General features: G+C 34.4%; 6 protein-coding genes, 1 non-coding gene and 2 pseudogenes across 10 annotated transcripts in view; 5 read left to right on the top strand and 4 right to left on the bottom strand.

Annotated features, from left to right (window-relative positions):
- Positions 1-4,610, bottom strand: part of LOC104737075 — a 5,170-nt gene extending 560 nt beyond the window's left edge. The window contains exons 1-5 of one of the 3 annotated variants that reach the window (XM_010457172.2): positions 4,213-4,598; positions 3,090-3,528; positions 2,386-2,999; positions 1,762-2,053; positions 968-1,461 (exon numbers count right to left, since the gene is read on the bottom strand). In XM_010457172.2, coding sequence (XP_010455474.1) covers positions 1,224-1,461; positions 1,762-2,053; positions 2,386-2,999; positions 3,090-3,528; positions 4,213-4,462 — 1,833 coding nt within the window. In that variant the 5' untranslated portion in view covers positions 4,463-4,598 and the 3' untranslated portion in view covers positions 968-1,223. Of the gene's footprint in view, positions 1-967; positions 1,462-1,760; positions 2,054-2,385; positions 3,000-3,089; positions 3,529-3,773 lie in introns of those variants that run through there. The other 2 variants (XM_019235050.1, XM_010457173.2) reach the window with 2 other exon arrangements.
- Positions 6,318-7,369, top strand: LOC104738365 (annotated as a pseudogene).
- TRNAG-CCC lies at positions 17,333-17,403 on the bottom strand. Its single transcript has one exon. It is a non-coding gene; the product is annotated as a tRNA-Gly (tRNA).
- Positions 17,482-18,142, top strand: LOC109128522. The gene has a single exon (XM_019235184.1). It carries the CDS (start codon positions 17,606-17,608, stop codon positions 17,849-17,851), a length of 246 nt encoding a protein of 81 aa, XP_019090729.1. The 5' UTR covers positions 17,482-17,605; the 3' UTR covers positions 17,852-18,142.
- Positions 19,169-20,886, bottom strand: LOC104737073 (BTB/POZ domain-containing protein At3g05675-like). The gene is made up of 2 exons (XM_010457171.2): positions 20,831-20,886; positions 19,169-20,480 (listed from the first exon to the last, which is right to left on the bottom strand). Exon 2 carries the CDS (start codon positions 20,451-20,453, stop codon positions 19,602-19,604), a length of 852 nt encoding a protein of 283 aa, XP_010455473.1. The 5' UTR covers positions 20,454-20,480; positions 20,831-20,886; the 3' UTR covers positions 19,169-19,601.
- LOC104737072 (plant UBX domain-containing protein 10) lies at positions 21,391-24,129 on the top strand. Its single transcript, XM_010457169.2, has 4 exons — positions 21,391-22,359; positions 22,826-22,996; positions 23,087-23,290; positions 23,719-24,129. Exons 1-4 carry the CDS (start codon positions 21,481-21,483, stop codon positions 23,944-23,946), a joined length of 1,482 nt encoding a protein of 493 aa, XP_010455471.1. The 5' UTR covers positions 21,391-21,480; the 3' UTR covers positions 23,947-24,129.
- Positions 26,462-30,918, top strand: LOC104737071 (oligopeptide transporter 7-like). The gene is made up of 9 exons (XM_010457168.2): positions 26,462-26,636; positions 26,720-27,121; positions 27,403-27,557; positions 27,667-27,764; positions 28,465-28,734; positions 28,959-29,258; positions 29,346-29,601; positions 29,747-29,929; positions 30,018-30,918. Exons 1-9 carry the CDS (start codon positions 26,606-26,608, stop codon positions 30,624-30,626), a joined length of 2,304 nt encoding a protein of 767 aa, XP_010455470.1. The 5' UTR covers positions 26,462-26,605; the 3' UTR covers positions 30,627-30,918.
- LOC104738364 lies at positions 39,568-40,818 on the bottom strand (annotated as a pseudogene).
- Positions 45,048-49,146, top strand: LOC104738363. 2 transcript variants are annotated; one of them, XM_019235032.1, is made up of 9 exons: positions 45,048-45,308; positions 45,428-45,667; positions 45,948-46,308; positions 46,425-47,225; positions 47,327-47,440; positions 47,605-47,745; positions 47,837-48,141; positions 48,230-48,314; positions 48,392-49,146. In XM_019235032.1, exons 3-7 carry the CDS (start codon positions 45,988-45,990, stop codon positions 48,032-48,034), a joined length of 1,575 nt encoding a protein of 524 aa, XP_019090577.1. In that variant the 5' UTR covers positions 45,048-45,308; positions 45,428-45,667; positions 45,948-45,987; the 3' UTR covers positions 48,035-48,141; positions 48,230-48,314; positions 48,392-49,146. The 2 variants fall into 2 exon arrangements, with proteins under 2 accessions (XP_019090577.1, XP_019090576.1); XM_019235031.1 differs by having other exon boundaries at positions 45,428-46,308.

Genomic DNA, 57,749 nt, shown 5'->3' with positions numbered 1-57,749 from the left:
CTGATGAGGGGTCGAGTAATAAAATAGAATGCGTCTAAAATCTTTACACTTTTTAGCCACAATACCTAATGTTTAGGAACCAAAGTAGAAGGTGGACTTACGTATTGCTCGGGCTTTCATAAGATCAAACTTAAACGCCTATAAAGAGATTGCACCTAGACTTTTATTAGAAGTCTACTACTTAGATGAAACTTTATGTGCAAATCCTAATTTAAAGGGACAATTATTTGGAATTTGTTAGAAAGTCGTACTCACTCTGTTCCTAATTAATCTATTTTTTAGACCTTTTACACATATTAAAAAAGTATTTTAAATGCATTACTCTTTTGTGTTTTAATATTTTCTATAACTCTATCTAAACCAATAACATATGATACTCCTTTGTCTCTGATAAATTGATGTTTTGTAATTTTTTTTTGTCCCACAAATATTGATTTTCTATAATTTTGAATTAACTAAAGTTAATATTTTGTAAATTTCAAGAAATAATCATTTAAATTTCTAAACTATTATTGGTCTTCAATTAAACAATATATATTTAGTGAGAGAAAATAATTTATTTAAAATCAATAATCATTGTTTTTTTAAAATGTGTAAAATCTTCTAAACATCAATCTTTCGGGGACAAACTGAATAGTTATTTTTCTTAAAATTTACAATTCATCTTCGATAACTATTAAAAAAGTGCATAGATAACTTTATCTAAACCAATGCATGGTAATTGGTGATTGTGATTGTGATTGGTAATTTACTATGCATAGTAATTACCATGCATTGGTTTTTGGATATAAAAGCTTGTTTGATGTATGTGGGCTTTGGACCTTTCGGTGAAGCGTCCTGATCTAATTACGGTATTAAGTTTCAATTGGCATGGATGACAAATCAAATTTGGACAAGTGAAAAGGAAAAGACTTGCAAGTATAATATAAGTTTGCACAAACATTCATGTAAAAATATAATTATCAAATAACAAAAAGTGATTGAATTAAAGAAATTCTCAAACTTGAACAAACAGGCTCACCACCACCTTGGCAGTAGAGTATTTCACCAAACTCAAATAATAAACACTATACATGAAATTAATTCATCAACCTCAGATTTATGATACAGAAAGCAAAAAAAAAAGATCAGATAAAAAAATAACAATTATAATAAAATATAATATTGAATATATATGTGGATTGATTTATTATTATATATGAATTATTACTCTCTTTTTTTTCTCAGAACTTGAAACCGAGGCTGGGCCATTTCTTAGCAGAAGACTCTTTCTTGGCAGGTCTTGCGTTTGGATCAATCAGATTCTGGAGAGACTTGGCTTTGTAGTTTCGTGACCGCCCAGCTTCCTTCAAAAGCTCGGCCAAACGCTTCTTCTCATCCTCGAAATCCGGATTCGCAGTCCCGAGCTTCTCCTCTCTCAGCTTCAGAACCTGCTCTAATATCTCAATCGCATCCTCTATTCTGCAAATTACATAACCATCAAAGGATGTCTAATCTAGTTTAACCAAATCAAATGCAACTGTATAAAGTCAGATACTGTTTTCTAATTTTATATCCGTAAGAACCATAGCCATAATAGAAATGCAAATCAATTGATGAAAAAACCTAGTTAGGCACTCCTAGTTTTCATATCGTATCGACCGGTTATATATTCCAGTTTAGGTAAGTTCACACATTTTGACCCAAACCAGTTATGATTATGGTTTTGGTAAACCAGCAGATCATCAATGCTATCTCAGATAGATTTCAATAATAAATTACCTTCCCATGGCGTCATAGGTAGCAGCCAGATTGCTGTAAACACCGAGCGTGTCCTGATCGCAAGGTCCACGTTCTAGTTCAAGAATTCCTCTTGCTTCTTCAAACAGCTCACCAGCCTCATCAATCTTGAAAAGCTGAACGCAGGCAAGTCCCATCTGGTTTAATACAACTCCGAAGAAGGCAGATTTCTCACCCGCTGCCCGTAGCTTCGTCACAGCGCTCTCAAACGCGTTTCTTGCATCCTCGTACCTCCCCAACGTGTAATACATAACTCCCATCCGTGCCTCTAACCCTGCAAGAATTTTACATACAAAGCCAAACTAATGTAAAGAAAGGTTGGAGTGAAGATGAAAATCTAATGCTCATATTGCTAAACACTCCCATCTAAATTCCGTTTTCTTGTCTGAATACAATCTACATTCCAAATACAACAGCTTCGATAAGCATTTAGATCCATTATACCTATGATTCTTCAACAATAACCTTACTCTTCAGTAAGCCTAAAACAAGTGGATCACTACTTATATGCTTGACAACACAAAGATCACTACTTAACATTCAATTTCAGACAGATGTGCATAGCAATCCAGCATAAAGAACATTCACTAATTTGATAAAACTTACCTGCAATGGCGCTCTGTTGTCCTGGTTTATCCTCGAGCAACTTCATCGACTTCTGAAGTAGTTTCAACGCTTCTTCAGGTTCATCCACAGACTCATAAATCGCAGAAATCTCAGTTAATCCACCAGCAATCTCCTCCACAGTTGTCCCAGGCACAGGCTTGTTGTATATCCTCAAAGCATTCTCACAGTATGACTTAGACTCCCGGAGTTTCCCTGTCCTATGGTAAAGCTCAGCCAACCTAACAAACACTGATGCAACCGTCGGATGACTCTCTCCTTTAGACGACTTGAACACAGTGAGAGCCTTCTGATACGAGAACACAGCTTCATCAAACCGACACAGCGACATGTAAATATTCCCAATACTAACATCAATCGACGCAACCTCAGATTCTTGCCCACTCGCAATCATAGCCATACTAGCAAGAACAAGATGCTCTAGCGCGTTTTCGTAATCCCCTTTAGCCTCATAGATAATTGCCATCAGTCTCCTATCAGCTGCCTCCTCCAGTGAGGCTGGTTCACTATGAGCTCGGTGGATTTCTAGAGTCTTCTTGCATAGCTCTTCAGCTTTATTGAACTGCATTGCTTGAACATAAGCTTCTGCCAAGTACCTGAAACAGTTATTGAAATCTATAAAACTTAGATCTAACTCAAAAAATAGAAACTTTTAAGTAACCAGTAAATGCTTTTTAATTAAGAACCTGCAAGTTTCTCCAACTCGTGGATCCGTATCGCCCAGAGTCTGGATCTGGATCTTGAGACCTTCTTCATAACAAGCAATAGATCTATCGATCTGACCAAGCATAGAGAACGTATCACCAAGCTGCATATGACCAGAGAAGGCAGCGAGAGAGTGGTCAGGGCCACGAGTTGGATCAGGGACTTGAATAGCTCGCTCAAGTGGTGGTACAGCTTCATCGAACCGACCGAGACTACAGTAAATAGCAGCGAGAACGTGAAGACTCATGGCTAGGTCAAGAACAGGTCCACCATCGCTACCGCCGGGGATAGGCGGAGCAACGGCGGCGCAACATCTCTCAAACGATTTGGTTGCTCGGATCGCGTAGTCCAACGCTTTGTTAGGACCTTCGCCTGAAGCAATGGCGTCGCGAGCTAATTTGAGAAGGAAAGGACCGAGATCTGGATTGTCTAGANTAATTGCCATCAGTCTCCTATCAGCTGCCTCCTCCAGTGAGGCTGGTTCACTATGAGCTCGGTGGATTTCTAGAGTCTTCTTGCATAGCTCTTCAGCTTTATTGAACTGCATTGCTTGAACATAAGCTTCTGCCAAGTACCTGAAACAGTTATTGAAATCTATAAAACTTAGATCTAACTCAAAAAATAGAAACTTTTAAGTAACCAGTAAATGCTTTTTAATTAAGAACCTGCAAGTTTCTCCAACTCGTGGATCCGTATCGCCCAGAGTCTGGATCTGGATCTTGAGACCTTCTTCATAACAAGCAATAGATCTATCGATCTGACCAAGCATAGAGAACGTATCACCAAGCTGCATATGACCAGAGAAGGCAGCGAGAGAGTGGTCAGGGCCACGAGTTGGATCAGGGACTTGAATAGCTCGCTCAAGTGGTGGTACAGCTTCATCGAACCGACCGAGACTACAGTAAATAGCAGCGAGAACGTGAAGACTCATGGCTAGGTCAAGAACAGGTCCACCATCGCTACCGCCGGGGATAGGCGGAGCAACGGCGGCGCAACATCTCTCAAACGATTTGGTTGCTCGGATCGCGTAGTCCAACGCTTTGTTAGGACCTTCGCCTGAAGCAATGGCGTCGCGAGCTAATTTGAGAAGGAAAGGACCGAGATCTGGATTGTCTAGAGATGGATCGTCGACGTCGACTACGGCTGCTGCGGCGGAGGAGGATAGGTTTGGGGAATCTTTTTTGCCGCTGGATCTGCCTGGTGATGGTTTGGATCGAGATGATGTAGAGGAAGGGGTCTTCTTCATCGGAGTTCGCGGCGGGTTTGAGAGAGGTTGCGTGTCTGGCACGGACACACGTAGCGGTGGCGCGTCGGCTGGCGTTTTGACTGAGACGAGACCTGGCATTGCTGGCATGAATGTGTGTGTGAGAGAGAGAAGATAGAGAGGAAGAGAGAGTAATGGCGGATTTCGTTTTGGATCGAATTGAGATCTCTTCCAAGTGGGGAAGGAGACGACGAGTCAGTCAGTGAAAGAGGTAAGGGCAGTTTCGTAATAATGGTTTTGATTGGAGGATATAACGGTCATATATGCTGTTGGAAAATAAATACTGGTAATACTATTTTTATTATTTTCCTTAATCAAAAACAAATAATAGATTTTTGTACTTAATGAAGACAAGTCTTTTATAATGGTCTGAAAAGCATCATCGGCTTGGTCAGCCTTTACTTAACGTTGGATACCCACAGTCAGAAGACCGAATTCAGATATAGATGGTAAAGGAAGATCAAGTTACTCAGCTTGACCTACTTGACTCAGCGGTTAGAGTATGACTGGGGTTGAAGTGGACCGCTGCAAATCAATTTTATTTGTATACAAAAATAGTATGTAGATCGTCTATAGCGGTTTTCTTTATGTATTTTTTGAACTGTATCAATGCGGACTAAACTTATAAATAATAAATAGAAAGTGTTTTAATCCACTGATGAATTTATCCGTTATGACCGTTGTAACCATTCACACAATATTTTGTAAGTTCGGCAATCACAATTTGACAAACATAACAAATTAATAAATATATTGATCAATAAAAATAGTAAATTTAACATATTGAGTTTTGATGTCTTAAAAATAAATAAGAATACCCAAAAAAAACTTAGAAAACNAAAAAAAAAAAAAAAAAAAAAAAAAAAAAAAAAAAAAAAAAAAAAAAAAAAAAAAAAAAAAAAAAAAAAAAAACTTAATGAGGACAGACAAAGAGAATAAAGCAAAATTTTCCAATTGGATATTATTTTGGTTGATACATGGCTTCATCATCATCATCTTTGGTTGTACTCACATACACTACTAAACTAGTAGTTGCAGTGGTAGGTAAAATCACCGTCAACAACCAAGTTCTACGTCTCTCAAAACAAGACTATTCCCAACCATTATGATACTACCAAGTGGAAATTGACAGAGAAGATAGACTCGTGCCAGCTATTAAACAAATACAACTTTTTAAAAAACAAAAAATGTCAGCTTGGTTTTTTGGTAATGATGGACCAACAAATTAATTAAGACTTTTTTTAATCATTTTTTTAGGTAGATAAAGGTAATATAAAGTGAACTAAAACCAGCTCGGTTTGTGTTGTGTTAATCCATAATCTATCATGTGATAAGATACGCTTGACGGTCTATGTCACCAAAATTACAAACAAACTTCTATATCATTCTAATTTTTTATTCTTGAGATTTTTAGTTAATTTGATTTTATGTCAGAGTTTCTTCGATGATTGAATTTGTTAGTCGATCAAATATTAAAATACTTAGATAATCAAATAAAAAAGTCTGTTCCGTTTTTTAGAATCCTTCGTATAAACTCTATATTGAAAATTTCCAATATTTATTTTAACTCAATAACACTCCAAAAATAATTATGTATCAAATTAATAATATATGTCACAAAGAGTTTATACGAAGGAAAAAATTATGTATCAAATTAATAATATGCCACAAAGAGGAGCACTATTTTCAATAGGTCCAACTGTTGGGTGTAAGTTCACATCTCGGCCCACTATTCTTCTTTCACCCTTTTGTTGCGTTTCACTACTTGGGCTTGTATTTTGGCCCATTCTGTGATTCTTGCTTGCTTGATATCTCTGTTTCTACTCAATTTAGACGATACCTACACGCTTGCTAGTTGTTTCCCCAACTCGGGTACTTCATTGATTCCATGGAGACTCCTAATTCTTGCCACTGGTCGTTGCTTCCTGTCGATATCTTGATATCTCTTTTCGAACGGTTGAGTTTTGTAGATTTCCACCGAGCTAAGATCGTGTGTAGGAATTGGTATATGTGCTCGAAACAAACGTTGCACAAGAAAACTGGATCTCCATGGCTGATACTGTTTCCAGAAGATGGTTGCGTGCTATACAACCCAGACGAAGATAGGGTTTACAAGACAAAGAGAGACTTTTCAGGGACTCGATTCCTATCAAACTCAGGTAACTTGTTCCTCACGCTAGATTCTGTATCCAACCTCTTTATCATAGACGTGTTTAGCGAGAAGAGGATCGACCTTACACCTCTAGACTCAATCAATGGCGGTGGTATTTTTACTCTTAAGCGAGTAGGAGATAAAAATTTCAGAGAGATATTAACTAGTACTGGTGGCTTAAGTTGCATTCGAAGTGTGGTAAATCTGAGAGGTATTTTGTGGGTAGACGAGAAGAAGAAGGAAGAATACACACAGTTGCATGGCTATTCGATGGTGTTCGTGATGGTGCCTGTTATATAGCCTTTTGCAAGAACGGGGAAGATCATTACCGTACCATTCCAACGCTGGCCGATGTTCCCAGATGGTCACGAGGCATATGTGAATCTGATATGGTACTCCGGGGGGATATGCTTTACGTCTTCACGTATGGTCGATACTATCGAGTCCTGGATTTGCAAGAAGGATTCAGTGATGTTGAGTCCAACATTGAGAATTTATCCCAAACTTTTCCGAGTAGTGATAATGAAATCTATAATGGAGCATATTTTAAGCAAACCATTGCTGTTACAACATCTGGAGAGGTTTTGTTGGTGAAGAGGATCGTTTATGTCTTTATGAGGTAACCTCTGGAGTAGCTATGATCTGCTTCCACATCTACAAGAAAGTTCCTAATCCAGATCCGGACGAGCTTGTCTACAAACCAAACGTGTATGTTGAGGTATATTCTCTAGGTGATGAGGCCCTCTTTATGGATACGGGTATCACTGTGCCTGCTGACCATAGTCTTGGTATTGAACCAAACTCCATCTATTTCACGCGTCTTGCCCGTTTACGTAATGGTATAGTGGAACCTTCACACTTGTCCCAAGACATATGTGTGTTCAATCTTGAAACAAAGAAACTCACACGCTTTCCTAACCTCTCTTACTTAAAGCCCAAGGATGCTCGATGGTTTCTCACGTCTTAATTAGCTTTCTTTCTGACTTTATTTTAAGGTTATGTTCTGTTATATTAGATCCTTGTGTGGTTTATCTCTTGCAAACAAAAACGCTTCTCCATGGTGTCTCCTTGGCTCTTGATTTGTTTCATATGGTTCTTTTTGTGTTTGACTATAATCTATATGAATTAAAAACATGATCTGAATGTACTATATTCTAGCAGTATATTACCTAGTTTAATATAATGTTTATACTATACTTAATGGTAAAAACTATCAGTTTTCATTCCTTACTCATAAAGATTGAGATCGAAAATCTTTTTATGAGCATAACAAAGTGAGTTGAGAACATGCAGTTTAACAAACAAAACAAAAAGAAAGCGTAAGGATAGTGCAACGTTCATAATGTGTGGTCTTCCAACGTAAAAAAACGCTGATATAAAATTTCATGGAGGCAATATAGCTAGGTTATGAGATATTAAGTCAAAATCGGTGTCCTTCTGAACCATAGAGACTTGTATCTAAAACTGTCGTTTAACCATGATGTGAAAATTTTGTAAAAAAATAGGAGACTTCACTCTTTGATTTTCATTAAAAACAAGAATATTGCTCCAGAAGAGATAACCAACAATTTATTGTACCGGAACATGATGTACTATTGTTGTGTTATGTTTAACTAGATAAACACCTGCGCTAGGCTATGGGACTTTTTTTTTTTAAAATTAAATTTATTTTAATATTAGTATATTACTATGATTAGTTAAAAAATTTAAAAGCATCTAAGATTTGGTATTTTACAATTTCTAAAAGTTTAATAGTTTTTATTGATATTTATAGACATTAATAAAAATACATGTTATATATTAGTTTTACAAAATAATAAGTGTAATGTATAGTTAATCTTATTATTTTTATTTTATTCTCTCTTCTTATGTAAATAGCTTTTAACAAATTTTTGATATATCCTATTATATAAATTTTGGTTTTTAAAGTTAGTAACTCATAAGATTGTGACATGTGTCAATTTTAAACTTAGTTTTAACAATTTTTAAACTTTATATAATAAGATATTTTAGCCAATACGGGTTTTCTAAATAACTAGATGAGGATCCGCCCGATGTGCGGGTTTAAAGTTTTATAAATGAAATTAAATTTATTAAAATTTGTTGTATGTTGTATATAAATTTTATTTTTGTTATAATACACTGATTTATATCCATTTACAAATCTTTTATGTATGTTACAAAGTATATTTTTTTACACCTAAATGTACTCTTGTATGTTACAAAAATATTCTTTATCACCATCTAGAAACTGTCTATACAAACACATTAAGCCAAGTATATTACTTTCACATCTGCATAGTTTTTTAATTACTAAAATTGTTGGCTCAAAAATTTTTAAATAAAAAATATATTATATAATATACTAATCAATGATGTATCATCACAATAATGTATGACCACCATGGAGAAAAAATCGGCTCCGCCTTCATCCCTTATGGAGAGAACCTTGCGTCCAACCAGCTACACCATGGAGAGAACTTTGGCTCCGCCTTTCTCCCTTGGAGAGATAACCTTGCTTCCAATCTCCTCCACCTTCCGCTCTTGCGGAGATAACTTTGTGTCCAACCTTCTCTACTATAGGGAGAACCTCGGCTCTGCTCTCCTCCTATGTGGAGAAAATATGTTCACGTCTTTTTGCTATCTCAAAATGGCTTGTTCCGACAACCAATTAAAGTAAAAACAATTTTCTAACTTCACAAAAAAATCTTTTGATAGTAACTAATGTTAAATTTCCCAATGTATTCGTGATAGTAACTATGCCAAAGTGAAAGTAAAATAGTTGGCTTAATGTGTTTATAGATAACATAATATACTAATCAATAATGTATCATCACAATAATGTATGACCGCCATGGAAAAAACCTCGGCTCTGCCTTCATCCCTTATGGAGAGAACCTTGGCTCCATCTTCCTCCCTTGCAGAGATAACCTTGCGTCCAACCTCCTCCACCTTCCTCTGTTGGGTAGATAACCTTGTGTCCAACCTTTTCCACCAAAGAGAGAACCTAGGCTCTGCCCTCATCCTATTTGGAGAGAAAATGTTCACGTCTTTTTGCTATCTCAAAATAGCTTGCTCCGACGACCAATAAACGTCAAAACCTTTTTCAATCGTCACAAAATCTTTTGATAGTAACTAATGCTAAATTTCTCAATGTATTCGTGGAAGTGTCTTTGACACACCGTGATGTAGCCTCTATCTCTGTAACGCTTCAACCGCCACATTGTTTAGTGAGCCCATGTCTACTCTCAGTCCATAGGCCCACCTTCCCAAGTGGGCCCTACATCTATTCCCGGCTTGTGGACCAACCCATATTCGATGGCCGGTTTGTTACGTCTGGGAGTATTTAAAAACTTGATTACCGACCTTACAAATCAACAAAAGATATTTTCTTGTGTTTTGTCCTCACTCGCACAATTTCGACAATCACTTCCAGAAAGGTCATCCATCATGAAGTCCTCTCAAGACCCTTGACTGAAAAAATAAGTGCATTTTGGTAACGTGTGTGACTAAATCAATTCTTTTAAACATTTCTGCAAACCAGGGTGTCAGAGTCTTTGAGCTCCTATGGATCTATCAACTTTTTTTTTTCCAATCTATTTATCTATGTTTGTTGTACGCTTGTGTTTGATTAGCCTATTTTATCAATTCATTAGGTTGATGAGCTTTTATTCATTATCTTCCTTTGGGATTGAATGAATAATGGTAACAATTATGTTTGCAAATAAAAAAGAAGGGTTTATGACTAACCAATCAAGGTTGAGAAATTGAAAGAAAATTAATTTGGCATAATTAAAGAAACAATAGAAAAATATAAGCATGTTAATATATGAATCCCAAATCATTCAAAGATTAAAATATAAATTAAAACAATCTAAAAATACTACAATAAAATTTAAAATACAGTATTAGAAAAAGAAGACTCATATTAATCTTTTTTTTTGTCAACATATTAATCTTACCTATTTCCAACTGAAAAAGGAGAAAGTAGTAGAAAATTTTGATTTAAGAAAATAAGAAAATTTACCTTCCCATTAAAATATATTCCCAATTAAACAAAGTTGAAAGCAATGTTTTTGAATAAATTATTTAAATATGATGTGATCTTTGATTATATAGAAGTGAGTACAAAATTTAGAATTAATAATTAAAAGTATATTTTCCTTAATTATTTTCTCTATTTTTTTTAATAATTAGTCACTTAAAATTAAAAATAAGTAAATAATATTAAAATTTCGAATTTTATGATATATATATATATATATATATATAATCTCCTTATAATTATTTTTAATTTGTTTTTTTTTCTAAATTCTGAAATTTTTTCTAATTATCTTTTTACTTTATTAATATATTTTAAAACAAAATATTTTATTTTTGTTGTAATCAAATTCTTCCTATTAAATATTTACACATGTCAAAATCTTGTTAATGGCTAACTTTCAAAACCCAACTTTATATAATAAGATTTAGTTTGTTATAGATTAAGATGCATATATTGTGTTTAATATAAGTTTGTAATTATTCAAGTTAAGGTGTGTAAAAATTAAAATATGGTTTATTATGATGACACAAATAGTTAAATTGTATTTAGAAATAGATATAGTGAATTTCAAATTTGTTTTTAAAAAATTATTTAAATTGTATAGATAATCACTCATATTTGAATTATTATCGATTTATTTATTATTTTTTCCCGCGTATTAATGTGGGCCTTTATCTAGTTTTATATATTTTTCAAGACTAAAATACTTCAAAAACTATAGATTCTTTAGATTTAAAAATATTTATGATGCACAACGATAATTTAAATTTCAAAGGAAATATTTAATATAGTAGATAAAAATAATTATTTTTAAAAAATAACTGAATATTTTATTTTACACCAATTGATTATTTAATATAAAATTATTTTACCAAAAATGTTATATCTCTTCTTCCTTGGACTTTTTAAAGTTATTAATCGATTCCATAACTCAGGGCTAGTAACATACAAAAATAACAAAGTCTGAACGTTAGCAGAATACTAAAATAATTTGACTATTATTCCAACGCAATCACATGTTATAAATATAGCTAAGAATATAAATTTTATATATAGATATATATGTCACTTTTATTTATAAACATGTTTTCTACTTTGATATATTCGATTAATAATTTCATATTATAGAGTGAGACTATAATTTACAAAACTGAAATAATCATATTGAACTCATTATGAAAGATGTTGTCTACTTTTTAAAAATTTAGTATAAAAATGAGGTGTATTATTTCTCTTAACTCTGTGGGTACATATTTTTAACGGGGTGTTAGCTTTAAAATGCTTTAAACTAAGTGTTCTTATTTGTTATGTTTTCATTAGATTTCATTTTCAAAGAGGTTTACATACTCTCAAGAGCTCACTTCAGCTTTTATACTTTTTTTTTGCATTTATATTTTCATTACGATAGTAAAGCTCTTAAAATAGTCTATATAATATTTTTAATATCATTTATTTCACTTTTATTTTTTTTCTTTGTAATACTTGGAATCATGAATTAAAAATAAAATTTGAAAATTTCCAAATTAATAATGCTATATCAACTGTAGAAAAATCTAAAAATATATATATTTATTGTACTTAATTTATTTTTGTTTTTATTTCTACAAATTAAAAATCTATGTGTCATCCACAATTTTTAAAATGATGAAGTCTATTATTTATTTTAATTCTATTGGTTATTTTTTAAAAATTATGTTTTTAATTAAAAACTGATGTGGCAAATTGAAAAGCTGACGTGTATTAATTAAAATGTTTTGATTGGTTAAGTCTTTTAAATGAGGTGTTAAACAATGTGTATATTACAATTTGTTAAACAATGTGTGAAAAAACAACAAAAAAATGTATTTGTGTGAAAAATATTTGTATATTAGCTCAAACTTAAACCCAACATTTTATACAGTGATGTGTAAAATGGTGATGTGTAAGCACTGGAGAGAAACTTATTGTACTTTTATTGTATTGATTATATTCTAAAAAAATTGTGGTATACTATACTTTAGATATCGTATCGTATAAAATGTTGGGTTTAAGTTTGAGTTAATATACAAATATTTTTCACACAAATATTTTTTTTTTGTTTTTTCACACATTGTTTAACAAATTGTAATATACAAATGTAACTGAAAATGGTATGATTTTTCTTCCGGTGTGTCTTTGCAACCTATTTATGAATGATGTTTGAAAAAACCAAAACATTGTCCCGACTAATTATGTACTTACATTATCGATTAATTTCAGCGGCTATATGTCACCAGAATATGCATTAGGTCGAGTGATTTCTGAGAAGTCGGATATATAAATTAAAACTTCGGAGTGTTATGACGACTAAAGATTTTTTTTTTTTTTTGTCATCTAGAATTTTATTATTGAAACCATTACAACTGAGGATTACGACTGACGACGTCGCCGTATGCGGAAGAAAGTGTGAAGAACTATGAGAGGTTCTGTCTTTGCGGATTATGAAGATTAGCATAGGAGTCCTGTTACTTTTAGGCAGTTTATTAGAGGAGGAATGAATTTTTGAAGGTTGGCCAAGGGCATCTTCGATTTGTACTAGCAAAGGTTTTCTTGAAGTTAGCATTCCTTATTGGGCTTGGTATAATCCTTCTTTGTCGAGGTTTTTGTTTTGGTATATTTCTGTTATGGGTTTCTCTTTCTATCACTGTAATAACCTTGTATTTTCAGTTGTTAGCTTCTCATATATAGGGCTTTACACTTCGGGATATCTTGTTCTTCTGCCGACTTTAGACTCCGGGGATATCATGACGACTAGAGATTATATCAGGTAAAAAGGTGACAAAGGTTTGTTCGTACTAATAAAAAACACAGCCTTATTGCTTAGTAAGTGTACCTATATAGCCGCTGGTTCGAACAAATATATGTCAAACTTTACAAACATTTTACATCTATCTATATATATAAAGTTGGTTTTTCTCTGTTCTCATTCCTCCACCTCATCACTTCTTATTTTCAATTTTAACAAATAAATCCACATCATCAAAGAAACATAAAATCTAAAGTTAATGCATCAATTACTTCACTTATTTTTGTAATATTTTATTATTATTAAAATAATAATTTCCAATAATTTAAACTAAAATATAAACAAAAACGAAATGCAAAAAAAAATGCAACCAAAAAAAATATCAAAATAAAGTATGAATAAAGATTACATAAATATAAAATTAGATATTTCTATCATAACATATAATAATTGTGTAAATATTTGTAAAAAACTAGAAATAAGAGAAAATTAAAGCTATCATATATTTAATGGAACAACATTTACTTTCAAGAGCTTTTTCAAAAAACAAACAACAAAATTTAAAGGTTTTTTAAATCAAGAGGTTATTCAATTCTTGGTGTTAAATTATAAATTCATGTTATCGATTAAAAGTCGGTATATATTATTATTTTCAATTATAATATAATATAATTAATATATATATGTGTATTTAAAACTTGAGAATATGTTTGTTAGTGTTATATTATAAATTCATGTTATCGTTTAAAACTAGAAGGATTTGGTGCATATTATCATTTAGAATTCTAAATAATATAAATAACTAAAATTGTTTGAGTGGTCTATGTTATTTGTTAAAATTTGTTTTGGTATATCCAAAAAAGGAGAAAAAATTAATCAAGTGCTCAAAAAATAAAATAATGTATATATTTAAGAGAAAGGTATAAGGTTACTTGTAAAATATATAAAGAAAACTTATTATGAACATCACACACACCAAAACATAAATAGTGAAAAATACTAAAATGAAATTTGAGAAAGCTATTTGTAATATTAACGATTATAATAGTAATGGTAGATTGTAGAATTTTAATACAAAATTAAAAAGAGTTTTATTTTTGGATAAATACACATATGTAAAAGTCATAATAATCTTATGAGTTTGTAGATTTAGGATAATCAAAATAAAAGAACACTATATAGAAACATAGTAGACTAAATTTAAAGTAGAAAAAATTATACATGTGAACATAATTTTTTTTTTGTCAGACAAAATGTAATATTTGATGTTATAATATATGTGATCTTTATAGATAGAAACAAGTCCAATTATGAAATTCATTAGTAGGAAGCAAAATTTACTTGTAGTACAACACTGTCAATAAAACCTCACGACAAAGAGCATGTATATTCTATAAAAAAAGGGATGATTTTGAGTTTGGTGTTAATCACTCCGGTGATGTGTTTCCTGAGACGACCAAGTTGAAGGAATATATCAAGTGTTTATACACAAGGTAAACTGATTTAATAACCGGTTCGAACCAGATATTAATTGTTTTGGTCAATGAGATAAATAACATTATATTTGCATAATTTTATATTTTCTAGACATCTTATTTTAAGAGATGAACCAAACTGAAATTCAATCTCATCTCATAGTGTCTTTTAATTTTCAATTTGAAAGACATTTTTAGTAAATTTGAGTTGAATTATCAATTCCTTGTATTTTTCAATCTAAAAGATGTAAAAGATGAATATATATATATATATATATATATATATATATATATTTTGCTTGTATGATGCTCATATTTTGCTTATTGTTTGCTTAGTTTTCTATTTTTTGTAAACTTTTTTACTCAATTCTAAATATCAACATTAAACTAGATTTTAACCCGCGGTACACCGCGTGCATATAATTTTTTTATTGTTTATATTTTATATTGTATTTGTTTGTTAAATATTGGATGTTTTAGAAATAGAAGAATAACTAAATTTTCTGACTGTTGTTTGTGTGGCTAAATGTTTATATTAATTTTTTAACCTGCAATATACTTTATGACTATTTGTTTGTTTTGTTTAGTGTTTGAGATTCTATTTTAATTTTTAATTATTATAACAAAAAAAGGGATCTAAATACATAGTAAGCCATTTATATGCTATCATTATGTCACATTTTTCCCAATGATTTAATTATTTTACACAATTTTAGTTAAATCAACTTAATTTTTATATGTCAAATATTCTAATACTGATAGCGTTGACAAATAATAAAATGAGGATTTAACCCGTGTTAGTACAAATTGAATAATATTTTATTAATTCCAACATGTTCTCTTTATAACTCATCTACTATATAACCATATTATATAGTATTTTAATTTTTTAAAATTTTACATATTCGTAATATTTTAAAATTTTATTGAGTTTATATATTAGATATTAATTATAATATTTAAATAAGTGTGAATCAAAGTTTTTATTACGTTAAGAATCAAAGCTCACACGTTTTGAAAAATAAAATAGGAATCAAATTGTTATTTTCTTTGTTTGCAAAAAGGATTCAGAGATAGAATATCTTCAATACACAATAGAAAGTGTGGTTAAATATATGATAATTTATGTTTCCATATTAATTATGTTGTACTTTTTTAGTTGGAATAGTTTGTAAAGTATTTAGGTAATACAATCTAAAGTAATGTTATTTTTGGAAATATTTTAGCGATTAACTTTGTAAATAAGTTTTTAAATAAATACAAATCAAAGGATATATCCCAAAATGTACTTCAAAAAAAAAATATATACATAGGTATTACAATACTGTCATCCTTTGATTGTAAACATCTTACCACCGTATGTGGCTAGTCAAATTGTTGCATTTTGGGCTCTTTTTTTCTCATCACTCTGTTTCACTCTCTCTCTTTATCTCTGTTTCAGTTTCATTGTTCCAGAGTGAAAAGAACAATAAACGTTTTACCCATGAAACTACATTGTACAGTAGAACCTCTATAAATTAATACTCGGTAAATTAATAACCTCTATAAATTAATAAATTTCTCCGGTCCCAAATTGGGACTAGTGTAATTTTAGACATTATTCGATAAAATAATAAATTAATATTTTTTTTGAAAATCTCATGTAAAAATATGGTCCATTAATATTATAAATTAATAATCAAATAAACTAGTATATATATATATATATATATCATAAATTTGATCGTCTCGACCTTATCAATTTTTTAGAGGTTCTACTGTATTAACTTCCCTAACATTACAACATCTCACACACACATTAATTATCGTAGATCTCAGTACTAGACACTTGCAAACTTGTACTTAGACTAGACCATACTTCTAGTTCTAGGTTCTTACACAAGCCACACCACTATTCCTTAGACTACCATAACACTTAAACATCACTCTTGTTAGCTAAGGATACAAGCAAACTCTAACAACTGTACCTTAGCTAACTACACTCTAACAACTTCACTCGGTCATTTCGCCAAGCACATTTTCTCTTTAGGTTTACAGCCTACAGCCCACATTAGTCATTATTACAAAACACAACGCCCAACATCTCCTTATGTTGACTTTGCTCCTTTCTTTGTTGTTGACTCTGACAGCTTCTTCTTTCTACACATTGAATCTTTTCTCTGATCCTCATCTTCTTCTCACAAAATTTTATTCTTAGTTGCAGGATTTAATCAAGAACTCAAATCTCAAAAAAAAAAAAATCCATATAGATTATCCATTTTCATTGATAAAGCCCAAACCTTTTCAAAAATATATGTGACATTTAAGATATACCAGTGTTATTGAATTACATTTTTAACAGAAAATATACACATAAAGTCATAAACAATCACTTTTTGGGGAAAAATATACTTTGATCTGATATATAAAAGAAACTTTTTGGGAAAGAAAAAAAACAATCACTTTTTAAAAAATGTCGATGATGTCGCATAAAAAGTACAACTCATTTTATATTTCCTAAAGAAAAAAATCAAAACAAAACATTTGCGCATCCAGGGAATCGAACCCTGGTCAGTACCGTGGGAGGGTACTATGATACCACTACACCAGATGCGCTTTTTGTTTCAAATACCCATTTACACATATTTTATCCGCCAGTCGCATCTCAATCGCAAATACATATTCTACACACGCGCATCGTCAAAACAAAAAAAAAAAAAATCCCCAAATTCGTTTCCTCCTGCGATTCAAAATCCCTCAAAACACGATCTTTGATCTTATTGAGATTCCAATCGAATCGAGAGAGAAAAAGCTAGCCATGGATAACAGCAGCAGCATCAATTCCACAGCCTCCGCCGCGTCAAATCTGAGCACGGCTTCCCTTGAAAAGCTCGATCAAGCCGCGAGCTGGGTCAGCACCACCGTTATATCCGCCTTCTTCGCTTCCCTCGAGCGTTGCTCCTGCGTTAATCTTTCTACCTCTGATGATGACGACGAAGGCGAAGAGTCTCACAACCGTCCCCTTGCTCTCTCCGCCGCTACTCACCCAGACGACATCGTTTAGCCTCTCTCTCTCTCTCTCCTTCTTGACTCTTCCTTCCTTCGGTAATCCTTTTTTTTTATTTTATTTCTGGGGGAGTTTCTATCAATCGGTGATGTGGATCTTGTAGGAATGTGTCTCCGATGTATGATACTATGGAAAAGATCAGAACTTTTGATTGTATATGCCAGATTTGGTGTTTGATTGTGTTACTCTCTCCCTTCATATGTTTATGTGTAACCCTGACGCGTGTTTGATACGGATTTGGTTGTGATTTGTGAAGTTTTATTTATATATATGCTTTGCTTTTGAATTTGAGGATGGATTTTGTAGATTTTTCATTGTTAAGAACCAGAGGTAGAAAGATTCAAACTTGGTTGATGATCTGATTGTGTGATTAATCATAAGCTTGCTTGATTGATTGTCTCTTGTTTCTTCTTCTTCTTGTCTTTGGTTCTAGGTCATATGTTTGTAAGGATTGACATTTGTTCCTTTGATTACTTTTTGGAGTATCCATGACTCTATCACAATCCTTAGTCCTTACATTGGATCTAACGTCAACGTTTTGATACAAAGAATGCAGTTTGTTTTCCAATTTCATTGTTTTTATGAAGTCTTTCTTATTGCAAAAACAAGCATTGATTTTGTAGGGTAACGTAGATGGATTCATATAGGTATAGTCTTTGCTTATTTAGTCCTATGATGAGTTGCAATGAGGTTTTACACTCATCGTTCCAATTGCTAAAGCAATTTGAAGTTGCTATGTTGAAGCACAATTAATGACTCTGAGGATCACATTAGGTTTTGTTCTTATGATTTCCCTCTCTAGCTCTCTCTCTCTCACTACGTGACAAGTTTTAGTGAAGCTGCATTTTTGGGATGATGATCATCTAAAAGTTTCTGAAAGTGTTTTGTGTTTTATGTATGATTCTGTCATATAGCTTACCAATGAGCTCAATCTATCTTCTTGAGCTTTGAGGTTTTGTTAAAGAAAACCTGATATAAGGGGGTTGATAAGGTATTCTCTTTTTGTGTTCTCAACAAAGTACAAGCATCTGCAAGGAGGTGCTAGCTTTTGAAAACGAAGTATCCAATTATTCATTCAGCTTCCTTTAGTTTATTTACTGGTAAAGCATAAATCATGTTTTCTTCTGAAAAAAAAATCTTGATTGGGTCCATACTTGTACTCTTCTCCTTCCTAACCTCGTTTGGATTTATATCATTGCAATGTTGATTTACTTTGCTCGTATTGTATGAAATTATTATAATGTTCAAACCAAAGCAAGAAGAAAAATGTACCATGCTTAATCTTCTTAATCTTTCTCAATCGCTTAGAAACTCAATTCATCTTATATTTATAAACAACGGTTTTGTCAACCTTCCAAAGTTGTTTACATATTAGCTTAACCAGGCCACACAGTTTATATCTTAAATCAAGCTCAAAGTTACAAGAATCAGTAGCTTTCTGTCACTTCTAATACAATCCAGAATTACAATGAAAGCAGCAAGCGAAACAAGATTACAAATGTGAGATACATGAAGATTCAGGTCACTTGGATTCCTCCTCTCAGTATAGGCTTGAAATTATCGGGCCACCATGCTTGAGATCCAGTCTCAAGGCATTGTGAATTGAACAAAGCTACTACTATCCATCTTCATTCCGCCTTTGGAAATACACAAAACAGCTTGAGGGAGTAGAAAACCTTGGAACTTCGAACTGATCAGTTACATGTTCTGCATTTCCTGTTTTCGGAACGAAATTGATATATTAAATTCAAAGATCCAGAGTCTCACTTGCAAGTCTATCACATTTTTCCAACAACCTTCTCTTTGCAGACTTACTTCTATAACACCAAACCTCAAAAGCTTCACTCAAATCCGGAAACTTCACACCTTCCAACCCAATCCCTCTCATCCATTCCCCAAAAACCTCTGCTTGATCATTCGAAGGCAGTGTCAAAACCAAAGACACCATAGATCCTTCTATGAATTCACAAAGATCTTCGTCCATTCTGTATTCAGACTCAGATCCCTCTGCATCAACCAAAGTCTTTAGTCTCCTTATGAAAGGCAGCCATATCTTTAGAAGACAAGTCCGGCTTTTAGAAGGAACAATCACAATCCCATAACCGACCGCTTCTAAAATCTTCCCTGTAACCTCAACTAGCTTCACTTTCACACCCAATATCTGAGAATCTAACTTACAGTTCTGAGCAATCATAAGAATCTCACTCGATACATCAGCCCACTTAAAGACAAGATCTTTCATCAACTCCATCCTCGGCAACACTTTACATAGCCACTCGATATCATAGAGTGTCTTAAGCAAACCAAACTCAGGACATTCAGGAAGAAAGATAAGCAAGGACGATAACCTATCCAACAACGTCGATATAACATTCGAGATACCTAATCTTACAACCGATTTAACTTCCTCTTCAGAAATCAGTAACCGTACCTCTTCGTCTTCGGATAACATGAACTCCACTTGTTCTTGAGCTGAGGTTTTGAGCTCATCAACAAGCTCAGGAGAATTCTTTAGTGTATCAATGGACATAGCGAAACGGAGAGCTGACGAGAAGACATTCTTGGTATCAAGAGATACATCAGTGGCAGCTTCTTGCATTTCTTTTTCGATGTTTTCAATGTTTAACTACGAATTCGAATCAAGAAACAGATTTATAAGTATAATCAATAATCCTAAATCGGATTCAAAGGCCTAAGCTTTTCTATAAACAACATCTCTAAATCGCTGAAAGAACAAACAAACAAGAAACACAATTACTAAATCCGTAACAAAATAAACAACTTGCTCTACACATCAAAACCCTAAGAACATTAAACCCCCAAAATCTGAAAGCAAATGAAGAACCCTAAATAGTACATAGCATAGATTATCTCTGTTTTTTTGTTAAATCTAATCACATTTTACAGAATAATCTAATCACATAACTTAAATCAGAGAAGAGATATTTAAGGGAAGAAAAAAATCAAAGAACTCACCTTTTTTCCACACAAAAAAAAAAAAAAAAAAAATCTTCCTTTTAAGTTAAACAACAATGGAGGATTATACAAAGAACAAAAGCTTTGAATAAAAACGAAGAAGAAAGATTAAAACTTTAACCAAAACTGGTTTAACTGAACCGGTTCGAATTTGGTTTATATTACAACGACGTCGTGTAGTAGAAGGGTGTTTATGTAATTTAAAGTCAATCCCATCGTCATTGAATAGATCAACCAATTTTTTTTACTAAAGAGAACACAATTTTCTAGATTCTAGAGAGATAAGAGAGAAAGTGAGAGAAGAAGAAGAAGAAGAGACGATCCAAAAGCGTGTGTCGTGGNTAAACAAACAACAATGGAGGATTATACTTATACAAAGAACAAAGCTTTGAATTAAACGAAGAAGAAAGATTGAAACTTTAACCAAGACTGGTTTAACTAAACCGGTTCGAATTTGGTTTATACTTAAACGACGTCGTGTAGTAGAAGGGTGTTTCTGTAATTTACAGTCTATCCCATCGTCATTGAATAGATCAACCAATTTTTGTACTAAAGAGAACACAATTTTCTAGATTCTAGAGAGATAAGAGAGAAAGTGAGAGAAGAAGAAGAGACGATCCAAAAGCGTGTGTGGGGGTTTTCGTGTGAGAATGGCTGATACAGTCGACAAATTAACTTACTTCCAAATGGTTACAGGTCTTCAAGATCCTGATTTGTGCACTGAGATCCTTCAAGCTCATGATTGGGACCTAGAACTCGCTATCTCCACCTTCACGTCTACTTCTGATCATCGCGGTGGCGCTTCGTCTTCCGCCTTCCATGATCGCGATGATGCCTCCGTGTTTCCTGACGACTCTATGACGACTCCTGGTGATTTTCATCAACAACCTCGCGGGATCGTTGACGATACAGAGCTTGTTATGATGCGTGATGGTGGTGACGGAGACGGAGGAGGTAATCGAGGTCCTGGAGTTGCGTGGAGGATTATTACTTTGCCGATTTCGATTGTTTCCGGTAGCTTAGGGTTAGTTTCTGGAGCGATCGGGTTAGGGATTTGGGCTGCTGGTGGTGTTTTATCGTATTCGTTTGGTTTGTTAGGGTTTAGATCAGGGAGAGGCGGTGGTGCGTCTGATTCATCGTCGGCTAGGCTTGTTTCGGTTTCTTCTGCTGCTCGTGAAGCTATGGAGTTTGTTGCTTTGTTTGATAGAGATTTTGGGAGTAACAATGCTTTTAAGATTGATTTTGTATCCGAAGGGTTTATGGATGCGCTTCAGCGGTCTAGGACCTCGTTTAAGCTCTTGTTTGTTTACTTGCATTCTCCTGATCATCCTGATACACCTGTGTTTTGTGATGGGACGCTTTGTAGTGAAGCGGTTGTAGCGTTTGTTAATGAGAATTTTGTTTCGTGGGGTGGTAGTATTCGATCTAGTGAAGGATTTAAGATGAGTAATAGCTTGAAGGCGTCGAGGTTCCCGTTTTGCGCTGTGGTTATGCCTGCTGCTAACCAGAGAATTGCTCTTCTTCAACAGGTATAAAAAACAGTCATAGATTGTGTGGTCATTCTTGTATTGCTCTTCATTGATTAGCTTATAGCTAAAAGAATGTGACCGAAGAGGCGATTCATCAACTTTCTGTAGACTTGGTTATGAATCCGGTTACTAAACTATTAGCCCTCTTAGGGAACTACATTGGAACTGAATCCATTTACTGTCTTGTTGTTGAAGTGATAAGTAGTAAAGGGGGGAAAGATAGTTGTTTGGTTCTGCTTTCATCTGTAACCTGACAGGTCTTACATTTAATTTAAATTTCGCTCCTATGCTTTTATGAGTTTAGTGGTAAAGATAGTTGTTTGATTCTGCTTTCATCTGTGAGTCGTCATGTCTTATATTTAGTGTAAAATTCGCTCCAGCTTTTATGAGTTTAGTTAATGTGTTGTGTGGCAGGAGACATAGTTCTTAAGTTTATTGTGTTCATTGTTCTGTTTGCTTGTGACAGGTTGAGGGACCAAAATCACCAGAAGAAATGCTTGCTATACTCCAGAGAGTTGTAGAAGATAGTTCACCTACTCTTGTAACTGCTAGGGTTGAGGCAGAGGAAAGAAGAACCAATCTGCGTCTAAGAGAGGAACAAGATGCTGCATACCAGGCCGCTCTTGAAGCCGATCAAGTATGTTTCCCTTTAATTGTAGGTCCGCCTGGAGATGTTATGATTACTCTATTGTTCTAAATTTGTGGCTTTTTTCATTCTGCTAAAAAGGCAAGGGAGCGACAGAGACAGGAAGAGGCAGAGCGTTTAGAGAGGGAAGCTGCTGAGGCAGCAAAGAAACTCAAAGAAGAAGAAGAGGCTCGGGAGAGAGCAGAACGCGAAGCTGCAGAGAGAGAAGCTGCTAGAGTGAGAATGAGACAAGAGAAAGCACTTGCTCTTGGAGATGAACCTGAGAAAGGCCCTGATGTTACACAAGTAAGTTCTCCTTCTTCCTTGAGCATTTACTACTTATTCGTTTCTCACACGTTTTCGTAGTCTATGCAAAAAACATCAATTATCTTTATTGACATTCATTTGTGAGAGAGATAGAACTTGGTGCCTCTTTAAAACTTTGGTTCTGTAGTTGATTCTCTTTGATCACGCGTCTGAAAATTTGCGTTTTGACTTGGGGCAATGAGAGTATACGGTACAGTCGGATTTACGGATTTATCTACCCTGAGACCTGAAGTTTAGCTTTTAAGTACGGTTTAAAAATGTTAGGGCCTCTTTGAAGATTAGGTTCTATGGTTGATTCTCAACTTGATCAAACACTTGCGTTCTTTTGACTTAGGGCTATGAGAATATATGAAAACGGTTTGATTTATTCTATTCCTGAACCGTTTACTTTGTCCTGAAATGTGTAGGTTTTGGTACGGTTCCCGAATGGAGAAAGGAAAGGAAGGAGGTTTGAAAGCGAAGCCAAGATCCAGACATTGTACGACTATGTTGATTCACTTGGAGTCTTGAACACAGAAGAGTACAGCTTAATCACTAACTTCCCAAGGACTGTTTATGGAAGAGACAAAGAGTCAATGTCACTAAAAGACGCAGGTCTGCATCCTCAGGCAAGTCTCTTCATCGAGATCAACTAAAACTGCTGATTCTTCTGTTTTTTTTTCTCCTTTAGCCCTCTCGTTAACTTTTCAGGTTATTCTCTTGTTGAGATCTTTAGTTTGTTGCTTTGGATGATACATTTGGACCTGAGAGATATTACATAATTATATACACACATATATTCAGAAGTTGCATCATAATGCTGAGATATTTATTTCTTATGACTACTTCAATTCATACAATATAAGATGCGTATATATATATGTATTATCTTAAACATTTCAAAAACATGTTTTAGGTATCATTATACCGTAGAGTAGTACTCTGTCTACTATGTTTACTCTTGTTTCAAAAAAAATTGTGTGATACGGAAAAAAAAAAACTAGTCACGCGTTGTCGTACATAAAAGTTGCAAATGTCGTTGCCGACACACATATAGGATCCAAAGTCTTCAGATTGAACTCCACTCTCCAATTTGCACAACTATCGATTGTGACAACTGACAACATCAGTCCGGTTTTTAACTCTTCACCATCCCGGTTCAGCTTCTAAGTTCTAATCCCCATATGATGTCAGCCACGTCCACGTCCGATGCTCCATTCTCTTAGCATCCTCCGATTTTATCAACTCTATTATGTCATTCCAGATCTCATATTATAGGATCTTGGAGATAAGAAGATAAATAATAAGAATTGGTGTTTCTTCTTCGGGTCTTTATTTTCGCTGATGCTTTCCTAGTTGTGTTTTTTCTCTTGTATTCGTAGATCTTGTAGTTGTAGATTTCGGTCTTTCCGCCTTTCTTTGTTTTCTCTGTAACGGCTATCACAAAACTGAAAATTAGTATAGAATTTAACCTTTTACCAAAACAATAAGAAGATAAATAATGTATTTCAGTAAGAGTGGCTGGTTTGAAGATCCATGAATGACGCTGAGAGTTCCCATTTTTGCCACAAACCATAAGCAAGTGCTTGACAGATGAGTTTTACAAATAAATCAGATGGCTTTATATGTTCTTGCTAAGGGAGACATTGGCGAAGAAGACATAAAGTTGGATGTCCCCTGCAAAGAAAGCCATGAACCATTTATGCAAGATGTAATAAAAGATTTGGTCCAAAAAAAAGGGAACCCCAAGGTTGAAGAAACAACATGGATGTAACAATGCTTCTTTCCGGAAGAAAAAAAACGAAGAAGAAGAAAGATGTAACAAAGATTTGGTCCAATAAAAGAAAAGAAAAGATGTAACAAAGATAAAAAGTCTATTAGATTTAGTTGGTAACCAAATGATGTTGTCATGTTGATCAAGTGGTTATGGTTCTACGCTAAACACTTTTTTTTCCTGACCACTCCAAATTCACACAAAACTTGACCACTCTGGTTTAAGAAGATTCCTTTCGAGTCTTTTGTCTATTTGACAAATAAACTAAAATCAGTAATTAAGAAAAGGACATGAAAGGTATTCGATCTGTCTACGTGACAATATTATGAGAATGGGTCATACTAAAATCCCACAAAAGATTCTTTCTTTTGCTTTGGATTCTCACTCCATATTTAATATAATTAGAATCTCGTGAATTGCATGTAATAATTTTTTTTTTTTTTGTTCTTTTGTAACTTTTAATATCTCTAAGAAATTTGCAATCGAACTTAGAGATATATGGTAGATGGGAATTTACGAAGGTTGACAAAGCAAAAACCCCGTAATTAAATGATAGCTACAAGTGTATGGTTTGAATTAATAGATTGCGTTATAACTTGAATTATATAATCGGAAATATGATGTTTTCTAAAATCAGCACATATGACAGTAAAACTAAAATAACTTATGTTGTTATTTTGCCATCTAGCTAATGTATTCGCTAAGAAGAATGTAAAATTTGGCTACTTAGTATAATTCTATACTGCACCAAAAAAAAAGAGAGTATAATTCTCTACTTATATTTACTAACAAAGAAAAAAAAACAATATATGTTCCTACTCAATTAGTAAAAATTTATACACATACATTATACATATTAAGGAAAACATCGTATTAAGACTCCACATGGGGAGCTTTAATAGTTGTTTCAACAATGAATTTTAAAATTAATACAAACCAACTAGTAATAGTCTAGTAGATTAAAGATTAGACTAATAAATAGTTTTATTTTTTGCATGTATCAAAGTTTAACTTAAAAAAAAAAATTAAATATAAAATATCAGTTTGTATTTTTACGTTTTCTTTATTTTAAAATCATAGAAAAAGCTTTTTTATGTAGAAATTAAATATTTACCCTTTTTGTATAACGACAATAAAGTTCGTTAAAATACTGTAAATACAGTAAAAAAGTGTCTTTTTTTGGTCGGAAACAGTAAAAAGTGTCTTTGGCTAAACGAAAGATTGAGAAAAACAAAATTACTAAAGAGCAAAAAGAGTAAAAAACCTAATAAATGTCCAAAATCAAATAAGAAAAAAAAGTATATACATTTGACAGTTGTTGGATGTTAATTATTTATATTCAACTATTAAAGAAAAAAAATCTATAGACAATAAAAGAATAAAAAGAGAGTTTCATATCAAGAAATTTATTTCAAATGGGCCAACTCTTCAAGACGTGAAGATGACTAGGAAGATAGCTTGTCCAGATTCACAATCTCAAAAAAACACAAAAATAAAATCTCAAGAAGAAGAAAAAAACAGAGCAAGAAGAAGACACAACCATGGAAGAATCAGAACAAGCTCTTCCTCTACGTAATTACAGTCTTCAATATTTTTTTCATCTTTCTCTTATACTTTCAATTATTAAAGTTACTAACAAAACATTTTTGTAACAGTAACAAAAGCCAAAGATCTGACAAAACCATCATCATCATCCTCGGCATCATCATCTTCATCTTCTGAACCAAGAGATGATGAAACAGAGGATCTTCTTTTACCAATCTCCGGCGAAGAAGAAGAAGAAGAGAACTCACCAATCCGACAAGTAGCACTCACCGTTCCAACAACAGATGATCCTTCATTACCTGTCCTAACATTTCGCATGTGGGTCTTGGGAACTCTCTCTTGCATCCTCTTGTCCTTCCTGAATCAGTTCTTTTGGTACAGAACAGAACCTCTCACTATCTCTGCCATCTCCGCCCAAATCGCCGTCGTACCTCTTGGTCGTCTCATGGCCGCTAAAATCTCCGAGAGAGTCTACTTTCAAGGTTCAAAGTGGCAATTCACGTTGAATCCAGGTATTTCTGAAAAAGTTGACTTTTTGTTTTGTCTCTCCTAGGACACTCTAGACCGAAAACCAAACTAATCTCCGGATCCGACATAAGTAGAATATTTTTATTATTTAAAGCGTCTAATAGTGGTCTAAAATATGACTGAAATCGCAATGAAAATATTAGACAATCGAAAATTTGATTTTGGAACCGGTCTTGATTGATTTTGGAACAATTCTTGATTATGGTATAAATTACTAAAAGAAGAAGTTTTGAATATATTTTTTGACTGATTGGTTTGGTATCAGGTCCGTTTAATGTGAAGGAGCATGTGTTGATCACTATTTTCGCTAACGCGGGGGCTGGATCTGTTTACGCAATACACGTTGTTACCGTCGTGAAGGCGTTTTACATGAAGAACATAACGTTCTTTGTCTCTTTTATCGTTATCGTCACCACCCAAGTTCGTACTTCTTTAAGACTTTAAGCTTTTACAGTTTAAATAAAAGTTTGAAAATGGGATTGAATTTATTGTGGTTTATGATCAAATTAAGTGTGATTTTGATGTTTAGGTGTTAGGGTTTGGTTGGGCCGGAATATTTAGGAAATACCTCGTTGAACCGGCGGCGATGTGGTGGCCAGCGAATCTGGTTCAAGTCTCACTTTTTAGGTAAATAAATAATGCACTCAATAATCACTATAGATAGTGTGTGTTTCACGTTTTTATATCTACTTTTCGATATTTTCTATATACAATACAAACAAAATTTGCTAGAGAGAAATAATTGTGTGTTTTGGCCAAATGTCACAAATATTGAAGATGCCATTACCATACAATAACAAATACTTTGGATAAAATATCCCATCCCCCATCTATTTTAATTCTATATTATTTGTTATATTTATAATATACGATAAAAACAAAATTGATTAATAGTGTTGAAGAAATTTTGAATAATATAGAACACATATTTTCATTAAAAGGGGTTTTATATGGGCATGTATACTGTTTTTTTTTTGTGTGTGTAAGTATATAGGTGAAAGTTAAAAATTTTCTTTTAAAAGTTATTAGGTTTATAGAATGTGATGTTAATACTAAAAAAAAAAACACATGGGACCAAGTTTTATAAATTAAACGTCATGATAATATTTTTCTCATAAAGACATTTTTGTACGTAACTAATAGAAATATATTCATTTTTTATGTGGTTTAAAAATGGATAATATTTTTGTATGTACAATTATTACTTGTTGAATCTAAACCAAATTGGTCAATAAATAGAAACATAGCCACATTTAGAAGCAAGAGACAACTGTATTAATTCTCTTATCTAACACATTGATGTTGTTGTCCTTGGCTAAATTGTCAGAGCGTTGCATGAGAAAGAAGAACGGACCAAAGGAGGGTTGACACGTACACAGTTCTTTCTGATAGCATTCGTTTGCAGTTTCGCTTATTATGTCTTTCCGGGATACTTATTTCAGATCATGACGTCTTTGTCGTGGGTTTGTTGGTTCTTTCCATCATCAGTCATGGCCCAACAGATCGGGTCCGGTCTTCACGGGTTAGGTGTTGGAGCCATTGGACTCGACTGGTCAACCATTTCCTCTTACTTGGGTAGTCCACTCGCTAGTCCATGGTCAGTCCTAATTCCTAAGTACTCAATTTGGTTTACTTATTACACTATATATATAAGCCATACAAGTATGGTTGGAGATAAACCAAAATATGATAACAAATTCTTAATATGAACTAAACCGGAAACCCGAACGGAATAAACCAAATAACCGAACAGTTTCTGGTTTGGTTTAGGTTCAGTTTAGTTTGGTAACTGGTATTACAAAAAATATAAAATGATAACAGGTTTGCTACGGCTAATGTGGGTGTGGGATTTGTTCTGGTGATATACGTCTTGGTACCAATATGCTATTGGCTCGATGTGTTCAAGGCGAAGACCTTCCCCATATTTTCGAGCTCTCTTTTTACAGAACAGGGTTCAAAATACAACATCAAATCCATTATAGACTCTAATTTCCACCTTGACCTCCCAGCCTACGAGCGTGAAGGCCCTTTGTACCTTAGCACTTTCTTCGCCATTAGTTACGGTGTTGGTTTTGCCGCTTTAAGCGCTACCATCATGCATGTTGCTCTCTTCCATGGAAGGTACAAAACTCATTTATTACAACGTATCATCAAAGATTCTTGTTTGCTTGCTTTTGTTAAAGTCTTTTAATGTTTTTTTCTTTTCAGGGAGATATGGGAGCAAAGTACGGAGAGTTTCAAAGAAAAGAAATTGGATGTACACGCAAGGCTAATGAAAAGTTACAAACAAGTTCCAGAGTGGTGGTTTTGGTGCATACTCGTTACCAACATTGGAGCCACAATCTTTGCTTGTGAGTATTACAATGACCAACTTCAGTTACCATGGTGGGGTGTTCTATTGGCATGTGCAATCGCCATTATCTTTACACTCCCTATCGGTATCATCACCGCCATCACTAACCAGGTAACTAACGATATCTAAATAAATTCTCTCACTTGCATGTACGTCCTAAAAAGATGATATTTGTAATTATAGTTATAACCAACGTAGCCTTGGTTTGGTTACCTGGATATATCAGTTTGGTTTGATAAAATAAATAATTTTGTAGGCGCCAGGACTGAACATTATTACAGAATATATCATAGGATATATCTATCCAGGGTATCCAGTTGCAAATATGTGCTTTAAAGTATATGGATACATAAGCATGCAACAAGCCATCACTTTTCTTCAAGACTTCAAACTTGGTCACTACATGAAGATTCCACCTAGAACCATGTTCATGGCACAGGTTACACTCTCAAATTTTTAACAACTTTAGACCACTCTCTTAACATTATTAGAAGTTACATTTTTCGCTAATAAGTGATCGGTTTCAGATTGTTGGAACACTAATCTCATGTTTGGTTTACCTTACAACGGCTTGGTGGCTAATGGAGACCATTCCCAACATATGTGATATGGTTTCCAACTCGGTTTGGACATGTCCAACGGATAAAGTCTTTTACGATGCATCCGTGATATGGGGACTAATTGGACCTCGTCGAATCTTTGGAGATCTTGGTTTATACAAATCCGTTAACTGGTTCTTCCTCGTGGGAGCTATAGCCCCAATTCTTGTATGGTTAGCGTCAAGGATGTTTCCTAGACAAGAGTGGATCAAGCTTATAAACATGCCGGTTCTTATAAGCGCGACAAGCTCGATGCCACCCGCTACAGCCGTGAACTACACAACATGGGTTCTTGCCGGGTTTTTGTCCGGTTTTGTTGTGTTTAGGTACAGACCAAATCTATGGCAGAGGTATAATTATGTTTTGTCAGGAGCATTGGATGCTGGATTAGCATTTATGGGAGTGTTGCTCTATATGTGTTTGGGACTTGAGAATGTGAGTCTGGATTGGTGGGGAAATGAGCTTGATGGTTGTCCTTTGGCCTCTTGTCCAACCGCGCCAGGTATTAGCGTTGAAGGTTGCCCGCTTTATACATAAAACCTCGACTCAATTCGATTGGGAAAATGGCGAATACATTTACTTCCTCTGCTAAAGTTTGGCCGCTGGATTTGGTGTTATGTTTGTAAAGATCATTTTTTACCTTCATTCTCATAAACAGTGTGAGATTGTTGTGTGTAGAAATTGTAAAGATGGTTTAGTACGTAGGGTGGGGTATTTCAACAATTTGGATTATTTCCGTTTTTTTTTTCCTTTCTTTTTTGTTAAGATTATTTCAGTTTCTTGAGTTTTTAAAACATTCATAATCAATTGAAACCATTTTTTATTCCCAGTTAGGTTTCAGTTTTGGTTAAAAGATTATAGTTTCAATACTATTCAGTTTGGTGTCAATCCCTCGTTAGCAACTGGTAATGAGTTTATGTCTACCCAAACTGGCTTATATATATATATACTAGAAAGTTACCCACGTGATGCGTGGGTTATAAAATCAAATATTTTGTATGTAAAATAAAATTTTCATTAAGTTATATATGAATTGTACATGATATGATTTATATATGCTTTAAAAGAACTTAAAATATATGCATTTATAGGTTTATAATTATGAAATGTGTAAAAAGAAGGAAAGTTTTTGCAAATTGCATAAAAATAAGTTTTGGTGTTAAATTTAGCACATCATTTCTAAAATTCTAATTACTAAAATAGTATCATGGTTTTAATCTCATACTCTAAATACTAAACCATATATATATATATATATATTCAAAATTATACTTTAAATATAAAATAGATAACCATTAGAAATGGTGTAAGTTTTTTTCGGCATAATGACAGATGGAGTAAGGGTCACAGGAAAATAGACATGAGGTATGATTAGTAATTCAAACAATACCAATGGGATATAAAAGTAGTCTTTCTTTTGTAGAAGTTAATCATAAAGACCTTATAAAACATAAACTTAGAAATATATTGTAGTTGAAGATCAGATGACTTTCTAAGGGACTTACAACTATAATATTATAAGTGAATGTTCAAAGCCAAAGAGATTGTGCTTTAGGAGTCGAGCATTGGGTTCATCTTCATCACTAAAGACTTTCAACTGTAGTTTGAAAGTTAAAAAATTACTTTACAAAACAATGCAAAAACTTTAGATCATGACTATCAAAAAACAGAATCTTTTGAAGAGAGGCTAATAAATATTACAAGACTCTGAAATCAAAAAGAAAAAAAAACATTGACATGGTTTTGTAAACGATTTCTTTAAATAGTCATAGAGAAATTAATATGTTAATCATCATACTGCAAGACATCATGTTTTTTAAAAAAACTTCATCAGAAAAAATAAAATAGAAAAAATACCATGGGAAATGATGGGAAAAGAAAGACATATAGTGCGTTTTCTTCATTATTTATTAGTCATGTGAGCATTGGCTCTGATATAATACACTAAACATTATATGAAGTTTGTGACATAAGGAATTACATTGACACATTATTCTGACTAACCACATTCATGGCAATAAATACATGTATAAAGCATATTAATTATAACTAATTCTGTCATATGCATTATTGCAACATGAACAGTTTGAACAAAAGAAAACGTCCACCGATAATGTCTTAAAGGTAATTGATTGAGAGCAGTAAATGTAACCTAAGGAAACTGAACTAATAAAATATCCTAAATTTTAAAAAATGTGTGTTGACAATTTAGTTTTAGATTAGCAATAATGTGTCTTTTTATTACATCAAAATTGAAAAAAAAAATGACACTTGTTAAAAAAATAGAGTGGTGCCAAATGACAATTTCTCATAACTCTACTTTATTATAATTTAATATATAGTAAATATTGACATGTGAAACCGATAAAAATAGTTAAGTAATAAAGTTACGGTTGTGATAAAAAAATTAGTGAAGAATTTATAAATTGTAAAAACAAAATAGAATAAATATATTATTGTAAAATATATTAATTTTTCTTTAAAAAAAGTAAACTATAGAGATTTTTGCTATGAAATTATAATAAATAAATAAAATATAATTAAATATTTGGTAGACGAAGAGTAAAGAAATTTAAAGGAAAATTAGTGAGGAATTTACAAATCGTATAAATTAAAATAGACGAAATATATTTTTGTAAAATGGATTACATTTTTTTTACCAAAGTAATCTATATATAATAACAATCCGAATAAATGCGACCAACAGTTATGTTTTCGTACCTTTTGGACATTTTCCGAAAAGTCGTGATGGTTCATTAAAACTGTTATTTATGAAAAGTTACAATTGTTCACTGTAGAGTTGTGTTTATTTGGACATTCATATCTTTTGAAATCTATATATATTTGATTGTTTGAACTGTTTTCATTTTTTTGTAATGACACAAAACGATATAAATTTTTAATCTCAACAGTTTTTACAGATTTCTAAATTATTCTCTAGATTTCATTCTTTTAAAAATAAAGAAAATCCTCCAATTCTTGATTTAACAAAAGATTTTTGGAATCATGAATCTAATTTACAACTTTTAGTTAATTTTAAATATAAAAATTTAATAAAAATTGTTAGAGTTTTTTTCCAACAGTTAGATGGATTATATAGTGAGTTTTTGAATTTGATATTTTCAATATGGTAATAAAGATGTCTTCTATTTAAAAGCAGTTTATAAGGATTATTAGGTACAATGAAGTGCAGACAGTTGCGATTTTTCGTAGTACAGTTACTTAAATTTTTTGTTTTTATATGCTTTTAAAAAAATTCAAACAGTTGTATTTGTTCATTATAGAGTTGTATCTTTTTACTATATTTTATTTATATTTTTTCATCACAACTTTCATTCTAATAGGTGTATGATGTCATTGGCGTGTGTCTATTTAAATAGTTATATCTTCTGAACTCTCTTTATATTTGTCTCTTTCATCAGTAACCAACAAATTTGTTGAAACAAATTTTTCATTTTATGTTGAATCTAAATAATTGAATATTAATATCTAATATTCAATGTTATTCTATAATCTAACTAAAATTTTAGAAATAATTATAGCAATAGAGAAATTTAATACAACTTAATATAGAATTTATAGTAGCGTCTATTTATCGTAACTTTTCATTAAAACAATATTTTAATATTTAATATTTAAAAGTAATAATAACAATCTTAATAAATGAGAACAAGAGTTGCGACTTTTTTTAGTATTTTTTTGTGAAAAAATATTTAATATTTAATATTTAAAAATATATTTAATATTTAATATTTAAAAATATATTTAATATTTAATATTTTTTTGTGAACAATAGTATTTGTTTTTTTTAACTCAAACAGTTGTATCTGTTCATTGTAGAGTTGTGTCTTTTTGCACTATAGTTTATTCATATTTTATCATTACAATTTTTTTGTTCTAATAGGTGTGTGTATTTAAATAGTCCTGTCTTTTGAATTTTCTATATTATTGTCTCTTCATCAATAATTAACAAATCATAGTTCGTTGCGACTTTCTATAATATAACATTTAATATCTAATATTAAATGTTATACTATAATCTAACTAAAATTTTAGAAATGATTATAGCAATATAGAAATTTAAGAAAAATTACTATAGAATTTACAGTTGCGTCTAATTATCATAACTTATCGTTAAAAACTATTTTAATATTTAAAATTTATTTTAACCTGTTTTTAAAAGTTTTGTATTTTAATTTCAATATTTCTTTGATATAGTTTCACTCCTATTAAATACATTTTTAATTATAATTATTTGATAAAAATTACATTTACTCATTACAACCATTAGTTTAATATTCTCAATTAAGATCACTTTGTCATTATGATTTCTTATAATTGTAGCTATTTACCATAATTCTTCATAAAATATCTTATATATTTATAATACTTTAGAAAATGTTTTTTTTTGCAAATTTACGTTTATTCTACATAATATTTTTTTTTATAAGTTTTCATTTTGATGGTTACGCTTTTAGTAACAGTTTCTGTTTAATGTTTATATATTCAAATTATTCTATTACATTCAAATGATTTCATAATGTATAATTTCAAATTTCAAATTTATTAACTTTTTCTAAAATATTTTCTTGCGACATCGCGGGAGGTCTGAGTCCTAGTACTAAATAATACAAACAAAAAATAATTAAAGATTTGGTAGAGAAAGATAAAAGAAATGAATACTATTCTAAGTAAATAAATTTAAGAGATCAAACTTGAATTAATGTAAAGTACACATGTCGCAAAAATAGAATGCCAAATGTCGCATCGATAGACAAAGTTAAAGGAAACCTTGTCATATTATATAAGATATATATGTACATAGCGTGACAAAAGCAAAATGGTATAGAAGATATTTCAAGACATATATAGATATCAATACCAAGTATCACCAACATATCTTATAGCTTCTCTGTAAGTTATTATTAGTAGTAAATTGTTTTTGGTTTTCGCTAATAGTAAACCTTAATAGCAAAGGAGGGTCTTCTCCTTCGGTTAGATCACAATGGCACCAATAAAAGACCCCTGTAAAAATCAAATTTAAGAAATATATACAATTATGTAAGGAAGCCTTTTCCTCCTAGACACAATAATCGAGAAGCCTTCACCAAAACTCTCGTCCGATGCCGGTGAAGGAAAACTTTGCCTGCATCGGGATTCAGTTTCGGATACAACAATTTTTTTGAGGGGATGCAAAAAAACCCCAAAAGTGTTCAGTTGGGCATTTGAACCTTTTAACTCAAATAATATGTGGTGCATTCTTGACCACTAGGCTACTTACATCACTATCACTATTAAATATGCATAAACTAAAGATTTTATACTTTTATCTGGTGCACCTGCACTCCCTCTAATGAGCGTGGGTCCGCCCTTGTCGAGACTTAAACTGGATCCCTCCTCTTTGTCTTCGCTCTCGTAGTATAGTTTTCTTTTTCGTTTTATTTAAGCTTTTGTTCCCCTTTTATCCCTCTTTAACCCTTCCCACCCAACGGCGGACCTACATAGTGGTTAGGGAGGTCAAGTGACCTGGTAAAATATTGAAATAAAGTGTTTTTGCTTATGAAGTACTGAAATTCTTGCAGCAAAGTTGGTTTTCTTTAGTAGTTTTGACCTCCCCAAACCCAGGTTCAATACTCCTATACTACACTAATAGTCTATTTTTTGTGTGTTTAAATAGTAACTGCTATAAAAAAAATTATTGACCTCGGTAAATTTTTCTCCTGGGTCCGCCACTGATCCCACCCACATGCCTCCAATAGCCGATCTGTAATCCAAAGAGGACAACTCGTGGCTGGAGTTTCCCAGCTCTTTCTCGCTTCAAAACCGGGGGACTTGATTCATTCATTCATGGTGCATACATACATTCTCATTCATGCATAATTGCTTGCTGATTTGATTCATTGTTTCCTCTACTTCTTCATGTTTTTGCTTGTCTCATTGGTTGCTTCTTTCATGGCTTGCGTCCTTAAATTTTTAATTTATTTACTAGCCATAATTATTACTATTTAAATTGTGAATTAGTCTTTCATCTGTTCCAATATTTATTTGTATCTCTCTCTCTCTTTAGTCTTTACATTTCAAAATTTGACCATTTGTTGTTTTTTTATGATTCATCTATATTAACATTTTCACAGCATTTTTGATAAAAAAGGCTTGAAGTTGAGATTTATTTACAACTATAATCGTCCTAAAATCATTCCTAAAATCATCCCAAGAATCTCTACCATATCTTTACAATAATCGTTTCAAGATACTGTATAAAGTTATGAGAAGCCTATAAATCAGCTATAATCGATTTTGTATATCCTTAATTACTCACGACATTTAAATTAAATTATAAACAAATTTGAATACATAAACAAATTACAAATTAATGGCAAGAAAAATATCAAATCACATAAACTTGGCATATTCACTAAAAAGAAATATTATGCAATATTTAATCCCTAATTACCTGGTAACCAATTTTATATGTAGCATGTTAAGAGGTAAACAAATAAACCTAATTAATTGCCTATAAATAATTTTCCCTTAATCGCAAGTTAGCATCACCAACAACAATAATCCTCAGTCTCTTCCTGCCAATATCGACGGGAGTACGAAACAAATCTGGTGATTAGGGAGGTGGACTCAGCGGCACCCAAACGGGACAGAGAAGCCTTTAAGATGAAGAAAGTGGAACATCAAGATCTCGACGAGGATGAAGATGAGATTCTGTTCATGGAAGAGGTAGTGAAGCGATATGGGAAGAGATCTGGGGTGCTTTATAATCTTGAAAGAGTAAGGATTGGATTGGCTAATGGGAATTTCAGTGAATTGTGATTATAATTATGTAACTAATTAATTTCAGTGTATTGTGATTATGTAACTAATTAATTTCAGTAATATATATACACATTCTTGTGTGTGGATCATCAACGTGATTAGCGTTTGATTTGAATATAAGAGATTAAGTGATGAAATATTAGTGATGTTAAAACGGGCTCAGAGCCCGCGGGCCTAAACGGGCTCTGTATAAAAATTTCAGCCCGTTACCCATTTAGCTACAGTATAAAATAAAGGGGTTTAAACGGGTTAACCCGTTTAGATCCGCGGGCTTAGCGGGTTCGATCAAAATTAAACGGGTTACCCGTTTATTATATGTTCTCGTTTTATTTTCCTCCAAACGACGTAGTTTTTGTTTAGGGTTTTGATCTGTTAATTTTTTTGCCGTCATCGCTTCCTCTTCCAAGTTAAGTCTTCCAAGATCACATGGACGATTAAGAATTTCTCCTCTTTGCAATCGAAGAAAGTTTATTCTGATCCATTCGTAGTTGACTCCAAATGGTAAGAAAGCTTGGTTCTCTAATGTGTTCGTTTATTATATTATTGCTTTTGGTTTATACGTCATGGTTTTTGCAAATCCGTGGAAGCAATTCATTTTTGTGTTAGGGGAGAAATGAGCAAATCCTTTTTGTGTTAATTCGTTTGTGGAATTGGATTTGTGGGTTATTGAGTTTTTGATATCTAGGTTTGTGTAACGTTGTGTTTTTCATATTTGGGTTTGGTGAAGGAGGTGGAGGAGAAACACCGAGACGTGAAAGAGGTGGAAGAGAAACAATCTTCTCAAAAAAAAAAAAACATATATAATGTAAACGGGCCTAACGGGCATACACAGGCCTAAGTAATTAAAACGGGTTCTAGATATACGGGTATCAAATTTAAACGGGTTTAAGTGGGTATTCCATTAAAGGGGCAGGGTCTAAACGGGCAGGGCCTAAACGGGCTCGAGTAGCCCATTTTAACATCACTATGAAATATATAAAAGGGACCAAAACTTTAAGCAAACTAGATTTTAATATTATTTTTTTTAAAACAACACCAATATAGGGAATGCACAATTAAACTGATTTAACAAAAATTGGTATTATGCAATCTTAATAGTTATTAATAAACTCCAACAAAATCTGGAAAAAAATGTGAATTCCGAAAAAAGAAATGTTTTACACTGCGGGTTAAATTATAATAATAATGTTTATGGATTATAAATATTTAAACTTTATAAGAATTATAAAAAATTTAACTTTATATAAATTATAAATATACTATATTGAGTTAATCTCAGAATTATAAATGTTTTTTGACTGAGAAAAAAAAATGTATCATTTATAGAGTTAAGATGCCAAATACATATTTATCATGTATTGAGTAAATCAAATTTAGTCTTATATGAGTAATATCAAAAATGTTACTAACTTTGTGACAATAAAACTAAATTTGTGTAAATACAGATTTTTGCAATTTAACATATGCACAATACTAAAAAAACAACAATATTTTATGGAAATTTTTATTTTTCCACGGGTCCGAACCTAGACTAAAAATAATTATAAATATGTGATGGGAATTAAGGTTAATATTAGTACAATTATATATTTTTGCGGGTTGGTATAAAAACACAAGCAAAATATCTTAAAACTTAATCTTATATAAAAAGAGTTATAAACCAACACTAACCCGCTCCATCACTCTCATATACAAAACTAATTAATTTTTTTTTTCAATAACTAAGAGGTTCTAGGCAAAACTAACTAATTACAAATTAGTGGTAATGTTTAAGTAATATTATATAAACTACAAAGTGTATTATACATATTCACAGATGTTTACTTTCACAACCAACTAATTTTAATTGATTAAATTCCAAAATAAAAGAATTTTGATTAATTATTCCAAATTAAAATAATAATTTGTATATAGATAAAGCAAATAAATTACAAATATCTCAATATTATTATAAAAACTTTTTAACATATATATATATATATATATATATTTTCAACTTTGAGAAATATATATTTGATCCAACATTATATTTTTTAGTAAATTATATAAAATATATATTAAAGAAAAAAACATAGTCCCGCGGTATACCGCGGGTTAAAATTTAGTAGTGATATTATACGTTGTTGTTGAACTCAAATTGGAATATGTAAATCAGCCGGTGTGTGTGGCTTCAACAACTCCTTTGTAATGATCTTCCAATCAATAAAAAGCTTGTTCGACGAAAGGAAAAAAAAAAAAGTTTAACTCAAATTGAACCGGACACAGAATGAAAAGAGTTGAAAAAAACCGAAATTTCAATCATCTTCTCTGTAAAGGTAGACTTTTTTTTGCCAAATTGAAGCAACTGACGACATCTTCATTCGAATTATCTAACCGAAAATGTCATCAATATCAATCGCTACTCAACATCTTATTGACTAATGATCCAAAACCAACTAAGTATTTCGTCTAGACAAATCAGATACCTTTACTTCTCATATCCATCCATTATACATGCGATTCAACCTTTTAGAATCAAAGCAATGTTCTCTTCCTTCTTCCTATACAATCTTCTTGCATAGATAGTTTCTCTTAAGTAGAACTTTTCGGATAGAGTTGCTTTGATAATACGTAAATGTAAACCAAACGAAAGTAAAGCTAATGAAATCTCATCTCACAAGTACATAATATTCTCAACATAACCAGGAAAACTCAAAATCTCACGAGTTCGCTTACCAATCCCATAAACACGTCTAAATTCATCATCAGCAATTCCTTCGATATCCACTCTTCGTATGCTCTCTCTTTGAAAATCGTAATACCAAACACTAAACGGTATAGATGACTCTAACCGTGAACCAATCATCATAAGCTCACCCGTACGAATCTCTCCCTTAAGGTTAACGTAACCCTTAAGTACATCATACAAGTCAGAAGGTGGGGCACACCTTGTTACAGACCACTCTTGTTTCTCAGCATCTTCTAAAATCCACAATACCACCTTATTGAATCTATCATATTCTATACCGCCCAATTTCCCGTTGTAGTTTAGAAGAGAAAAAACGCTAATACATGTTTTTTCGGGTGGTTGAATCAGGTCCAGCTTCTCAGATCTAACATCGAATCTAACTATTATTACTGAGCTGCTTTGAGCTGTATAGTATAAAGCACCATTGATGCAAATTTTCTTCACGGACATCGTAATAATATCTAATACTTTGGGTGATTTCAATCTTTCTCCACTCTTTTTGTTGAGATTGCAGTGTGAAAATGTAATGCTCCAGTTGGAAACCTTTTTTCCCACGCATAGCGCGGTCACGATTGAACATCATTACACACAACACTTTGTATTGATCTCCCAGCGGATCGTATCCGAGACGTGCGTACACTTGTCTCCCGTTGGAGACAACATCCGGCAGTTTCACTATCTGTCTAGTAGTCGGATTACAAACCGCGATCGAAGAGTCACGCGTGCAGCAGACGAAACCGTTCACGGGACGAGATCTGATGTAGTAGACCAGATCCGAGATCGTCATGTCGTGTCTGGCGACAACCGTGGAGGTTCTGTCGTTTCTTTCGTGTTCTGGAGCTGAGAAGATGAAACGTTTCCGAGAATCGAAGTGTTTGAAGGTGAAAAGGAAACAAGGTCGAGTCTTTGACCTAACCAGAAACGAGTCGGCGAAATCTTTACTGCGGATGATTGAGAACCACAGCTTCGACACAGCTTGGAATCGGATGAGGGCTTCCCCAGGAAGTCTAGAGAGTATCTCTAAGGTGAGATCAAGAGGGATGAATTTTTTGGAGCTTCCGTGGAGGCGCTTACGTGAGGGAGACGATCCTGAATCTTCCATGGCCGCTCGTGGTGATGAATCGTTGTGATGATCCACACACACAACCCTAACAAGTAACAACTACAAAATTGTAAAGATGATGTTATTCACTCATGTAACAATATTTACAATTTTTAACTATACATTACTAACCCATTATGTTGATGACAGGCCCATCTAAAGTTGACTATCTCATTATGTTGCTGACAGGCCCATTAAATTGGTAAAATTGAAATTTGCATTTGGTCGATGCATTGCAGAAGGGTACATCTTTGCCTCTTTGGAATGGCCGAGGCAGTTGTAGCATTTGGATTGCAGAAGCTATGGGAGCTACTAATTCGATAATCGAATAGGTTAAAAGGAGTCCATAAACAAGCTACATAACTACAAAGCGATCTGAGACGGTTAAAATCGTTTGTGAAAGATGCATAAACTAAGAAGAGAAAAAGCGAGAGAGTGAGAAACTGTGTCGATGAGATTGTGTATGATGCTGAGGACGTAATGGAGATTTTTCTTATCAAAGAAGAGAAGCGTGTAAGAGAAAGAAGAGGGTAACCAAGTCGCCTTGGTCCAGTGGTAAATGAAAAAAGTCCCGTCACCTGGGTTCGAGTAGCATTCGCCACCGGGGTTTGAAATTTAACATGGTTTCCCGCCCCAGGAGATTAGTTTTGGGCCTAGGAAGCCTTTATCACTCCTGAGTAATAATAAAAAATAAAAAAAAAAGAACAGGGTTTAAGAAGCATTTAAAGAGTGTTTCTTGTGTTACATTTGCTGACCAGGAGTTTGGTTCACAAATCAGAAGTATTATTACTAGGATATCCAAGGTAATAGACAATATGGAGACATTTGGAGTGAGAGAGGTCATCGACAAAGAAGAAGAAGAACTAGTGGAGATACGACTATCTTTTCCTAGCGTTTCTGAAAGCAGCCTTGTTGGTGTGGAGCCTAGTGTTGAAGAACTAGTGAGTCATCTTGTTGGTGAGGATGAGTCGTTTAAACTACTTGAAACCGAGAAATGTTTGATTGTCCTTGATGATATATGGAGCAGTGCAGCTTGAGAGCTTATAAAGCCAGCATTTCCACATACATCAGGTGACTCTTCTTGACCATGAATGATACTTTTTTATGTAGAAGATGTTAGAAAAAAAAAGCCATTATCTCATTGGTTTCTAAAATTGAAACATGGTCAACTTTCCCAGGTAGCAAGGTATTACTCACTTCTAGAAATGAGGGTGTTGGTTTGCATCCAGATCTTAAAGCCGTCATCTTTAGGCCTAGATGTCTAACTCATGAAGAAAGCTGAGAAGTTTTTCAGAAGATAGCTTTGCATTTTATGGAAGTAATCAAATGCTATAGGTATGTCGATTTATGAGTTTGAAAGGTCTTTGCAGTTTATGGAAGTAATCAAATGCTAAAAAATAACGTGCTAAGAGTCTTATGTTTTGCAGAGTTTCAGGTTGATGATTTATTGGAAGAGATTCAACAAATGCTCAAACATTGTGGAGGGTTACCATTAGCTGTGAAAACTCTCGGAGGGTTGTTAGCTACAAAACGTACTGCGTCCGGGTGGAGAAAGGTACATAACAATATTGGATCTCATATTGTAGGAGAGATTGGTGAAAATGGCGGCTTGGTAGTTTGGTATTCAATGTGTTATCTTTGAGTTATGAAGATTTACCTTCTCATTTGAAGCACTGCTTTCTTTACCTTGCCCATTTCTCGGAAGATTATGAGATAAAAACAGAGACATTGTTCAAAGACATTGTTCAATTACTGGGTCGCAGAAGGAATAGTGATGGTGCATAATGAAGAGGATTATAGCTGAGGATTATTTGGAGGAGTTGGTTAAAAGGAGTATGGTATTAGTAGGGAAGAGGAACACTGTAACATCAAGAATTCAATCNAAAAAAAAAAAAAAAAAAAAAAAAAAAAAAAAAAAAAAGAATTCAATCTTGTTGTCTGCATGACATTGTTAGAGAAGTCTGTTTGCTTAAAGCCAAATAAGAGAATTTCATACAATTTTTCAATGCTCAGGTGATCTATCACCTGCTGTATCCACCAACAGATCACACAGACTCGTTGTACATTTGACTGATGATGACGAAAATGAACCTAGTATATTTCAGCAGAGACAGATTCAAAACCCCAAAGCAAGGACCCTTTTGTATATCACTAGAGATTTCAGTCCTTGGATATTATCAACTGCAGGTTTTCGAGGTTTACGATCACTTGGAATCTTGGATCTCTTTGGAGCGCGATTCAGAAGACGCAAGTTACCTAAGGGAATAGGGAAGCTCATCCACTTGATGTACCTGAGTTTGAAAGAGACAAACTTGTCTGTGTTGCCGTCTTCTTTGGGGAATCTGGTGCTGTTAGTTTATTTGGATTTAGAGATTTACGAGACAGTTGTTCACATACCAAATGTTTTAAAGAAGAAAGAAGCTGATATATCTTATGTTACCCGATGAACTAAGCACTAAAACAAAGTTGGAACTAAGTGCTTTAGTGAAGTTGGAGACCCTCAAGAACTTCTCGCTACATCACAGTAGTGTAAAGATCTCACCAATATGACCAAACTAAGAACTTTGTGGATCTGTTGTGCCTCCGTTAACCCTGGAGAGGAAGTTCTACTTTTGTCGCTAGGTGAATCACTGAAACAGTTGGAGGAGTTGATGTAATACAACAAAAGAAACGGCCAGGTCTAAACCGTGAAGATTTATGCAGGAGCCTTTGTTTCAGGTTTTCTAAGACTCAACCAGTTAAGTTTGCATATAAAGATAGATAAGTTACCTAATGAACTTCAATTCCCTTCCCGGATCGCCTTTTTTTCATTATCATCTTGTGACCTAACCGAGGATCCAATGCCAGTTCTCGAGAAGCTACATAGCTTGGAAATAGTTAGTCTAGAACTGAATGCTTTCAGAGGGACGAAAATGGTATGCTCAAAGCCGGTTTCCCTAAATTGCACACTCTAGAGTTTTCGATACTTGATAACCTTGAAGAGTGGGTCGTAGAAGATAAGTCAATGCCGTGTCTTTGTCATTTAGAGATCAATGACTGTAGGAAGTTTAAGAGTCTTCCTGGTAGATTAAGATACATCAATACTTTAGAGGAGCTAAGAGTAGGATGGATGAAGAATGAATTCAAGGATAAGTTAATCCAAAGCGGAGAAGATCACCACAAGATACAACATGTATCTTATGTTGTGTTTTACAATTGCGGGGACGAATAAGAAACAAGTACAAGATCAAAGATCTCAGTTTTTCAAATACATCTCCCCCCTTCACAAGGCACTGGACAAGTCACACGATGCTCGACCATTTTTGTTTCTCACGTTTTCAGCACAAACTTGTTTTAGTACTTTTTTGATAAAATAATATAAAAAGTATAATACTTCGAAAATACGATAGTTATATTTTACATATGTTACCTTAGAACAAGTTTAAGCACACAAATCACACATTGACATCATACTAAAAAAGGGTTATTAGTTGAAAATAGCATGCCACTTTTATAAATGTAACTTTGTTAAACGAAAAGAAAACTATCACATTTAAACCAACCTAACCAATCCAAAATTGTTCACGAATCACAGCAATTACATCACGGTTAAGCTTTAACCAAAAATATTTCAGGCCGTTAGCGAATTTGATTTTTTTGGTCTACGTTAAACAATTTTATACATTACAATAGTGACGTGTACAAATCGAAAAGTTTTCTATTTATCGGAATGGGCGGCCTTTCTTGATTTTTCAAATTTGAAAATTTCTATTATATAACAGAACAGAACGTTAAATGGCCCGTTGGAGAAGATCGTCTACAAAAATCAATCCCTCTCTGTTCTCTCTCATAGTTTTGAAACCCTAAAATTCTCAATTCCCAAAAAATATGTCTCTCTAGAAGTTGAGTCGCGGTGCTTTTTCTGGCGACCTTGTTTAAGCCACCAGTGATCAGGATCTAGAGAGGACGTTGCTATCAATATATCTGTTGAAGATGAGTAGCGGTGATTGGGCCACAGAAAATTAGGATCTACAAATTGCGCTCTCTTAGTCTCCGGTTATTACACGAGAGAGCTGGTTCCGATTTATGTTTATCTGTTAGTTGATTCGATTTTTTTTTTGAGATAATTATAAAATACATACGTTTTTGAAACATATTTTGTAAAGTATTACGTCTACTATTTACAATTATCAGAAACAACGTTGACCACTGTTTGCAACTGTTCTGTATCCTTTTTTGTCCCTCACTCGCTTACAAAATTACCTACAATGCCATTATACACTAAATTGTTTGATCCCATTATCTTCTTTCGTTTAACCCTAAAACGAAACGACTCTATGCTCTTCAATTGGTGAGACTGTAAAAACGTGGAGCAAAGGGTAAAACCCCAATTCTATTATATTCCAAGCTTTCTGATGACGAAAGAACCTAAGAGGCGTGTAGGCTTGCAATCACCTGTTGCCGGTAATTCGCGGTCGACTAGAAGACCAGAATGGGAGAAGGCGAAAGATTCGCACTCATCGGCCCACGGAAAGGCGACATCGTGGAGATCTGCCGGCGAGAAGGTTAAAACTTCCTGAGGAAGGTTTGTTAAATTTATGAATATTTTGCTATTTTTTCTCAATTGCAATAACGGGATTGGGTTCATTTGCCCACCTTTACTACTTTCTAACTGATGATTGCCGCGACTGATGAATTCCACAGCCGATTCAGCGTCGGCGGATTCTGTTCATTGGAATCCTAATCTCCCCTCTCGTCTATTTGCGGTTGATCGGATACTCGATGGTGCTCCGCTCAATATTCACTCAAAACCCGAGTATTTGGGAGTCTTGGTTGAACTCCTAGATGGATCTAAGGCCTGGAACATTATTAGGGCCTTGCAATTTGGTTTACTTTTCGGTATTCCCGTCGGGAGATGTTCGCACTCGGCTAAATTGATTCATGGTATGTTGTCTCGTCAGCTGGTGACTAGTAAAAAACATGAATTGTGGTTTGTTTATGGAGGATATCCATTACCTTCAGAGGCTCCAGTAGTAGAACACCACGATCCTGCCTACTTGTCTGTATGGAATAGGATTTTTGGATTTAAGAAGATTGTAATGGTTCAAGATGTATTGGACATGCTTAGGGCTGATATGTATGCTGAACCCAAAAACCGCCTTTGTCATTGGAAAAAGTTGAGCCTAGCTTTGATTGTTTTAGTGGATGTTGTCGTTGTATGCAGCAACACCTTAAGTGGTTGTGTTTCTGGAGAATATGTCGCGATGTTACATGATGTCGATTTCTTCCTCTCATACCCATGGGGTCGGTTGTCTTTTATTCACACATTGTCTTGTTTTGGTCCTGTTCATGGGAAGCACGATCCATTTGATGAAGGTAAGAAAAGGTTAGCACAGCAAACATCTTGCTGTTACGGGTTTCCACTGGCTTTCCAACTGCAAGTACTCAATTCCAATCCTGCGATATGTTGTCAGTTAAAGGACCCATGTGATTTAAGAAACTTCATTCAGAGATCTTCCGATTATGTAGCCAGCCCTAGTCTCCTTCGGGAGTCTGATGTCAACGAAGCTGAAAATGACCCCAATGTGAGTAAAAATTTAGTACTTGCTGATTTCAGTTGTGTATTACATTTGTCTTTTTATAAGTTTGATATGTGTTTCATGTTATCTAATATTGAGCCGTCTGTTTTTTTTTTTTTCAGTTGTCTGTTGGATTTACTGTTTTCCCAGAGTTTGTAGTCAATGAAACTGACCTCGCCTGGGATGAGGAGGAGAGTGATACTAAGGTGGACAACATCCTGTCCATGTTATACCGTGGCCACAAGTTCACACCTTCTGAATGGCCAGTTGGTGATTTAAATCATGTTAATATGCCTCCTCGGGATACAGAAGGGAGAGGGGATGATGTTGAGCCTGATGACGATTCTGATTTCGTCGATCTTACCGAGGATCCACATCCTATGAAAAAGGTTAAAACTCGTAACCATCCTATCCAACTTAAACCGTGCACCAGATCAGCCACCAATGCCAAGGAAGCTGTCAAACCTGCTTCTAAAAGAAGTGAAGTTGTACACAGAGAGACCAAAAATCCTCCTGCCTCTTCAGGTACTTCAGCCGAGTTAAAGCGGCAATATGGGATGGATCAGTTTGTAACCCATCCTGATTTGGCTGAATTAAAGTCTTGGATTACGTCACAGCTAGACGTACAACGCGAAAATATTGTATATGATATGCAGCATCTTTTGGCACAATCTCGTGAAACCATGGGTACTCGAGTGGTGGGGAATGAGTCGGTTAAATCTACTACACCAAAACGACAACCTGAAGATGCCCCTGCAGTTCAACCTTGCCATAGTGGTAGTCCCCCAAAATTCCACAAATTCGATAAACCCGACGGTTGTTCTCCTGCCCAGACTGTTGCCCCATCCACTGTTGACGAGAGGTGGTGTTTTTATGGGACTGCTAAAGACATCAGTGATGAAATTCCTCATGACACCAACCAGGTCTGTATTGTTACTCCAAATATTAGATCATAGTTTCAGCGTTTTCCACACTTTTATCGGTTCCATGTGCTTAACAAGCTGAACACCGTCTGATATGGCAGGGAGATGGATTTGGCTGCGACAATCAGAAGCCATTTGAATCATCTTTTGACTGTAGTACTGATCATACGGGTGTACCAACAACATCAGTGCCACCGCGAACTTCCCACTCTCCGGTTATTTACATTATATTAATCTTTACATATAGTGTAAATCTTTTCATATAGAGTATATCTTGTACCAACAAAATCTTTGCACCAACAACATAAGTTTCATCGTCTTCCTACTCTGTACGGCTTTCTCCACACACTAATTAGATACGTCTATTTTCCCTCCTCAGGTTATTGATCAGGTATCAGCCCCTATTCCAGATGAAAATCAGGATCTTGAAGATTGTAGTGATTTTGTGGATGTAGTTGTTCCGGACAGCATGGATGCTTCCCCTGTGTTAACTCCTTCTACACCAGCCACACCTGTTCAGGTTTAATTATGTTCTTCCGCGTTATTTGGTTGTTGCGGTAAAATACTTGCTCTCACAGCTTTTATAATTATGGTTTAACAAATCATTTCAGCCTGTCAATGAACCAGACAATCCTGGAAGTAGCGAGTATGTCCCAAAATACCGCGACCTCTCTGCGATCGTTGCCGTTGGGCCAACTTACTTTGTTCATGAAACAACTAAACCTTGTCTACCTTTACCACCAAAACGGATTCCTAGACGTTCTTACCTGCTTGATGACAAAGATTTTGTTGGGGACCCTTGGATCTGAGCTCTTTTTAAAAGCCGTAAGAAAAAACCATCATACTCTCCATTCCCCCAGGTGGATGAATCTGAGTTCCAGAAATGGAAGGTTGTACTTGATGAGAATACAGATCAGTAAGTAATTTTGTGTTTTGTTTTAATGTTTCAAACAATGAATTAGGTGTATCCATTTAAAACATTGTACACATTTGGTGTTTCTTAGGTACTACACCGTATGCACTGGGCACAAACTCTCAAAACGACATTTTTTAGACATTGCAACGAAAGAAAAATGGATCACAACAGAGGTAACATTATCTGTCACATATTACATATTACATATTACCTCTCCTTAATTTATATTTTTCAAACACAACATATACAGGTCATTACTTCAACGCTTATGAGGCGTAGGGGATCAGCTTTTGCAGCCAAAAGGGTAGCCTTTCTCGACCCCTGGTTTGTTAACTTACTTGTTACACATCATGAAGATTTTACCAAGAGTGATAGAGAAGGACAATTTCAACTGGGGGCAAAAGTATCGAGGCTTATGTCCAAGGGAAGTCGACGGGCAAAATTATGAAGTCTGCATTCTTAAAAGATGTTGATGTTGTCTACGTCCCCATGAACTGGGGTTCTACTCATTGGGTCGGTTTGGTCATCAACCTCAAGCTTCGTCATATTGAGATCCTTGACCCCTTCATTGAACCTTTCACCGATGATGTGGTAGCTTTTCAAATGGCCCTGGTGGTTGAAAGTCTGCCTTGGCTTATAAAAAGGTTCGTCAAGTCTGAATTCTGTGGAAACCTGACTACTACTCCTTTCAAATGGTCTCGTTCCCGTGGTTTATACAACAACAAGGGAGATGGTGACTGCGGTCCTGTATCTGTTAAGTTTATGGAAATGCACACGTTTGGACTTGGATTGTCTAAAATGGCTGCCCTTTCTGACGATGTTGTTGTATGCATTAGGAAGTCGCATGCAATTGACACTTTCATGTCTTTTGTAGATGGCGAAGAAGAAGTGTAAAATTAGAGATAATCTTTCTGTTTCTCTTTCTGTTTCTTGAATTAAACGTTGTTGTTTATCGAACTATAAATCTTTTCTTACCTATGATTTGTAGACTTAATATTTAACTTATTTTTATAGTACAGTACGCTTCTGCAAAGACTGTACACACATACAAGTATGTACACGCATTGTACCCACACTAGAGTACGCTCCTGCATAAAACGTACCCATTCATTCGTGTACGAATAAAACTCTTTACGATTTTATCTGTACTTCTCCACGCACCGTACTTCATTTGCGCTGGAAAGTGCTGGGTTAGCCATCCTCTTGTACCTCTGGACAGTTCTGGGTAACCCATCCTCCTGTAGAGCTGTACATGGGTGGGTTAGGCATCCTCGCTGTGGATGGTTGTTCATACTATCCCGTCCAACTGTATAGTTAAATTTGGTTACAATTCTCTATAGTTTTTGGAAATGTTTCTTATCATTTTAATAGGAATATCAATTTTTTTTTTCGGGTTAACACAGCTTTTCTTACGATATTACTATTTTGCAATTATTTAAAACAATTAAATATCTCGAGGTAACATAATTCTCAGTAGGGGGAGTTTGAGATATTACCATGAGACCTATTATCATATAAACTAGAAATAAACTAGACAGTACACCGTATGGGTCCCAAATAATCATAGATTTGCATGAATGGTATCCTTACAAAATCTTTGCACCATATTCAGTAATATTGCCAACACTAATATTTCTATCAGTCTAATCATATGGAGAGTCATGCCTTGGTTTTGAGAAAAGTGAGATCACGTGTAGTAAATTAAATAGAATAGCATAATAAACTTAGTTAGATAAAGATAAGGGTGATTGTTCAACGCGATAGTGGACCAAATGTTCAAAACTTAGTTAGCTAAAGTTAAGGCTCATTGTTAGTGAGGTACAATCGTTAAAACCAATAATTGATGGTGATCATGAATGCACCCTTTACTTTTCAACAGATAATGATGAATATGTGTGGGATAGAGATTCGTTACACATATTTCCATTTAATTGTTAATACACTAAATGTTACATTAAAATCCAGAAAACAAATAAATGGAAAATACATATTTGCGAAACAAAGAAATCGTTTTATCTTTGTACACGCAGATTTCTAATATTTTACTAATAAACAACTTCATGAAACCCTAAAGGATCTCACCGATTTTTTTCCACAACCACCAAAGGTGACAATGGTTGTCTAAGATGTCATAGTTTTTGTAGAGTCGATAATGGCGAGTGAATTCCAAAAAACAAATATCAGCATAAGGAGGGGAAGGGAGCAACAGACTTGAAGGATAGAGATATGAATTTCTGTACGAGTTCTTCCGCGCAGATAAACAAACTTAAACTTAAACACCATGAATACAAGTAGTTATCTATTCTTTTACTTCAACATATCTCCCAGACGACCGTTTAAACTTGGTCTTCCGTTTACAGATAAACAAACTTAAACTTAAACACCACTTTCAGACTATGGATAACCCTGTACCTGTTTTCCTTGGTAAACCGACTTCCAGACGACCTTACCACTGTTTCGAAGCTACATCTTAAAGGGTTTCCAATGGCTTTGAAACTATGGATGTTGGCTTCTCTGCCAACATTAGAATCTACTTTTGCTAGATCCGATAATGCATTAGATTCTTTTCCTGTTTGTGGCAGCTATATATCTACTTCTCAGCCTCCTTATGCTCAACTCTTGAGTATAGAAAGAGAAACTGTTAACGTAATCAATGTTCTTGGTGAAATCAATGAAGAAAAAGATGATCTTCTGCACTTGTTGAAGAGAGAATACATAGTTTCTGAGTTAGTATGGAACAGAGGTTATATACTTGCTCAAGAATGCTTTTCTCAGCACCAAGAAGATAAGGAAGTTGGTAGAGAAGTGGGTGATGCTCAGGAAGTTTCACCTAGCCTTGAGGATTCCACCCACCAGTTGGGTGATGAGGTTTCCGTGGGTGATGAGAGAGGAGTTGAGGTTTCCGTGGATGATGATAGATGAGTTGAGGTTGATGTGGGTGATGATCTGTCCATGGACAAGATCCAAGATGAGAGTGGTCAGTTAGACGCAAACTTATTAGTTGAAGAATTCCAACAGCTTAGACCTCTTTCAGACATATATGCTGAATCTTCTGGGGGAGAACCCCTTATAGGAGAAACTAAGACTTCCAATCTTGCATTACCCTATACATCGAGATATGGACGTGTGAATAAAGCAATAGTTAGATACTCTCCTAGAGGTAAACCAACAAAATCTCGCAAGGTCACAAAGGTAAAACTAGTACAAGTGAATACTTTTTTGTGGTTTGGTACAATTTGCATTTACATGTGGTTTGGTACAATTTGCATTTACCTATGTTATATTTTTTTGAATTTGCAGGATTAGAGAGAAATGATGGATCAGTGAGACTCTGCAGTTTAGGAGGTGGTGGCGTGTCTTTCCAGTCAAGTCGATGTCCTTGAAAAATTGTGTTTTGATTGATATCTTGTTGGTTGTTGAGAACATGTTGAATGATGAAGGATGTTCCTATCTTTTTTCTATGAATTTTCTTGTAGAAAGATTTTGTTTTGTTTTGAAAGATACGAAGTAAGTGTTTGGTTTGCAGGAAACAAACAACTCAGTTTTACATCGTTTTACTAGTAATACAATGGCAAGGAAAATTACATAGTATTACAGAGTTGAGAGAAGACATGCATTGACAATCAGCAGCTTTTGGTTAATTAGCAGCTTTTGGTCAGTTAGTTGAGAGAAGACACTCGGATACAAATGAAAGTTCAAACAAAGAAGGAACAAAATTAAATCAAGAATTCAAAATCACCTCTTCATACTCTTCGACCAAATAAGGCCTCTCAGGTTTAATTTGAAAAGAATGACAAGTAGAATATCCACCACTTGCAACTCTTCCTCCCTAATAAAACTTTGTTATTACGGAGACAAAGACAATATTACGAAGTACACAAAGACAAACAAAAAAATTAACTTAAATAATCAACTCACCTCAGGAGCACTCGTCACCTCATCTCGAGCAATTTCACAGATAAAATTTTCATATCGCTTAGTCCACTCCTCAGCCACGAATTTGTAGTAAGATTTGACAGATTTCCAATTTTTGTTTTTGTGTTTGCTCAGTTTCAATTTACCCCCTTTCTTAATATTTGGCCACAATGTTTTGACTTGCGACTTCTCTAATCCTAATTGCTTAAAACACACATCTGGATGATTATACGCACCTTCATTAAAGCACGAACATGGTGTGGGTGAAAAGACCATAGGCAACTGAGATGCATACTTCTCTGACAGTTTAAGGTCACGATTATTGTAAGGCTGCCACACCACCTATGAAATTATTTAATGAAATATTTAGTTAAAAACGATATATATTCAATTTATAACGATATATATATATATATATTCAATTTATATGTATTTAAAAACAGAAACAAGAGTTTAAGGTCTTACGTCTTTTTCTTCCATCTCTTGAAGCTGCTTTTGGTAGTATCCCATAGACTTTACGTTCTTCGTGTCTTTATTCGGTTTACTCAACGCCTCCATCCACCCCAAAATCAAGGGAAATCCGGATGGTAGAGAATATAGAGGTGATGATCCACATCTTTCTCTAAGGCATGGAAACCGCTCTAATGCAAAAGCCTATAAGAAAAAGATAAAGAACAATAATTGTCATTGTACATCATTGATTTATTATGAATCATATTAATTAGCTTTTGTTTTTTAAAGAACTTACCGTGAGAGCGTACGAGAAACCACATAAGCTTGTGAAATTCCCAACTTTCTTCACTTTTTCTAGAGATTCTTCAATATTCGCCAACATAGCTGCTCCCCAAGCATAGTGGTTGACATTATTCAATCCAAGAAGTGATAGGTACATGGGAGAATAAGAGCTGCTGTTGTTTGGGAGAATGACTTCTCCTAACAAGAAGAGGAGATAAGCCTTGAAATAAGGCTCTAAGTCAATCTCCTCCCCTTGTGGTACCATCTCAAATTCCAGCTTCAATCTTGAGAGATCAATACCGGACTTCATCATTAATGACTCAGCCCTCTCTTCAGTTATCTGAAAACGATGTATGATTGTATCCTTGATGTTTTCACTCTCTAACCCTGAAACCTGTATTCAAATTGGGCATTAGAAATTGAATAACTAAAACTAAAGATATGTTGAAGTAAAAGAAAAGATAAATACATGTTCTCCTCAATATTGGACCAAGCAACCACCATCGTTCTTCAGCCACAAGTGTTAGGATTTATAAAAAAACTTCTTCGGGTAGATCCGGCATCTTCGGTGTCTGTACAAACATTTTGTTGGTACAGATTTTAGAGATTGGAGTTTATACTTCAAAGCCACAATTGGACCAATGTTTATATTGCAAACCCTTTAAACAATAGACAATGGAATCCTATTGTCTTGTATTCGAACCGTACACATAAATTTTTGTACTCTCAAAATGTGGACGGCTTGTTATCCATTCGACTTAATATACACATGTAAGTAACCATATACAATAACCGTACATACAAAATTCTGTACGGTTCATGATACTCAAGTTCCCGTACACACACTTGGATGTACGGGTAAGATTCTTTATTATTAAACAATTTACTTATGGGTGTGTTACTTTCGACCCTATATAGGGTTTGCAAGCAGTGTACAATGAATGTTTATGAAATAAGAATCTTTCATTACCTTCTCCTTACTCCCATCTGAAAAAATACATAATGGCCCACGGTAGTCAATCGTTCCCGTTGCTAGATCTGCCCGACGATATTATCGCCAATATTGTGGAAAGGATTGCCAAGGAAGATTGCAAGTTGCTTGCTCCTATATTGAAGTCTGGCCAGAGGGGGAAGCATATCGTCCACAGAGATGATGTTCTGAAGGAGGCGTCTGTTTCCGCTCTATTTAGCTATCCTTCTCACATCTACACATCCTATCATCGGTCTGGTCGATTTGCAGGACCACGAATTTACCGTCCCTTCTTCCAGAAATGTCTCAATGACGGGAACAAGATAGCTATTTACAAAGAAGGGTTAATGGTTGTGGCTGTAGAAAAGGACATAAAACATGGGATGGCCATACTTATCAGAAATGTTCCTGAAGCTGCAGATGTCACTTTAGCTTGTGCTATGCTTTCAATTTGTGACGGGAATGAGGACTTGGCCGTCTATTACCTGCACCTCTTTGGATCTAATCACCACCCGCTGTTGTCTGAGGGTGTGAGGATTTGCGGGGATGAATTGATCCAGGACTTTCATATCACCCTCATATCTGACAGACTTAAAGGTCTCCACTTCCAAATTCGGATTCTCCAACTGTTATCCACAAAAGTTTGAGTTATTATTTATTATAATAAAGGGTGTGTTACATTTTTAGTTCTTCGTTCTTAATTCCTTTTCTCCTAATGAGGAAGTTTTAATAATTACACCCACACAAGTTCTTCAATAATATTATTTTTTTTACAACTTGCCAATGAACATAATCAAGGTCATTAATATAAACAGAATGTGCTACATAAAACTTTTTTTTACAAGAGCTCGTTGATACGCAACACGAACTCATAGATGTAACATCCTTCGCAATAATAAGCGTCGCTATGGTACTCAGTACAATCAGGTGTGTATAATTTCTCTGTTTCAGGAAACTCCCATAAATAACTGAATGTTTCTTCCATCGGCGGATCAAAACTATTCAAAGTATCCACTAGTTCTTCACACATATCTTCTAGGACCCCCCGAGTAGATTTCATGGTGACGAAGACCCGCATATATGTCAAATATTTCTTCAAAAGCGGCTCCAGCAATATCACCCATACCTGCACACATTTGAAACCTAGCATACACTATAGTTGCCTTGGAATTGGTGGGGACAAATTGATCTAGGAGGTATATAGACCCGTGAACATCTTGTTCCTTTGTTATAAGTCTAATTGATTCGTAATATATTGCCATTTCATTCTCAAAATCCAAACAACAAGTAAACATATTCCTACCAATCTCACCTTCGTCTATGTTCTTAGGGGTGTGGCACAAGGTGGAGATGTTGGTTGACTGTAATACCTCCCTTGACAATGCCAGATACCTTCCTCGTTTGTTACTCCTTATGATTGGACCAAGAAAATAAATATTTTTTTCCTCGAGCTTCTTCACTATTACCAAGTAAATATCATCTGGTATATCTGATAAAGACATACTCAAACCTCTCTAGTTTTTTGGTATGAAGTAAATATCATCTCTGGTATCTGATTGTTATTGGTATATTTATACTGAAAATTTCTACCATGTATCAATCTTCTTTGACCATGACCCACGTGTATAGATCGTCTCTCATCCTTTTTCCCCCGACTATCATTTTCTCCAATCAATATGTACTTCTCCACTACATGTATTTCATATATACTGAAGATGATTTTGTACCCTATACATGTGTACGGAATAAACATTACTTTAAACATTTTTCAGATTAGCCACTATATTGTGGATAAGTACAGTATGTTTATATACTATATTGTGGAATCACATATTAGCCCATATACTCACTCAACCCGTACTTCGCCATTAAAAAATTAATGTACTCATACATCAGTGTACAAAATATATGAAGTACAAGTGAAAAACGGTACTTAAGTGGCCCCCCACTAAAAAACAGGTCACTAAAACATGTTTGTACTCCCCGAAATGTTTTTATTTCAGACGCATCAATTTTGAGAGTATAGCATGAAACTCGTACTCTGTTGCGTGAGTACGGGTTCAAACACGTACTCTGTTGCATGTGTACGACTTTTAAAAGGAGTACTCTGTTGCGTGTGTGTACGGCTTTAGAACCCATTATATACCAAAAAATTTAGAGATTATACGATTACATCAAAACAGGTGGTCATTTAGAGATTATACGACAAATTTAGATGTTATACGATTAAATCAAAAAAGGTGGTCATATGTTTTCCAAACTTCTTGGAAATACCTTAAATACCAAGTTCCCCAAAAAACCATTCACGACTTGTCCACTTCACCAAAAAACCTCAAACTCCTCAAAATCAACATCATCATAGAGGGGCTGTGCACGTCACCCTGTTGTGTCCAAACCCACCGCACCGTCCACACTTGTTTGGTTGTCTCGACTTTTTATTCCCCTGCAGTTAGTCAGTATAAACATTCAAATGGCAAAACAATTATTATTTATGTTTATTATACTACAGTTGAGAGGCAATTCTTACCGAGTACTCCCCTGCAGAATGTATCCGCAGCTTCGGTGGTTTTCCTGGTGGTCTCCTTGAAATCGGAGGCATCATGCACAAGAACCTTATTTCATATGGGAAATTTACTTTCGCTGGATCTTGGACAGGCATTATAGATCCTGCTACAATTGGGGACCATATGGGGATCTTATGCATCTCTCCAACTAGTGTCCTGTATTCCAGACCCCTGTCATGAGCTGCAGCCATTGCGTGAAAGCATGGGATCTTCAACTTCTGAAACTCCAGGCAGGTGCAGGTTCAGTTTTCCAATGATACAACGAACTGCTTTCCATCTTTTGCTATAACCTCGAAATCCCATTGTCTTACAGCAAGGACACTCATCCCTAACCCACCCTTGAACTGTTTTAACAGCTGCTTCTCTACCGCTATAGGAATATCACCAACAGTTCTTGTAGTTTTTTTCCTACGTGATTCAAACCATCTAGCTAGCATTTTCCTAATAAACTCCAGCAAAGCTAAGACTGGACTACCCCTAGCTGGTATTAAAGCATTGTCAGCTATGTTAGATGACATTAGATTATACCTCTCTCCTGCAAAATGAGCTCTGCTCCAATTCTCCACTCTAATTTCTTCCAAATATTCCCAACATCATTTATTCCTTTTTTCAATTCTTGCATACTCAGTCTCGAAATTCTTCTTTCTGTACATGTTCCCTGCCTTCCATACCAGCGATGGTAGTCCACTTTTTTTCTTATACTTGCCTTTAACATTCCTTTTTATGTGGAAAACACATGCTCCATGATGTGACTAGGGAAACACCTCTGAAATAGCTTTTAAAAGGGAAACATTTCTATCAGAAACAAATGTTAGATTTGCACCATCACTAACTATTTCACTAAGCTTTTGCATAAACCATGACCATGAATCATCGTTTTCACTGTCGACCACACTAAAAGCCACAGGAAATATCTGGAAATTTTCATCATGGCAGCTTGCAGTAAGTAAACATCCCCTATATTTACCAAACAGGTGTGTCCCGTCCACCACCACAACCCGTCTCACAAATTGTAGATCCTTAATACTTGCACCGGAAGCCAAAAACATGTACTTGAATCTATCCTCTCCCACCTCTCTCTCCAAATGGTACACCGTTCCTGGATTAGCCACTTGAAGGACATGGAAATACATAGGCAACAATAGGTACATATTCTCATATGTACCGTTAGCTGTTACAATTGCTAGTTCTTTGGCTTTCCACCCCTTCCAGTAAGTCATCTGGATGTTGTGTTCTGCCAGTACTATCTCTGGTAAGTCTCTAGTTCTTGGTACACAATATGCCTTTGCATACTTTTACCTCAGTAGTGCGGCTACTACACGGGATGTGGCATGTGATGAGAACTTGCTACGCATTTGTACATCACAGACATGGTTTAGCTGTGTCTTTCTCACCTCATATTCCTCTGCCCCCCCCCCCCTACC

Source organism: Camelina sativa, chromosome 13, assembly GCF_000633955.1.
Source record: "Camelina sativa cultivar DH55 chromosome 13, Cs, whole genome shotgun sequence".
Taxonomy (NCBI): Eukaryota; Viridiplantae; Streptophyta; class Magnoliopsida; order Brassicales; family Brassicaceae; genus Camelina; species Camelina sativa.
The sequence above is the reverse complement of the archived record's forward strand: the minus strand, read 5'-3'. Positions and strand labels throughout refer to the sequence as shown.

What these genes read in the sequence shown, in the direction of transcription:
- LOC109128522 (XM_019235184.1), top strand. Translation starts at nt 17,606, where the DNA reads ATGGATAACAGCAGCAGCATCAATTCCACAGCCTCCGCCGCGTCAAAT.
- LOC104737073 (XM_010457171.2), bottom strand. Translation starts at nt 20,453, where the DNA reads ATGCAAGAAGCTGCCACTGATGTATCTCTTGATACCAAGAATGTCTTC.
- LOC104737072 (XM_010457169.2), top strand. Translation starts at nt 21,481, where the DNA reads ATGGCTGATACAGTCGACAAATTAACTTACTTCCAAATGGTTACAGGT. An exon ending in GAATTGCTCTTCTTCAACAG is followed by an intron (nt 22,360 to 22,825) that starts GTATAAAAAACA and finishes TGCTTGTGACAG; the next exon opens with GTTGAGGGACCAAAATCACC. An exon ending in AAGGCCCTGATGTTACACAA is followed by an intron (nt 23,291 to 23,718) that starts GTAAGTTCTCCT and finishes TGAAATGTGTAG; the next exon opens with GTTTTGGTACGGTTCCCGAA.
- LOC104737071 (XM_010457168.2), top strand. Translation starts at nt 26,606, where the DNA reads ATGGAAGAATCAGAACAAGCTCTTCCTCTAC. An exon ending in GCAATTCACGTTGAATCCAG is followed by an intron (nt 27,122 to 27,402) that starts GTATTTCTGAAA and finishes GTTTGGTATCAG; the next exon opens with GTCCGTTTAATGTGAAGGAG. An exon ending in TCACCGCCATCACTAACCAG is followed by an intron (nt 29,602 to 29,746) that starts GTAACTAACGAT and finishes ATAATTTTGTAG; the next exon opens with GCGCCAGGACTGAACATTAT.
- LOC104738363 (XM_019235031.1), top strand. Translation starts at nt 45,670, where the DNA reads ATGTTGTCTCGTCAGCTGGTGACTAGTAAAAAACATGAATTGTGGTTT. An exon ending in AAGCTGAAAATGACCCCAAT is followed by an intron (nt 46,309 to 46,424) that starts GTGAGTAAAAAT and finishes TTTTTTTTTCAG; the next exon opens with TTGTCTGTTGGATTTACTGT. An exon ending in CGCGAACTTCCCACTCTCCG is followed by an intron (nt 47,441 to 47,604) that starts GTTATTTACATT and finishes TTCCCTCCTCAG; the next exon opens with GTTATTGATCAGGTATCAGC.